The sequence below is a fragment of the Lepisma saccharinum genome, chromosome 26, assembly GCF_977018435.1.
Source record: "Lepisma saccharinum chromosome 26, izLepSacc3.1, whole genome shotgun sequence".
Taxonomy (NCBI): domain Eukaryota; kingdom Metazoa; phylum Arthropoda; class Insecta; order Zygentoma; family Lepismatidae; genus Lepisma; species Lepisma saccharinum.
In genome coordinates, this window is record NC_139254.1 from 33,609,807 (window position 1) to 33,681,895 (window position 72,089).

Consider the following 72,089-nt stretch of genomic DNA (forward strand, 5'->3'; position numbering starts at 1 on the left):
ATAGGTATGGTCTGACTATCAAAATCTACTCTGCCACCACATAAAAATTCACACATTTATTAAATTAAGTCTATCTAGGAATATAACTTTTCTGCATAAAATGAGCAGAAAATGCTTTCGAAAAAGCTAATCCCAGCTTCTCTTTAAAAAGAGATTAACAATGATAAAAATAAATGATTTTACCTTGCTAAAAAATTGAAAATATCATCATCGGTGTTTTAATATTCGTATGTATGTACACGTAACAGTGCAGGGTACACCCACAAACGCACATTCCCAATCCGGGTATCGAACCCGCGACGCACCATGTGCTAACCACGGGTGCTTCTGCTTTGATAAGGCTCGAGGGGAAAAATTATAACTGATTTTACAGTCTGATTATCGCAGATTTACCACAGAAATGGACAATAGCCAGGGTTAAAATATGTGCTGAACAATGTACAAGAATTGCTTTTGAACACATCTCTGAAATTATCTATCTATCTTACTCCATTAAATCTACCACCCATTACATCCCAGCACCATCATATTCTTCACCAACTACTTTTTTTCTAAATCCACACCCACTCAACCCAGAGAGAGTAGCAGTACTAATAGCTGAAGCTAATCCAGATGCAGTTATAATATCCAATAGGGACAAGTTTGGAAAATGGTTTATCGACATTCGGGATTACCAAATATTTGGGAAATTTCAAATTATCAAAAAATTTAACCTAAGGAATACTTAAATCTTGAATGGTAACAAACCATTTCGAGAACTTCTAATGAAATTATGATTTTCGCGCTATAAGTTCACAGCTTCTTCGGGCAGAAATTACATGTGGCATTATAGAATTTATGGATTGTCAGAAGTTTTCGGAGTATTTTCCAAAGAAATTTTGGAACTATCAGGAAATTGCAGACATTTGCTTTGCAGTCCCATCTGGTGTGTGGAATTAATTTATTTTCCATTCGTATCACGTTCTATACGCTTGTAATTTATAAGAACAAAATAAGTCTGAAGAAACAACAAGACAACAAAAAGAACAAACATTGTTGTTTATTTTTATCAGATAAGATAAGAGTAGAGAGAAGTCTGTTAAAGAGGTAAGGTGACTTATTGTACTGTGTCTTTATCAGTTGCGTTCTGTTCGCTGGAAGTGTAGGTTGTGTGTTAGGTTGTGTGTTTCATTGCGATTGTTTTGTGTGGTATTTGAAAATAGTGCCTTGTAGCTGTGTAAATTCACTCAATCTGTTTTGCTATATGTGTGTGGTGAGTTTACGACAAAATCCCAACGAAACTCAATTACATCAATAGTGAAGAAAGCTTACGAGCTATATTTCGGATGCAAAATCGGACACCAAGATAAAGGGTGGGTTCCTCATGTCTGTTGCAGTAGATGCTGGCGATATTTACGAGGGTGGTTACATGGTACCCATCTATCCATGCCCTTTGCTGTTCCCATGGTATGGCGAGAACCTCGAGATCACGTTACTGATTGTTACTTCTATTTAACTAATGTAACGGGATTCTCAAGAAAATCCAAAAATATCCTACAGTATCCAAATTTACCTCCTGCGATATGATCCGTGCAACATGATGAGACATTACCTGTTCCAAAACCACCATTGAAATGGTCTTTGGAAGAGGAAACAGAAACTTCCTCAGATGAACCGATATCTTCTCTGGGACATGATCCTGACTTTCAAGAGTCACGGAAGACTTATCAACCAGCCAGAATTAAATGATTTAGTACGTGATTTGAACCTTACAAAGAAAGAAGCGGAACTGCTGTGTTCAAGTCTGCAAGGTGGATCCTGCTGGAACCAGGGACAAGTGTTACATTCAGAAAACGGCAACTAAAATTGTCTTCCTTTTTTTCTATGAATGGGTTCCTGGTATACTGCAACAATGTCACTGGATTAATGCAGGAGTTGGGAGAAAACTATAAATCAGACAAATGGAGGTTCTTCATCGATGCTTCAAACGCTAGCTTGAGGGCGGTCCTCCTGCATAATGAAAATGAGAAACCTTCAGTGCCAGTTGCTCATCCGAGTGAAATGAAGGAAACATATGAAAACATTGTTTTGATTCTCACAAGTGTTAGCTACGACAAACACCGGTGGAAAATCTGTGCTGATCTGGAGGTACTGGGAATTCTTTTGGGGATGCAATCAGGTTTCACGAAATTCTGTTGTTTCCTCTTTCTATGGGACAGCAGAACAAAGGACATGCATTACAAAACTAAACACTGGCCTCACAGAGAGTGTTACACACCTGGAGAAAAAAGTGTCACTCACAAACATCTTGTCGACGCCAACAATGTGTTACCCCCCCCCCACTGCACATCAAGTTGGAGTTAATGAAGAACTTTGTGAAGGCCATGGACAAAGAAGGGAAAGGGTTTGAGTACGAACTTACGAAGCAAATTTCCTGGTGTAAGCGAGGCTAAAATAAAATAAAGGATTTTTGTTGGCCCTCAAATCTAGGAGGTAATGAACGATCCCAATTTGAAGAACTGTTAAGTGAACGTGAGAAAGTAGCATGTGGTGCGTTCAAGGGTGTGTGTCGCAATTCCCTTGGCAACCATAGGGCTCACAATTACTCTGAACTTGTAGAACGTATGCTGGCAACATACAAAGAAATGGGATGCAATACGTCTCTCAAGATACACTTTCTCTGTTACCATTTAGACATTTTCCCCTCTGATCTGGGTGCAGTGAGTGACGAGCAGGGCTAGCTCTTTCACCAACAAATTACAGAAATGGAAAAACGTTTTAAAGGCAGATGGTCTCCCAGTTTACTAGCGGATTACTGCTGGAACACAGTCTCAGATGTTCAACACGCCTGCTACAAGCGGAAATCATACAGAGATGTTTTGAACGTGCGTTACTTTTACTGTTTACTTTAATATTTACAATTTTACTGCAACTGCAAATTTTAGTGCATGTCATAACTACATCATTTACAATCATATTTGGTATTCTATGAACCCAATGTATTACTAAAATTCACATTATCACATTAAGGTTTGGAGTAAAATGCTATATTTTACCCTTCTTTTAATGTGAAGTGAACATTTTTCAAAATGGTTTCCGCCAGAAATGGTACGTGATAGAGCATTTTAGTTATTATTTTTGAAATCAGCGCACCCGATTTATTAAAGATCGCCTATTTTCATCCAGCGGCAAAACAAAAAGTTTAAATTAGTTCCTCAGTGTTATTATTCCATGTCGAGAACACGAGACATTACTTCCGACAATCTTCATCTCGTATTTCTCTTTGGCATCAGGGCTCAATTTACAGAGATGTATACCCATGATTGGTATACAAGCAACAGAATTGCAATGTTGGTTGTGTTGTCTAGTCACAAGGCGCTTGGTGGTCAGACATTGAGGGCTTGCTTCAGTGCTTCTTCAGTAGGGTCGTTACAACCCAGCTGTGTCCAAGACTGTACAAATATTGACAGCACACCACTGCGACCAAAAACATCGCCCACATTACATCGCTCGGGTCGCCCATGCTAATCACTCCATAAAACCCTTCCCGACACGCATGACTTCAGCAGACCCACCCTTCCCCTAACGCATTCCCATTCGTTTCCTTTGGGGAATCCCTTGTGCTTCAACTTCATACATCTGCCATGTGCCTTTTTTAATAGGAGAAGTGGGTATTGGGTAACATCAGTACAGGATGGTCCTCCTGAAGGACAGAGGATAGAGAATCCTGGATACGTCAGGAGGGTGTCTCGTAAAATGTGTTACGGTGGCTCAGTCGGGCAAGGATGTCCACTAAGTATGCTCTTGCTTGCTTTATACCTGGATCCTTTGCTGCAATATACCAGGAAAACTACTCCCGACGAGATACACGCCTTTAAGGAAAACCAAGTGTTTGCTTTAGTAGTGTAATTGGTGATAGAACCAGCACAGGAAAGGATGAGCCCCCCTCAAGCAGTTTTGCCTACACTTAAAACAGGCTCAACATGCCCATATGAGCTTTTTGCTCAAGTGTGGAACCCTGCCTAATCCAAGATTTTTGTGAAAATGCCCTCGGGAAGTTCCCGTGAAATGATGACCCCCCTCAGATTGATTTGCCTACACTTATAAAAGGCACTTCTGTGAGATTGTTGTCCATAAATTTGTTAAAAATATGCCCCTCTTGATATTTTTTTTGGCCACACCTAAAAATACGCCACCGTCACCCACCGCCACCCACCTACACCCACCCACCCACCCACACACACACACACACACACACATACCCACACCCACACACACACACACACACACACACACACCCACACACACACACACATACACACACACACACACATACACCCACACCCACCCACACACACATACACCCACACCCACCCACACACACCCACACCCACCCACACACACACACACACACCCACACCCACACCCACACACACACCCACACCCACCCACACACATACACCCACATACACCCACACACACCTACACACACACACACACACACCCACCCACACCCACACCCACCCACACCCACCCACACACACACACACACACACACACACACACACACACACACATATTTATTTCCGGTTTAAGTTTAATTGGACACCAGGCCCAACTTGTGCAATATGCAGAGGCCTTCTAGAATTGCTCTGTGACTCTCTCATTTCTTACATCATAAACATATGATTTTTCACCTATGAGAATAACACTACATATGGTGTCATCAGGTAATGCCTCATGGAATTCACAGATAATTTTAATGTTTGTCCTGTCATTAACCACAACTTGTTTCTTTTTTGAGGTGTTGATGACAAATATGGGTCTCTGAGTTTTGAATTTATCTGGTGTGTAATACATGTCAGTATTGCCCGAGCCTGGCTGATATTTTTACAACACTGATGAGCAGGGATTTGGAACTGTATGTAAAAACAAGACAGGAAATTTGTTACACTGATGAGAAGATCCTATTAAAAATTAAATTTGTTAGAATTGATTACTGACAAGAATAATAATTATGAAGAAACGCAGTCACTATCTCTGACAGAGCAATGCTGTGATGAGGTACAGGCTTCAGAAAATTATACCCAAGCAGATTTCAAACAAATATCTTGCCTGTTCCTGCATACAGACCCGAGCCTGGCAGATATTTCTACAGCACTGATGAGCAGGGATGGAACTGCATGTAAAACAAGACAGGAAATTTGTTACACTGATGAGAAGAGCCTATTATTGTAGAATTGATTACTGACAAGAATAATAATTATGAAGAAACACAGTCCCTATATCTGACAGAGTTATGCTGTGATGCTATTATTAGGTACAGGCTTCAAAAAATTATACACAAGCAGATTTCAACTACAAATATCTTGCCTGTTCCTGCATAGAGACCCGAGCCTGGCTGATATTTCTACAGCACTGATGAGCAGGGATTTGGAACTGCATGTAAAACAAGACAGGAAATTTGGCAGATATTGTTATAGTGATGGCTGCACAGAGAAACAAGATTGTAACAAGAGAGCCTGACATCCAGATTGTTGCAGGTTGTCATATCTTATAGAGGTTTGTTCTGAATATAATTATATTTTTTTGATTATGACTAATGTAATAATTATGAAGAAACACAGTCCCTATCTCTGACAGAGCTATGCTGTGATGAGGTACATGCTTCAGAAAATTATACCCAAGCAGATTTCAATCTTGCCTCTTCCTGCATACACACCAGAGCCTGGCTGGTATTTCTACAGCACTGATGAGCAGGGATGGAACTGCATGTAAAACAAGACAGGACATTTGTTACACTGATGAGAAGATCCTATTAAAAATTAAACTTGTTAGAATTGATTACTGACAAGAATAATAATTATGAAGAAACACAGTCCATATCTCTGACAGAGCTATGCTGTTAGGTACAGGCTTCAGAAAATTATACCCAAGCAGATTTCAAACAAATATCTTGCCTCTTCCTGCACACAGACCCGAGCCATTTCTACAGCACTGATGAGCAGGGATTTGGAACTGCATGTAAAACAAGACAGGAAATTTGTTACACTGATGAGAAGATCCTATTAAAAATTAAACTTGTTAGAATTGATTACTGACAAGAATAATAATTATGAAGAAACACAGTCCATATCTCTGACAGAGCTATGCTGTTAGGTACAGGCTTTAGAAAATTATACCCAAGCAGATTTCAACTACAAACTTCCTACACACAGACCCGAGCCTGGCTGATATTTCTACAGCACTGATGGACAGGGATTTGGAACTGCATGCAAAACAAGACAGGAAATTTGTTACACTGATGTGAAGAGCCTATTAAAAATTAAACTTGTTAGAATTGATTACTGACAAGAATAATAATTATGAAGAAACACAGTCCCTATCTCTGACAGAGCTATGCTGTGATGAGGTACAGGCTTCAGAAAATTATACCCAAGCAGATTTCAACCTTTTTCTCTTCCTGCATACACACAGACCCGAGCCTGGCTGATATTTCTACAGCACTGATGAGCAGGGATTTGGAACTGCATGTAAAACAAGACAGGAAATTTGGCAGATATTATTATAGTGATGGCTGCAGAGAGAAACAAGATTGTAACAAGAGAGACTGAAAAATACAGAAACATAACATCTCATACATCCAGATTGTTGCAGGTTGTCTTATCTTATTGAGGTTTGTTCCGAATATAATTATATTTTATTGATTATGACTAATGTAATAATTATGAAGAAACACAGTCCCTATCTCTGACAGAGCTATGCTGTGATGAGGTACAGGCTTCAGTAAATTATACCCAAGCAGATTTCAATCTTGCCTCTTCCTGCACACAGACCCGAGCCATTTCTACAGCACTGATGAGCAGGGATTTGGAACTGCATGCAAAACAAGACAGGAAATTTGGCAGATATTGTTATAGTGATGGCAATGTTGCAGAGAGAAACAAGATTGTAAAAATACAGAAACATAACATCTCATACATCAAGATTGTTGCAGGTTGTCATATCTTATAGAGATTTGTTCTGAATATAATTATATTTTATTGATTATGACTAATGTAATAATTATGAAGAAACACAGTCCCTATCTCTGACAGAGCTATGCTGTGATGAGGTACAGCCTTCAAAAAATTATACCCAAGCAGATTTCAACCTTGCCTCTTCCTACATACAGACCAGAGCCTGGCTGATATTTCTACAAGGCATGGATTTGGAACTCCATGCAAAACAAGACAGGAAATTTGTTACACTGATGAGAAGAGCCTATTAAAAAATAAACTTGTTAGAATTGATTACTGACAAGAATAATAATTATGAAGAAACACAGTCCCTGTCTCTGACAGAGCTATGCTGTGATTCTTTTATTAGGTACAGGCACCCAAGCAGATTTGTTCGCAGCGAAAACAACGTTGAAACGTTTCGGAGATACAAAATCGTATGTTTGAAATCAATAAAATATAATTATATTCAGAACAAACCTCTATAAGATATGACAACCTGCAACAATCTGGATGTATGAGATTTATGTTTCTGTATTTTTCAGGCTCTCTTGTTACAATCTTGTTTCTCTCTGCAGCCATCACTACTGCCACATGTTCTATGATTATAATGCTCTAACAAATTCATTGAAAACATATCTGTAATCAATAATCAATTCTAACAAGTTTAATTTTTAATAGGATCTTCATCAGTATAACATTTCCTGTCTTGTTTTACATGCAGTTCCAAATCCCTGCCCATCAGTGCTGTAGAAATATCAGCCAGGCTCTGGTCTGTGTGTAGGAACAGGCAAGGTTGAAATCTTCTTGGGTATAATTTTCTGAAGCCTGTACCTCATCACAGCATAGCTCTGTCAGAGATAGGGACATTGAGTATGAATTTAATTAAATAATATTGTTGCTGTGTTTCTTCATAATTATTGATTACATTAGTCATAATCAATACAATATAATTATATTCAGAACAAACCTCTATAAGATAAGCCAATCTGCAACAATCTGGATGTATGAGATGTTATGTTTCTGTATTTTTCAGGCTCTCTTGTTACAATCTTGTTTCTCTCTGCAACATTGCCATCACTGTAACAATATCTGCCAAATTTCCTGTCTTGTTTTGCATGCAGTTCCTAATCCCTGCCCATCAGTGCTGTAGAAATATCAGCCAGGCTCGGGTCTGTATGTAGGAAGAGGCAAGATATTTGTTTGAAATCTGCTTGGGTATAATTTTCTGAAGCATGTACCTCATCACAGCATAGCTCTGTCAGAGATAGGGACTGTGTTTCTTCATAATTATTACATTAGTCATAATCAATACAATATAATTATATTCAGAACAAACCTCTATAAGATAAGCCAATCTGCAACAATCTGGATGTATGAGATGTTATGTTTCTGTATTTTTCAGGCTCTCTTGTTACAATCTTGTTTCTCTCTGCAACATTGCCATCACTATAACAATATCTGCCAAATTTCCTGTCTTGTTTTGCATGCAGTTCCAAATCCCTGCCCATCAGTGCTGTAGAAATATCAGCCAGGCTCGGGTCTGTATGTAGGAAGAGGCAAGATATTTGTTTGAAATCTGCTTGGGTACTGAACAAACCTCTATAAGATATGACAACCTGCAACAATCTGGATGTAAGAGATGTTTCTGTATTTTTCAGGCTCTCTTGTTACAATCTTGTTTCTCTCTGCATATCTGCCACATGTTCTATGATTATATGCTCTAACAACTTATCTGTAATCAATAATTGTCAGTAATCAATTCTAACAAGTTTAAATTTTAATAGGCTCTTCTCATCTGTGTAACAAATTTCCTGTCTTGTTTTACATGCAGTTCCAAATCCCTGCCCTGTAGAAATATCAGCCAGGCTCGGGTCTGTGTGTAGGAACAGGCAAGATATTTGTAGTTGAAATCTGCTTGGGTATAATTTTTTGAACAAACCTCTATAAGATATGACAACCTGCAACAATCTGGATGTATGAGATGTTATGTTTCTGTATTTTTCAGTCTCTATTGTTACAATCTTGTTTCTCTCTGCAACATTGCCATCACTCTGCCACATGTTCTATGATTATATCCTCTAACAATTGTATAATCGATGCAAACATATCTGTAATTAATAATTGTCAGTAATCAATTCTAACAAGTTTAATTATTAATAGGCTCTTCTCATTAGTATAACAAATTTCCTGTCTTGTTTTGCATGCAGTTCCAAATCCCTGCTCATCAGTGCTGTAGAAATATCAGCCAGGCTCAGGTCTGTATGCAGGAAGAGGCAAAATATTTGTTTGAAATCTGCTTGGGTGCCTGTACGTAATAAAAGCATCACAACATAGCTCTGTCAGAGATAGGGACTGTGTTTCTTCATAATTATTATTCTCGTCATTAATCAATTCTAACAAGTTTAATTTTTAATAGGCTCTTCTCATCAGTGTAACAAATTTCCTGTCTTGTTTTGCATGGAGTTCCAAATCCCTGCCTTGTAGAAATATCAGCCAGGCTCTGGTCTGTATGTAGGAAGAGGCAAGGTTGAAATCTGCTTGGGTATAATTTTTTGAAGCCTGTACCTCATCACAGCATAGCTCTGTCAGAGATAGGGACTGTGTTTCTTCATAATTATTACATTAGTCATAATCAATAAAATATAATTATATTCAGAACAAAGCTCTATAAGATATGACAACCTGCAACAATCTGGATGTATAAGATGTTTTATTGTTTCTGTATTTTTCAGGCTCTCTTGTTACAATCTTGTTTCTCTCTGCAGCCATCACTATAACAATATCTGCCAAATTTCCTGTCTTGTTTTACATGCAGTTCCATCCCTGCTCATCAGTGCAGATCTGTCAGAGATAGGGACTGTGTTTCTTCATAACTATTACATTAGTCATAATCAATAAAATATAATTATATTCAGAACAAACCTCTATAAGATATGACAACCTGCAACAATCTTGATGTATGAGATGTTATGTTTCTGTATTTTTCAGTCTCTCTTGTTACAATCTTGTTTCTCTCTGCAACATTGCCATCACTATAACAATATCTGCCAAATTTCCTGTCTTGTTTTGCATGCAGTTTCAAATCCCTGCTCATCAGTGCTGTAGAAATGGCTCGGGTCTGTGTGCAGGAAGAGGCAAGATTGAAATCTGCTTGGGTATAATTTTCTGAATCCTGTACCTCATCACAGCATAGCTCTGTCAGAGATAGGGACTGTGTTTCTTCATAATTATTACATTAGTCATAATCAATAAAATATAATTATATTCGGAACAAACCTCAATAAGATAAGACAACCTGCAACAATCTGGATGTATGAGATGTTATGTTTCTGTATTTTTCAGTCTCTCTTGTTACAATCTTGTTTCTCTCTGCAGCCATCACTATAGTAATATCTGCCAAATTTCCTGTCTTGTTTTACATGCAGTTCCAAATCCCTGCTCATCAGTGCTGTAGAAATATCAGCCAGGCTCGGGTCTGTGTGTATGCAGGAAGAGAAAAAGGTTGAAATCTGCTTGGGTATAATTTTCTGAAGCCTGTACCTCATCACAGCATAGCTCTGTCAGAGATAGGGACTGTGTTTCTTCATAATTATTATTCTTGTCAGTAATCAATTCTAACAAGTTTAATTTTTAATAGGCTCTTCACATCAGTGTAACAAATTTCCTGTCTTGTTTTGCATGCAGTTCCAAATCCCTGTCCATCAGTGCTGTAGAAATATCAGCCAGGCTCGGGTCTGTGTGTAGGAAGTTTGTAGTTGAAATCTGCTTGGGTATAATTTTCTAAAGCCTGTACCTAACAGCATAGCTCTGTCAGAGATATGGACTGTGTTTCTTCATAATTATTATTCTTGTCAGTAATCAATTCTAACAAGTTTAATTTTTAATAGTATCTTCTCATCAGTGTAACAAATTTCCTGTCTTGTTTTACATGCAGTTCCAAATCCCTGCTCATCAGTGCTGTAGAAATGGCTCGGGTCTGTGTGCAGGAAGAGGCAAGATATTTGTTTGAAATCTGCTTGGGTATAATTTTCTGAAGCCTGTACCTAACAGCATAGCTCTGTCAGAGATATGGACTGTGTTTCTTCATAATTATTATTCTTGTCAGTAATCAATTCTAACAAGTTTAATTTTTAATAGGATCTTCTCATCAGTGTAACAAATTTCCTGTCTTGTTTTACATGCAGTTCCATCCCTGCTCATCAGTGCTGTAGAAATACCAGCCAGGCTCTGGTGTGTATGCAGGAAGAGGCAAGATTGAAATCTGCTTGGGTATAATTTTCTGAAGCATGTACCTCATCACAGCATAGCTCTGTCAGAGATAGGGACTGTGTTTCTTCATAATTATTACATTAGTCATAATCAAAAAAATATAATTATATTCAGAACAAACCTCTATAAGATATGACAACCTGCAACAATCTGGATGTCAGGCTCTCTTGTTACAATCTTGTTTCTCTGTGCAGCCATCACTATAACAATATCTGCCAAATTTCCTGTCTTGTTTTACATGCAGTTCCAAATCCCTGCTCATCAGTGCTGTAGAAATATCAGCCCGGCTCGGGTCTCTATGCAGGAACAGGCAAGATATTTGTTTGAAATCTGCTTGGGTATAATTTTTTGAAGCCTGTACCTAATAATAGTATCACAGCATAACTCTTTCAGAGATAGGGACTGTGTTTCTTCATAATTATTATTCTTGTCAGTAATCAATTCTACAATAATAGGCTCTTCTCATCAGTGTAACAAATTCCCTGTCTTGTTTTACATGCAGTTCCAAATCCCTGCTCATCAGTGCTGTAGAAATATCAGCCCGGCTCGGGTCTCTATGCAGGAACAGGCAAGATATTTGTTTGAAATCTGCTTGGGTATAATTTTCTGAAGCCTGTACCTCATCACAGCATTGCTCTGTCAGAGATAGGGACTGCGTTTCTTCATAATTATTATTCTTGTCAGTAATCAATTCTAACAAATTTAATTTTTAATAGGATCTTCTCATCAGTGCAACAAATTTCCTGTCTTGTTTTTACATACAGTTCCAAATCCCTGCTCATCAGTGTTGTAAAAATATCAGCCAGGCTCGGGCAATACTGACATGTATTACACACCAGATAAATTCAAAACACAGAGACCCATATTTGTCATCAACACCTCAAAAAAGAAACAAGTTGTGGTTAATGACAGGACAAACATTAAAATTATCTGTGAATTCCATGAGGCATTACCTGATGACACCATATGTAGTGTTATTCTCATAGGTGAAAAATCATATGTTTATGATGTAAGAAATGAGAGAGTCACAGAGCAATTCTAGAAGGCCTCTGCATATTGCACAAGTTGGGCCTGGTGTCCAATTAAACTTAAACCGGAAATAAATATGTGTGTGTGTGTGTGTGTGTGTGTGTGTGTGTGTGTGGGTGGGTGTGGGTGGGTGTGGGTGTGGGTGGGTGTGTGTGTGTGTGTGTGTGTGTGTGTGTGTGTGTGTGTGTGTGTGTAGGTGTGTGTGGGTGTATGTGGGTGTATGTGTGTGGGTGGGTGTGGGTGTGTCTGTGTGTGTGTGTGGGTGGGTGGGTGTGGGTGTGTGTGTGTGTGTGTGTGTGTGTGGGTGGGTGTGGGTGGGTGTGGGTGGGTGTTGGTGTGTGTGTGTGTGTGTGTGGGTGTGTGTGTGTGTGTGGGTGTGTGTGTGTGTGTGTGTGTGGGTGTGTGTGGGTGTGTGTGTGTGTGTGGGTGTATGTGTGTGTGGGTGGGTGTGGGTGTGTGTGTGTGTGTGTGTGTGTGTGTGTGTGTGTGTGTGGTGTGTGTGTGTGTGTGTGTGTGTGTGTGTGTGGGTGGGTGGGTGGGTGTAGGTGGGTGGCGGTGGGTGACGGTGGCGTATTTTTAGGTGTGGCCAAAAAAAATATCAAGAGGGGCATATTTTTAACAAATTTATGGACAACAATCTCACAGAAGTGCCTTTTATAAGTGTAGGCAAATCAATCTGAGGGGGGTCATCATTTCACGGGAACTTCCCGAGGGCATTTTCACAAAAATCTTGGATTAGGCAGGGTTCCACACTTGAGCAAAAAGCTCATATGGGCATGTTGAGCCTGTTTTAAGTGTAGGCAAAACTGCTTGAGGGGGGCTCATCCTTTCCTGTGCTGGTTCTATCACCAATTACACTACTTGCTTTCGCAGATGATCTGTCTGCTGTATCACCACAAACGAGCAAATGCAAAAAATGATGGCAGCGATACATATATACTGCCGTGCTAGTGGGGCCAAAATAAATATGGAGAAATCAAAGTCCCTACCCTTTTGCACATGGGATCAAAAAATGGGATAAAAAATATCCAGATATAGGGATCCCATATGTACAGGAAACTAAAATATTAGGGATAATTTTTCACAGGGACGAGGAACAAATGTTAGACGCCAATTAGCAAACGATAGCGAGAGACATTCGCATACAATGTTATAAAATGCGCAGCAGACAGTTGAACATGATTCAACAAGTGTGTTTTTTGCAAACATATATGTATAGTAAATTAAACCACACGGCACAAGTGATACCAATCAATCAAAAATACCTCAGAATAATGAATTCAGCAATTGGTTGGTTTATGTGGTATGGACATTTTTTTCGAATACCACTATCAAATCATCTATGGCAAATGAAACGAAAAGGAGGATTGGAGCTCACAAATATTGAGATCAAATGCAAATCCCTATTCCTGGCAACATCCTATACGCTATATGGCATTGCAGATTCCATTACATCATTATGGATACAGTTATGGACGGAGGAATTTCCACCCCAATATCCGCCAGATCTACGCAGATTGAGAAAAGGACCTACGAGGTTTGATGCAAGAATTCAGTTATGTGGTGCTTCCGCCAAAAGGTGAGGATGTAAAACTCTCTCAATACTTATATACACTGTTTCACAAACAGTTGCAGATAACGACTCACCGCATTGAAAAACATTTTCCCTATAACAGATGGCAAAATATTTGGAAAAATTTGAATAAGAAATTTCTGGATACATCAGTGTATAGTGTTTGGTACAATGTAATACATGATATTATACCAACTAATGAACGCTTACATAATATCAAGAGACTAACAACAAAAAAATGCCACATATGTGGGGGAGATAGACACCACTGAACATAGAATAGTAACATATAATGGAGTAAAGGGAATTTGGAAATGCCTAACGACATATCTAGGACAAATATGTCGAACAGCACCCCAGTACTTTCAACCGTCGATGTGTACAAGTCCAGATTTCAAATATTTTCCAGAAAAGAAAAAGAATGCAGTAATTTGGTTAATAGCTAATAAAATATATTATGTATTTTGTAAAAAGCATGAGAGCAATAGCATTTTGTTCACACAGTGTTTAAAACGAACTAGATGGAAAATGTTACGATATCCAAAAATGTATGAGTATTTTGGAAACTACCTCAGCGTTGTTTAGACAACAATAATTGTATACTTGTGGTGTGAAAGTGTAAACAGGTATTTAATATATGAAGAAACTTATATTTGTATTACAGATACAACTGCATGTTTACGCCAAAAATCTTGTATCAGATAGAGAAAATGGGACTCTTAGTATATTACTTACTATGTTAAAAATTCGATACAATACATTTAACAGAATTTATGTAAGAAAGCAGATCTATTTTGTATATGTGCTGATAAAATAAAAGTTTGTTAAAAAAATGTCGGTAACGCGTCTGACTACCATACTAAAGGTCCCGGGTTTGATCCCCGGCCGGTTCAAATCCGGGAACTTTTCTAACGGTGGAAGCGGCCCCGGCGCCCACCCAGCGTCGAATGACTTGGGTACCTGGGGGAAACCCTGGTGGGTAAAGGCGGTCAGGTGCGTGATGCTGATCACATCACCCCCACTCACGAGCGGATCAATAAAGTGTGGGGCGTTACCCCCACACCCCCTATACGCCTTAATGGCGTGGTTCTATGCACAGGGGAACACTTTACCTTTTTACCTTTAGTCTTAGTGATATTAGCATATGCTCTGGATCGAATCCTCGCTGTGATAACTTGATGGTTTTTATCAGTGAGCCTGGCTGGTCTCATTGTCATCTAATTCCTTCTTCTTTCCTGCCGAATGAAGTGAATAATCTTCTACACGTTGCTTCCTCTGATGTTTCTAGGTCTTCCTCGACGAGATATTTGGATAATAAGAATTTTATAATTGGAGGTGCAATTTGATATTGAAAAGGTTACAAATAATCTAAATGCTTGCAAGATTTCTTTCTTATCATAGAAATACATATTACACACCTAACTGCTGTGAAGTGTATAAAGTTCGGAATGTGATTTTATATATGTGTATTCTACATATCGGAACGAGTTTGATACAAAAGTATATTTCAATTGACTGGAGAAATCTACTGTTGTTGAATAGTATTGAAAAAGGGTGTTGTATTACGTAAAACTAACCATTTCTATCAACGTGGACATTCTATTATTATTTTATAAACACTTTATGTTTTCACAACAATAGTGTATTTTTAGGAATGTACCGATATTAATATTGTGTTACAAAACTCACCAAATACTAATATGGGTGGTATGAATATTTTTTTAGGATAATAAAAGAATTAACCTTAAAAATTAATGGTGTGCTATTTGTTCTTTCCGTTAATTGGTACCGATAAGATATTACAAGAAAACAATATATTCAAGAATTACGAACGAAGTAAGTAGAGCTAGTACAAAATGATGTATATAACAAATTTACAGTTCTAAAAGGGTAATGTGTTAGGCACTAGGATTATGAAAAAGTATACAAGACAATTCCTAATGCAAATTTCACTGAGGTATATGGTATTGGTTAAAAGAAATAGGAAAACAACATATTCTGAAACACTTATACAAAGGACACTGCTTTATACCACTAAGGATTTTAACATAAGCTTTCCAGAGCATTGAGCCTTGTTATCTTGCAAAATGTAATCCAAAGATATAGGTAGGACATGCATGAAAGTTTGATATGGTTATTTTATATTCTTGTATTTTGCATGATCGCGGAATTGGGGATGAATTGAGAGAAAATGGAACGAAGGAGACACCGGTCAAACAAATCTTAAGGACTGGTTATAATGCGACAGAGGACTATACTACGATATATATATTTATAAATGTAGGTCGAAATGCTAGACTTATGCTAGTTATGGCTAGTATTTGGATAATAATAATAATTTGGGAATTGTTTATCAAACCAAGTAACGCCGAAATTTTAGGAACATTTCCCCACTATACAATGAGTACCAATGAAACATGTATATTTTATTTTTAATTTTGACAAAGGTAATGAAATTCAATGAACAAAGTTTGATGTAAACGGAAATTTTTAAAGATAAAATACTGTTACCACTTTCAAATTTTCTACGTCTTTGTGTCATTAGCCAGTTTTATGCTCAGTGCATAATGTGTGAAGTATTACATTTGTAATCTTTCGAATCTTTACATTATTTGCGATTCTTTTAAGCACGAAACAAAAAAAAATCTATTGTATAACATTTCTAGTATTCAATATTAATTTTAATATGAAGCTAAATAATATTAAGTTTTAACTTAACTCTTAATTACTACTAATTGTTTTATATTTTACATAGTATGGTTGCGTAATATATGAATAGTCTTGCCTATCAGAGAACCTAACAACTAAGAGTATATTTTACAAGCAATATATAATTTTTGCACCTAAATTATTTCACTCAGAGATTAGTATTTTTTTTTATAGAAAGTGTATGACAGAGATATATTGGTACACTAACTGGGAGATATAACACAATTCATTAATTCACTATATCAAAAAGTTTGTTATTTCGCTATAAATATAATATTTTACGTTCCTTTCTACCTTTTAGTATAACGGTACTCAGTGGCGGCGAGGAGGGCAGCTTTCCCCAAACTTTCCACCACTTTTGCCCAAGCGCTATGCTAAACCTTATCTGAAAAGGGAAATATAATGTCTTTGCCCCCCTCAGTTTTGGCACCTTGCCCCCAGGGATTTGGAACCCAATTGCGGTACTGTTAATTTCCTTCTATTTCTAAAGAAAATTGCCTCTTTTCTGTCAGATTATTCTAAAATACTACTATTTTAAGAAACTGTATAAGAGCAAGTAACACGATTTGAATGAGTCGCTAGCTCAAGTTTGTGGAGTTTCGTATTCATCTTGCCAATCTCAGTGACGAAGTGGATAGCATATTGCTATACTACGCAACATGTTCCTGGTTTGAATCGTTGCTATGTCAGGAATGTTCTTTGTGAGTTTGAGAGTGTGTCTTCATAATAGTCATCATGTTATCACGCAATGTCATCATTTCGATTAGGCAAAATGGGGAGAAAAGCGAAGTGAAAGAAACTAAATCAATCATTCAATCATATCACCAAAACAAAACATACGAACTTGTGGATTTTCCCATATACACAGCTAAAAAATTAGGTTTGAGTTGATAATAAAACTAAAAGCTACCTTCTTAAAAGCATTGAGCGAAAATACCAAGAAAGAAATAATAAACAACCCTTCAATCAATTAATTGAGTTCTTCTGTGGACAATACAAAGAAAGCAGATACTCTGAATATTCAACGTGAACTTATTATAAAATGACGAATCCATCAACTTCAAGTTGATATTTGGTGCAATAAGTGCTCCATTTATTTGCCATAAATGAATATTAATAATATCGCGTTAAGGAAGACAACCATTAATTTATTTTCGTCCTAGTAATGCTATACTATATTGTGCAAACTGACCATACCTTCAGGTGTGAATCTACACGCAATAAAATCCCCTGTTGAGTTGTGACCTTTGTCTAAGTGGCTACGAAATTGAGTTCATTATTTCTTCTTGTTCTCTCCGCTTATCCTCATGTCATGAACAGACAGAAATGCTAAAAGAAATTAAAACAACTCGAACATCCATTCACGTGTTCCTCTATCCTATTTCCTTTTACCACCACCGCATTATACATAGGATCCGTGGTCGTAGGGCATCTCACTCCTTCGCGGAAAATCATATTTCGTTTACTTGGTGAATGAACTTTTCAGCCATATCCATGCATAAAGTGGCTCTGAAGTTCATCCAGCCTGAGATAAATGGGTACCAATGTGCCAACTATGAAGAATAAATGCGGACGAAGCATTCTGCTGATCCATCATCTTCAAAGTGGCCTAGTATCGAGAATGCGTGGAGCGTTACTCCCATATCACATACATTCGACGCGATCTTCTAATGAAATCAAAGATCAATTGAAATCATATTGATTATGTCAATCTATCCATACAATAAAAGCAGGTCTCAATAACTGCAAATTAAACACTTTCATAGAATCTAATAGAACACTATTTCTCTGGTGATAACATTGCCACCTTCAAATAAATAATAAAAATATAACATTGTATACAGAGAAATTAAACAGAAATAATATGGAAATAAAATTACTCGTGAGAAGTAAAGCGTACAGTTTAAAGTAAGTTTACTAATTAATTTGGAAACCTGTTGCTTACTATACAATGGCTTTGAGCAACAAGTCGGTAAAATTACAAATTACCCTACCTTCGACATGCTAGTAAATAACCAGTCACATATCTTAAAATGAAATAATCTCATGTCATGAGTTTAAAGTAAGATATATTTTGTGGACAGAGAGGAAGATCTTGATGTAGGAATGCAGGTACGACTTCAGATCGGACAATGTCATTGCTGAGTAATGGAAACTGAAAGACATTGGCCAGGAGGAAGTTGTGGCTGATCCAAGAGGGCAGCGTTTGGGGAAGCGTTGGGAGAAGTGGTGTTGAAGAGTAACTTCAGTGCAGGAAGCAACTAGATACAAGGACCGGAGAGAGAAAGTATTTGGTAAGTGAGGGGGGGTCTACTTCTAGTCCACATTCGGTTCTTTAAGAAACCTTTTTAATACATCTTATTTTGTACATTTGAAAAACATATGCGTCTTCTCAAGTATAACTTTCATGTTCGAAACAGCTACGCTCTCACAATTGCAATATTGTGGAAAACACAACCGCCATTAATATTTGACATTTATATAATATAAACTACGGCTACCATACGTCCTGGTTTCCCCGGACATGTCCTCTTTTCAGATCCTGAAATTTGCGTCCGGGCGGGTTTTTACTTTCTGTTAAAATGTCCGGGTTTTTACTTTTGTCCATCATCATAATGATATCACGAAGTTACAACTTTTCGAATCATTAAACGCTTTATGTTTGCAGTACTGGACGATGCGGTGAGCGTTAGTCTTTTGTTGTCACAGTTTTAAGTTCCGGTCGATGTGATTTCCGCGTCATTCGTTTGTTCGTGTTTCGAAGTGGAAGTTAGAGTTTTCGAACACGGTGTAAGCTACTAATATGCCTAAAAGAAAGTGTAAGTTTAGTAATGACTTAACGAGAAAAGTATTCATGTTTTAGACGTGGTACAGACGATTTTGAATGCGAGTGTATGGTTTGTAAACCCGGTACATGTGTGTCTGTGGCAAACAAAGGAGTGCAAGACTTGCAAGCACACGTGGAGTGCGAAAAGCACAAAAGAACCGTCAGAGGTGAAGCTTCATCTACAAAACTGACTTTTCTTCACGAAACCTGGCAGTTAACATGAAGATAAAATAAAGTAATTTTATTTAATGGTGATAAATTGTGTGATTTATGTAATGTTTTCGTGTGTGTGAATAAATTGATGATGTGTGTGGCTTTCGAAGAAAATGTCCTCTTTTTAGCATTTCAAAATATGGTAGCCCTATATAAACGGTTTTCCCTTTCACAAAGATATGCAAAAAGGTTCCTTTCATATACTTTTCCCAATTGTTATTTTTGTTAATAACAAAATAACATAATTTATTCACGGTCCACTTCTATTCACCACATGTCAAACGCGTTTACAACATTTGTGAACAAGTGTGCACACAGGTGCACTTGTTCAAAACACTTGGAGGAGGTTGAGAACAAAGGAAAGTGTCCACAAGTATTTTCAATATTCTCTGAATTTGAATAGACTTTAAGAAATGGATAAGTTGAGAGAGAAGCGAGTAAGAACATTTTACAAAATGATTTTTTTTATTTGTATAAAATATAAATTCGAGGGGGTAATTAATTGTTCCTTGTGAACCCCCCTGCAGTTAATCTTGACCTTCATGAAGACAAAATGCAAGAAATACGTGAAAAGTAATTTCATCTTCAATATCCTATCGTCCTGCTACTCTTAGATTCTGTTAGTCTTGCTTTATTTACTTCAATGTTTGCTCCCACCTTACCATCCTTAGAAATGATTTCCGACCATGGTTGGGAAGGGCAAAACTCCCTGTCCACTTTGTGGTTGCACCAGGGATTTCAGATTTATCGGCGGAGGTTAGTTTAGCCGAAACAGTAGTAATACTTTAGTTATTTTACTGTTTAAATGAGCTCGAGCTACTACAAAATTATCGTCTAATATAAATGATGATATAAATGTTTCTGGTAAAAGCAAAGGTGCGAAGTAGAGGCCGGGCGAATCTGGGACTAGCGCCCCAGTGGGTGGGTAGCCGCCATGGGGAGATTTTAAAGTGGTGTCGACGACTATTCTGTGTTCTGTGTTTTAAAGTGTTGGGCAGGAAGACATATTGAGATATTTGAATTCTTAATTGACGTTGAGGTTATCAAATGTGAAGTCAAACGTGAAATCCTGTGTTGTGTCGAAGTTGTCCGTTGTAACTTCTTGCAGAAATACGACCTAACGAATGTACAATATGGCTAACAAGTTACCATCTAGCGGGAATCAGGTGGAGTAGTAGGTGGTTGCATTTGCAACGAATTTATGAAATGCTAACGGTGAGTTTAGAAGAGGTTATAGCGTCAAGAGCAAGACCATGTGTTATGTGTTATTGTGTAAACTGTTAAGGATATGATGACATCCGATAAAAGCAAAAGAATTAGAACAAATTCTGAAAGATCCAGCTTAGAAAACCGATTAAGAAAGAGACGAATAGGTGACATGGAAGAAGATGCAGGTGAAAACGTGAGGACAAATGATAATGAAGAAACCGAAAGTGAGAGGAAAGTGGGAACGTTTAGATTTTACATAAATGAAATATAAGCTGGAATTGCTCGAGAGAACGTCTAGTACGACAAATACATTATAATAGTATTGGTACGGAAGATAGCAGTAGCAAATGAAGATCTTAACACTGAGAACTAAATGCTCCACGCTGCGAATGAAGAACTGAGAAGTATTTCAGTGTATCTAAAAGAGGAAGTTAGAGCAATAAGAGAATGTAAGCATGATAGTCTAAATAATGCAAATAATACATATGCGGATAAGTTAGAACAAGTATCAGTTGAAGTTCCTAAACCATCAAGGCAAACAAAACCAACTGTGTTTGTCAAGTCAGGGGGGAAAGACCCCAAAGAAATACAGAAGATAATTACTGAAAATGTCAATCCATCAAATGACAAAATCAGAATAACGAATATGAGGACATCGGAGAAGTTACTCATTGTAGAATTTGCAACAAATGAGGAGTTACAAACAATAAAGAATAATCCAATCTTGCAATCTAAAGGGTTATTAATGAAAACCACAAAAAAGAAAAATCCTCAAATAATGTTATATATGAAGTGCCAGAGGCATACAAAGACGAAGGCCTTAATGAAGACATCTATCAATTAAATTTAGATAATGTAATGACAAAAGAAGAAATGGAAAACAGCCTTAAAATTGCCTTTAAAACGGGATGGCTGAACGACTCAACAATGAATGTTGTATTGGAAACAACCCCTACAATGAGGAACATCCTGACTAAGAAAGAAGAACTCTATCTACCATTCAAAGTAATAAGGCTTAAAGACTATATAGAGCTTCCTAGATGCTTTAAGTGTAATGACCTCTGCCACGTCAGTAAACATTGAAGAAACGAAACCACCTGCAGGAAATGTGGAAAATTACATAATGACCAGAATTGTAACTTCGGTAACATTAAAATATTTATACCATGTAAATTTCTCAAGAGAAACTGTAATAAGAATGTATGTCCAACTTATCAAGATCTAATGGACAGGGCAATATCTAAAATAAATTATGGATAACACAACAAAGACAAGTACAAGAAATTCAAATCAGATAAGAGTAATACTACATAATGCCCAAGCTGGCAATGCAAGAGATTATACATTACGTTGCAAACAATAACATCGATATTGCGATGATCCAGGAACCCTACCATATCAAAGGGAAAATTGTTGGACTTCCTGTATCTACTAAGTGCTTCGCTTACTCCAAGACACCAAATGCGGTTACTTTAGTAACAAATAAGGATATCCAAATTACCTGGAGAAATTCCTACTCTACATCGCACTGTGTGTTGATAAATGCTGAGATGGGCGGTAAAATCTGGACTCTAATAAATATTTACTGTCAGTTTAAAGACAGAATATCGCCATATATACAAATGATGGAGAGAGCAATTAGGCACCAAAATGGTTTATATTCACATGTCCTGATAAGTGCAGATGCCAATGCCAAATATCTATTATGGTATAGCGAGGAACTTGATAACAGAGGCAAGGAAATAGAAGACCGTATTGCAAGTAACAACCTTCATATTGCAAATAGGAAATCCTCAATACCACCTTTTGTAATAATAATGGTGGTAAATCGAACATAGATATTACTTTAGTGAATTAGGAAGACCGGCAATTCATTAATAACTGGTGGGTTAAAGATCTGACCACCAGTGACCACAATGTAATTGGATGGAACATAGCCTGTGTTAAGGATGGTACATGGATGACACCGGAATACAATACAAAAAGAAAATGGAGTAGGAAAGAGCAAGACGAACTAAGATATAAGGTCAGGAAAGGTTTTGAGAGTAACCCAGTTGTAAGAGACCAAAGGTTACAAGATAATAGCATGACAATAACATCAACATTCACAACAGCAGTTAACCAATTTTCAAGGCAGAGCTCAGCAGATAAAAAACAAGTGTGGCCTATATATATCTTGAGAAGAAGAACGATCACAAGGAAATTGCGCAAGAACTACCAGAGAGCAATTGATCCTAGAATAAAACAAACCTATTTGTAAAAATATAGGAAATCCAAATGGATTTATCAAGACCTGTGGAAACAACACAAAATTAAACAATTGGCAAGATTACTAAAGAATCAGATCGTTAAAAATCCATGGAGTATCGCGTATAAAGTGGTAACTGGGAAACTAAGGCACGCATATACACCCACAACCTTAAAACGTCAACATAATACGTACACAAACTCATGGAAGGATACTCTGCTGTACTTAATGGAAAAGTTGCTACCACTTGACAGTGAAGCTGAAGACTCTGATATGCAAAGAAATATTAGATGTGAACTACAGGAGACTTGCGAGAATGAGACATTAGTTCTACCTTTTGCCAAGGAGGAAATTGCCCTGGTAATAGACCAACTTAAATGTAAGAGAGACCCAGGGCCTGATGGACTGGTAAATGAAGTCATCAAAATAACTAAGAATGAATTATTGTGAAGTCTGCAACAAGTTCCAACCAGAGTCTGGCAGCTGGTGAGTTCCCAGAGGACTGGTGAAAGACAAAGATAGAGATCCTGAAGAGCCGAAATCCTTTCGACCAATATGTCTGTTGGATACAATGGGTAAAATCTTAGATAAATTAGTTGTTAAGCGATTGAACGAGAGAAGAGCATTAACTGGGGTGTCAGAAAAACAGTATGGATTCACCCGTGGACGTTCAACAGAGGATGCAATACAACACGTACAGACATTCGTCCAAGAGAATTCACATAAATATGTACTGGCCATCACGCTTGATATAAGCAGCGCTTTTGATAATATGTGGTGGCCGTACATATTGAAAATTCTAAGATAGGCTCAAACACCCAGACCATTGTACAACTTGATAACGGACTACTTAGATGGCATATCTGTCCAGTTTAAAGGACCTCAACAGACAGTTAAAAGAGAAATAAATAAAGGATGCCCACAGGGATCTGTTCTGGGCCCGGTTCTTTGGAACCTTACTTTGGAACCATTATTATACTCTCTTGAAGAATCCAAGGATGTGGCAGAAGTAACGGCATATGCCGATGATATCCTGATTCTCATAGAAGCAAACAATCGTAGAGAGATAGAAGTCCATGCAGGGGAAGCCCTACGACTAGTCGAGAAGTGGACCCTAACATCGAAAATGAAGATAGCAACTGAAAAATCCCATGTTCTGTTAAGAGGGAAACTTCAAAGACCAGCTGGAGCTATTATAATTGCTAAAGTAGCTCCGCATAGTAAATACCTAGGCATAACTTTGCAAGCCCAATTTAAGCTAAGAATGGATGTTGAAAATGTGGTTGGGAAAGCTAAGGTTCAGCTTCACAAGATCATCAGTATGGGGAATCAAGCTTACGGACTCCCACAAGAAATATCGATGACATATTATAGATCGATCTTCTTGAGTATAACATGCTATTCAGCATCGGCATGGGTCCATCTTACTGACCAACAACAGGTGATTAATAAATTGAGATCCAAATTCGGAGCCTTTAAAACTATATCCACAACATTAATCATAGCGATTGCAGGAGTGCTTCCTATTGACTTGGAGGTTAAAAGGAATGCCTCGAGGTATTGGCGGAAAAAATAAATCACATGAAGACCAACCGAATTCTGGGTACCCAGATTAATACCCTTGCTTAAATAGACTAAAGTTTATGGGATAAATGGCAAGCAGAATGGAGTCAACAGCAAATCTCAGTCCACTGCAGAAGATATCTTCCTGATGTGAGGATAAGGAATATGTTTTTCAAACCAAAAAGGGGCATGGTCCATTTCATTTCTGGCTATGGACCATACAAGTCTAACTTCAAGCGATTTAACTTAAGTCACCGTGGCCAATGTTTGAACTGTGGCGTTGAAGGTACTCCGCATGCAATTGTTAACTGCACTAGTCATTCTAGTAATGAAATCGAGAGTCTAATTCAGGACTTCTAGACAGCTGACATCTGGAAATCTGAAAGGTTTCCAAGAATCAATAGGCTGGCCGAGAAAATCTCAATCTTAGAAGAGGAGAACTACATCCCAGAATTGAGAGTGAAGCGTAATGAAAACACAATTCAACTCACTCTATCAAGAAGGAACAGTAGCAGAATCAGTAACTTGGAAAGGTAATCCCAAGATCAAGAATTGGAAGTGTCTGAAGAATCCAGTGAAGTGCAATTTTATGAAATGGGCCCTACAGCATTAAACAGAAGGAAATTCTACATAAAATCATTACGAGGGACCATACCAGAAGAGTCAATAACGTAGCTCTGGCTGGTGTTGGCAGACATAACAATCAAGGAACCGTCATGGACTAAAAGACGGTCCGCAATTGGCCTTAGTGGACCTCAATGCATAGTGTATTCGTGGAAGACTGTATGAGTATCCCTAAGTGTAGATTTAAAAGAAAAGTGTGGTAAGTGGGTCCTGAGTGTGATCACTCCAAGAAGCCTGGAAATGGACCACGGACTATCGAAACTTCATCCATGGATCTGTCATGAACTTTACGTTCATCTATTGGATCACGTCCAGGAACCTCTAGAAGCGGAAGACTAAATCCAAGTCGAAGAAAGAAGACTGAAGAAGAAGCCATCATCCGGTCTAGCAACTCTCCTCACTTTGGGAGGCTAAAGGATCTAAGGATCCACAGTATTAATCTTAATTATGTATCAATGTTCTGTGCTTAGTATACTGTATTATATTTCTTATATAATCATCATATTATTTATTCTATTTTATATCATGTCAGATTCTATTATATGTTGCTAAGCAAGGACAAGGGATTCTAAATTGTGAATGTGATGTCTTAAATATTTTTACTAGAGCAAACATCATTGGAATTGGTCTGAGGACCATGACTAAATAAGTCAATCATTTCTGACATATCACTTTCATTATTATTTTCTATATTATTTATATATGTTTGAATTTATTCATAGTATTTATTGTTTCATTCTTTCTCGTCTTTGTTCTGGCACAAATACTATGCATAGAGAAAACATCCAAACAGTAAACACACCTTGGTTTTTCAAGATAGGCACCAAGGTTAATTACATCTCTGCCATCACCTGCATCCTCCGTTCATCCTTTCCATAGGGACACTACCGCTCCTGGTAAGATTATAGATAGATTAGCAATCGACGCCAAGTACGCCAGGAGGGAGGGTGATACGTGTGAGTGGCGAGAGGAGGCTGGAGGACCTCGTCCCTCAGTGTCCCTAATATATATGATATTGTGTGTTGCAAATCAAATGCATTTGATACCTCTCGCTTTGTTACCCGTATTTTGGTTTTTAGCTCCTTACATGGTTACGCTTTTCTTTTGCGTAGTAAATATGGCATAACCTTAGTAAAAAATGATAAAAGTAAATAATTTCTTAGAACCATTTTAGCTTTTTGATGTTTTCGATCTGTAAACAGATTAATAAGGCTTCATTTCACGTTTCGCCTAAAGGCTGAACTCCATTACTATCTACCACATACACTGATAACTAAACTCACTTAGTGAAGAACAATCATTCACGTTCATATATTCCAGTTGAACTACTTATAATATCAGAAATCACTTTGACATTTTTGAAAAGATAACACAATCTACTTATTCATTCACTACTTTCTTCAAATATTAAGACTAAATTTCAGACTCCAATACACTTTCCCACACAAAAACGAAATAAATACTCCTAGAAACATGAGAGTCTACATGAAATGAAAAACTTATTTACAATTAACACATGAGTCAAAACTAGTGAACCATAATGTGCACTCACCTACAAGTTCAATAGTTCCAAATGTTACTTTCCTCTCCTTCACATTTGCGTTATTTGTTTCTAAACTGTGAAGTATATTTTGATATCTACTATGTTCGCTGAAACAAAATTAATAAAACTAGAATATTGTGTTAATAATTTGTATAAAAATTATACCCTGACGTTACAATTGTTAAAAATTTAAAGTTGTTCAATTTTGAAAATACCGTGTGTAAAATTATATTTTATTTAAATATAGTATTCATTAGTTCTAAATTCATAATACACCGTGTCCATAAATATACTGTTATACTTTAAAGTGGTATTACAGCTTTGGATAATCGTATTTAAATGAAATTGGTGACATTTGAAAGAAAAACTCAAATATTTTTGTGCATGTCAACAATAGACACCAATATCAGCAATGGACAACAATGAACGAGATCAAACATAGAAACTGAAATAAATTCACTCCTGACAACAATGGACGATGCGGGTTCAATGTTGGATATTTAGCAGACAGGCGGGTTATATGTGAATGTGTTCCTTTAATATTGTGTTGATATTACAGAAGATTTAAGAACGTAGTTGGTGTGTTTTAGAATATCATTACACGCAGAGTTTGGTGAAGGTTCAGCGTGCTTATAAGCGACGGTTTCAAAATTAGGCTCCTTCACACACGTCAATTTTGAAGTGGTACCGGGATTTTGTGGATCGTAGCTGCATATGTCATCAAAGGAAAGGCCATTCAGGGAGACCATCTGTCAATGCGGGAATTGTGGAACAAGTGCGGGAGGCATTTGTTCGTAGTCCTACGAAGTCTGTACGTAGAGCTAGTCAGCAGTTGTACATCCATAAATCCACCATATCTAAGATCCTGCGTACGCGACTGAAGTTTCCCCCCTTACAAACTGCAATTAGTGCAAAAGTTGAAACCTGATGACCCTGTAAAACGATTAGATTTCTCTGAACATTTCATGTTACAAATGGAGGATAACGTAAATCTGTCAGGAAAAATAATTTTCAGTGATGAGGCAACATTCCACGTTGGTGGAAAAGTGAACAGACATAATGTAAGGATTTGGGGGAGTGAGAATCCACATGCAATTTTGGAAGTTGAAAGAGACTCCCCTAAAGTGAATGTCTTTTGTGCCGTATCGAAACGTCAAGTCTATGGCTCATTTTTCTTTTGAGAGGCCACTGTGAAAGGTCCAGCTTATCTTGACATGCTCACTGAATGGTTATTTCCACAATTGGAAGAAAATGAAGGCAATGAATTTATTATTCAACAAGATGGAGCACTTCCTCACTGGCATTTACATATTCGGAGACATCTGAATTAGCGGCTTCCAGGAAGATGGATTGGACGTGCCGGTAATGATGATAATGTCTTCTACAATTGGCCGCCGAGGTCACCTGACTTCACGGTCTGTGACTTTTTTTTATGGGGTTACATAAAATATTGTGTCTATGTATCCCCATTTCCTCAAAACCTGCAAGAACTGCAAATTCGCATCACTTCTGCAATCCAGTCCATCCCTGTGGATATGTTGGGGCGTGTGTGGCATGAATGGGAAAATCGCCTTGATGTCTGCAGGGCCACTCGTGGGGGCCACATTCAATGTCCATGAGTTGTAAAATAAAATATTTGAGTTTTTTTTTTTCAATTTTCACCAATTTCATTTAAATACGATTATCCAAAGCGACGTAATACCACTTTAAAGTATGACAGTATATTTATAGACACGCTGTAGTATTAAAAATGAAATATCTTCCGAAGAATATCATATTGCATTTTACTATAAATAAATTTTGCTGACTGTAACTAACGATCTTTAATAAATATTAATAAATTACTTCATACAACACAGATATTTACTTGTGCATATATTTGCTTTAAACGAAAGGTTACTCCTCCTTTCGAAAATAAGTAAGAAGTGTATGTTTGTGGAAGGAATGAATAGCCTATTCCGTCATTACTGAAATTATCTTTATGCTTTCATATCTCCGCATAATGACCAATACGGCGACTACTAGGCAAAACGTACTAGTACTGGACTCACTACCTCGCCACTGATTGTCCCTTGGTTCAATTTATGACAAATATTGTCAAAAGGCCTATTTATACTACTGTTTTTACATGTTTGTCGGTAATTTAAAATACAAATTTCAAGTCCATATGACATACTTCTAAAAAGTTAAGAGGATTCACGATAGATGGTGTGCATATGCTGATTGAAGTCACCCTTGCATACGTTAATGATGGAAAAGTTCGCTAGATGCCACTGGCCATTCTGCGTAGCTAACTGAAAGCTTGAGAATTCCGTCTTACCTGTCTTGTATCAAAATGACGAAATCAATGTTATTATTAAATAAACTTCACATCAGCATATATGTAATCTTGAGCTTTTTGAATATTCATTATCAAAAGTATAAATCCAATAGCATTGTATTGGCGTATGCAATGGGTCACTTCGGTCGGATCTTGATTTGACCGGGTTCAGCAATTTTCCCCGTGTAAATTATGTAGTAAATATACAGCGTGTTTCATGACATGCAGTTACAAAAAGTGATAATTGAAAGTATTCTGGATAAGAAGGCACTGAGTTCCTTAATACACCCAAGAATGTTCATAATGCTCACTAAATCATTCGTTAAAACGTCATGCTAACGTTGGACAAACGAGTTGTGGATGTTGTAAAAAGTAAAGAGGCAAGAAGGTTACCGAAAAAATGTCGATAAGGATGGTGTTTCGTCTCGGATATTTGGAGGTAAAAAGCCTTTGAATTTTGCTGTCCGCGGATTAGGTGGACATTTTTATTTGACTGTTTTTCTTACAGGAATGCCAGAAGAACAGCTGGTCGGAAGTGAAATACGAATTGTGTCAGCTGGACTTCACGTGGAGGAACAAATGAGGTGGGGCAGTGACCGATTCTCATTTCCCCCAACCGGCATTAGAGGTAAGCCAGCTTTCCACATTTCGTTTCACATGAGCTCATGTAGTGTACTAGAATAGTAGATCTACTTCATAGATAGTTAAATTACGTAGCATGCTTGCGTGTGTATCGTGTGCCGGTAGAAAACGCTAAATCTTCAAATTTTCTGAACGTGGTTCGAGCGCGATGGCGGCGGACGCCATTGCCATGAAAATTGATTTTTCTGTAATGTGGGCATGAAACTGGTTGATTCCGCATGACAAAATAAGAATCGACGTTGAATAAGAACGGACATTGTTCTTTTCTCAGGTTTGTATAGTAGGAAGGTCAATTTTCACATATTAGAATTTGGTCAAGGTCATATGCCCTTATATGGGAGTGCATGGTATTGACATAAACTTCTCGCACCAGTGAATTTTCAGGGTGCATTCATGTGACTTGAAAGAAGTCGATCATTGCATTAAACTAGTCTGAAGTATTGTTGTTATATAACCTGCGTAAATGAGTCAACCAGGTTATTAATAAAAATGTCTGTTGATGTGTGAGAAACACGGTGGTTTAAAAGAACGCTTGCATATTTGTGAAATAAATTTGAGCAAATGGAAATTGTAATGCAAGTCACTTCACTAGGCTCCTATTGTGCGATAGATCAATTTACCATAATTTACAGCTGTTCTGATGAAATAGGACGAACTGCACGTCTTTCTAGTATTATCATAAAACATAAGAAAAATTTACATAGCACGGTGGCAAGAGATTTGTATGTATTTCAGCTAAATAAATGTGATAATTAATTCGATGAGTTCCTTTCTATTGGGTTAATATTTTCCATAGATGCATGCTATAGTTATATTCATATGTGTATTAATCAATGTTTCCCTTCCAGAAAGAGGGAATTCTGGGGTGTCCTGGTGGTATCTACGTTAAATATATGATACCAACAATTTCATCAGCTATTGTACTTATACAATACTAGAACATTTTGACCTATTTTGACCTAGGATAAAATAACTGCACAAAGTGTAATTACGTGTAACTCAGTATATATATACATAATCATATTGCTCGTGGGATGCATGTTAAAGGGGTGTGAACTTGATAAAGCGAAGAGTAGGATATAGTTCCTAAAGACTTTGAGTTTTGAGTGTATATACGAGGGTGGTACAAGAGGTGTACCATTGTATAATTGAACTACCAATATAAGATTTTATCACATATCTTTCTATATCTGCTATTTAGTAGGGTCAAATAGAAAGATAAATAAGTACATGGCATGAGTCAGTAAATATAATTCTTGAGTTTGTAGTTAGTTCACACATAGGTTATGGCTTATTTCGGGGGTGTACATTAAATGGTGTTGGGGATAATATTTTGGTCTAGGCAATCTGATAGAAGTTTTGACATACTGCAGCCTACCTGTCAGCGTTACCAACGTTACCAGGCTAGTCGTCCTAGAAATCGTGGGTAGATGAGTAGAGTAAATGGTAATTAAGGGAGTTTGTGTTTTAATTGTTTAAGGGTTTCTAGCGGCGCACACGGGTTTCTCAAGCACACGTGTAGATGATTTCGAGACTTATTTTTGAATTTGGTAGCCTTGGTAAATTGTCCAATTGAATTGTCCCTTGGTTTTTGATTGACCATTGTCGTTCATTCTTTAATTCATTTTTTCGATCACCGTGCACCGTAGTTGAACAGATTAGTATTATGATGCTGGATAACGTTGCAACGCAAGAAACGTTAAAAATACGAAACAACATAAGTGCCAGTACATGTTATAGAAATGAACATTACGCTTATATGTGTAAAGATATAAATGCTTGGGACTAAGTAGTGTTAATTTGATTGATATTTTGTTAAAGAGAAAGTAAATCTGATATATTAGCTAATTTCTTATTAACGAAATATTTTATCATTTAAGTTATGACAGGAGAAGAAGTAAAACACATGAAAATTTCAAATGAGGGAACTATGGAAGATACTGGATATGAATTATGTTTCATAATGTCACCTTCCTTGCATATCAATAGAATTGTAGGGTGAGAAAACATTTCAGGATTTTATCATATACATTATTATAGTTTGAAAAGCGATACAATATATAACTTCTCAAACAAATTTTAATATTAATTTCCATAATAATTGTTTTGTATGTTTAAGAGTATTTGTTGTCCATTGCAGATTGCTTTACTAAGGTTACTATTGTCAGATACACTGAAACGAAAACGGATATGACAGCATGCACTTTGCACTCAATGATGTTGAGTTTAAAGTGTGTGAAAAACTCGCAACTAGTAGGGTAGATATAAACAAATATCTGTACATGTTGAAAATGGTCCCACTCTGGGATAGTTAAAACGCACGGGAAATCGTTAGCTTAATTGACAAACCAAACTAAAGTCAACATAGGATAAGAGCAATTCAGTGTTTCTTTGTTAAGTTGTTAAGTTCAGCATGGCACAATATTTTAAATAATGCTGATATAATAAAATAAATTTAGTTCTTTAATTTTAACGACTCTTTACCAAAATAATATAATTATTCTTTAGATGCTTAAATTTATGTGCAAACACACATGTATGTATTTCTAGTGACTCATTGCAAGTGTTGGCTATTGTGCATGACTCACCAAAATAAACTCATTGGGCGAGGCAGATTCATAATAATATTATTAACCCGTGGCTCTACAGCCCTTGAAAGTCCTTGGCCTATCTCCCGACTGTCAGTCTCTCTCCCACAATCCTACCTAGATGCGTGGAGATATGCAATTGGTAATGAGGTGACGTGGGGTCAGCACTCTGACCCCCCCCCCCCTCGCAGTTATAGTAGATTTTTATGACTTGGTTTCGCTACTAAATCGTAGCTCGCCAATTTCCTCACTATAGTGTGTTCCCACTGGCCATACACAGGCGGAGAACTCACAGACTAAACCCAGGCCGACTCGAACTCATGCCGTCCCGCAGTCTGAGCCCACAGCACATCGTCTTAGATCGCACGGCCACGGAGGAGGACAAGGCAGATTCATATGAACCAAAAATAGCCAAAAATGATAATTTACCTCAAAATGACAAAAAAGATATTTACTTATTTTCATTTCTCATTCTTCGAACTTTTTTTAAGGAGTTGAGACTGGATTTAAGTCCACCTTACACACAATAAGGCCAATCGGTTTGTGCGATCCGAACCACTATGTGCCTTCACCGGTTATCGAAACCAGGACCCCTTGATTACAAGAAAACGACGCTGCCACTGCGCCATCGCGGAGGCATTGTTTACCAAGGAGGATTCTTATAATCGCTTCACGAAATCGAGAAAAGAAATATGCGACTCAGGAAATCGTACAGTCTGTGAAAATAATTACTTATAACACGTTGCGTGTTTTAGTCCATGAGACAGGACCTCAAATTTAGGCGATCGGTACCACTCGGGGGGATTTGTTCTCATATGATTTTTTGGATACCTGGAACTGGAAAATGTGTGATAGCATCTCAAAACTCTTTGCTCTTTATATGGTTTTTCATATTTTTTATAAATAGTATAAAAATTCATCAAAATATTTGAAAAAAGGAAACTAATTTCATCAGACTTATTAAATTCAATATTATTTTATAATAATTATAACTATTAAGTATAATAATATTAATATAATCCTTTTAATAATTATAAAACTTTATTATATTGCTTATATACTGACATAGATTAAATGCATAAGTTTCACTTACAATTTTCAATGATCAAAGTGGATAAATCTTAAATATGCATGTATGTTATAATTTAACATAAACAAAGTTTAACTTTTTACATTCATCATCTTTTGAATAGGTGCCATCACTCATTGATTTTCATATGTGGGAAGTCTGCACTTGTCAGTGCACCTGACGTTATTTAGACAGAAGACGCAGTTTGTAGTTTCTAATGAATTGGTTGGTTGATTGGTGTTTCAAGTCCACTTTATGCACAGGAAGGCTAATTGGGACTGGACCTAAAGTTCAAAGTGAGATTTGAACCACTGTAAGCCTCCACCGGGTATCGAAACTGGGACCCCTTGATTACAAGGCGGTGACGTTAGCACTACACCATCGGGGGGAGGTTTCTAATGGAGATGCAAGCTAGTAGATCTAACAGAGTTTAAGATGCTGGTTGCAATTCCATCAAATCCATTACCAGCTCCTCTGCCCCATCGTATTTTTTCTATGTCCTCCTTCTCCCACTTGGTCTAGGTGTACGTGGAATATTTCAGAAGACATCTCTTGCTTACAGCGGATTGATAATCGCACGTTAAGCATGTTTCTTGGAAGTTGATAAACGTCTATCTCACCCTCCTTCTGGCAACGAATAGACGACATGTCATGTCATTCACATAATATATGGAAGATTTTGGAGCAAACACTAAGCACGAGAACTACAATTTGAGATCCCATTGATCTCCGAAACTGGGGTTGGTGCCGCCATCGCTGCTGTTAATCATGCAGAAAATGGGATTTGTGCACTTTTTGTTATTCCAGCAACAATAATAAATCTAGTAATTAATATTATATCAAAATCAGAAATTAATCAAAAATAATAAATATAATTTCAACTACCATAACTTAATCTTCAATCAATATATAATAAAATAAATACATCCCCAACTCGATTAGATAGGGCAGTTAGCATTCCCGCAGAATAAGAACGAACATTCTGATAATAAATTACTAAACAATAAGAAACTAATCCTAAGCCGTCTCATCCTAAAATAATTATAATAATATTAGGAGAAACAATTAAAAACATTATAGACCCAACAAATAATAAAACTAAAATAATAAATCGATTTATGTTATAATCTCCTTCTATGTAAGAACCTCTATAACTAATAACTATAGAGGAAATATTTATAACTAATCCTATAAAAATTAAGGATATTCCGTCAAACAATATTGTTATAATAATATTAGAACTATTTAAATTAATAATACTTCACTCAATAAAAATTTTAACATCCCTAATTAAAAATATTATTCCTAACAACAATAAAATTAATCTACTAATTAATAAAATAATTGATATTACACTTGTAATAGAAAAGTTAAAAACCATTGATTTAAGAACTTCTTACCAATACAGCACACGAAGTCAGAATCATGTTTCTGAAAGGTTACGAAGTCTCATTTACATAACATACTTCAAAGTTTCCCTGTCGTGGTTGCTTTAACGTTGCGTGGTGCTTTCATTTTTGGCGCTCGTTACTTTTTACACAGTGCCCATTCTCTTTTGTAGTTACGTGCGATAGCTTCCTTGTTGGTTCCCATCATCCACTGCGCCAAAGAAGTTGAACGACGCTGCGCACCGACGAAGCCAAACACAGATGAGTAGCATGGTTTGAGCTTTGTTTCATTGGACAATCGTCTTTGTAAAGTCAGAGGTAAGTGTATTAATATTTACGTTTTTAACAGTAGTCTTTTTTACGACGAAAATACAGAATTCCCAACATTAAATAAATGAAATATAGCCTACTATAATGAATTCTGCTTCCTTCATGATTGGAAACAAAGTCAGTTTCAGATTAGTGCAAAAAGTATGTTACTTTTATTGTGAAATTAAAGTGGTTTGTGTGAACATACATATATTAATATATATATATATATATATATATATATATATACACACAACAAAATTACTCACGTACCGTGTAATTTATTTCCTACTTCTACGTGCAACGTAATCAAGCATGTTATCGTTCTGCCGAGCGTGGCCGACTATCACGGGACCGTTTACCCACTGTACCCCCTCGAGAATTACGTCGAAAGTTTTTTAATCGACAGATTTCAATGTTTTATGTAATGTAAAAGTGGTTCCAGCGTTAGGAAAGCACAAATAACAGATATATTTGATACCATAGAATGGCACCCGTAAGTTAGAATCTTCAATTTCTAAGTATTTTCGCCGCTTTTTGTTGGTAAAAATTGTTTGTATGTACAGTAAAATAGCGAAAGAACGCGCCGAAAATGACTGTCAGTACCAAACCTAACAATCCTAACCTAACTACGTAAAATTATAGCTGCTTTTGTGGAAAGTCGTCTTGGGTGCTATATTCACTTACGTGAAGCCTTCGGGCTATTCTGCTTCACAGTAAAGAAACATGCCAAGGAAACAAACGTACTTTACTTCACAATAACACATTTCCGAGAGCTAAAATCAACTGAATACGTTCATAAACAACAAAATCTTCATAAACAATGCAAGATATTTCACTTTCTTTTGGGGTACAGAGGGACAAGGGTGCCGTGAACATTTCCAGGGTACCAGTTAAATAAGCCGGACACACTTTTAACTCGTTTATTTTCAAATGAAATTAATTTCTACTTACCTCATAAGCATAGCGGAACATTTTTCAACTTTGGAACACTTTTTCCATGAAAAAAGCGTTATTTTTAACATTATAATTATTTATTGGTCGTTGCTAATTCGGCGGGCAAATCTTGACTCACGTTGTCTATCGTCTTACCTATACTATTGTCAGCTGATGTGCAGTGTTTCCAAACTTATGAACCGATAAATGCCGCACAAACTATTCACAAAAGGTTTTTTAAGCGAAAATTGATCCACAAACCATTCACGGAAGGTTAGGTTAGGCAAACATAGAAAATTGAATTGAAAAAAAAAACGCTCACACGTCATCTTGTAAAACTACCGCGTGGTTGTTACACTAACACTTATTAACCGAAAAATGATTGTTATTAATCCACAAACCATTCCTGGAAGGTTAGGTTAGGTTCAGTTAGGTTAGGCAAATAGAAAATTAAATTGAAAAAAAAAATCCCGCTCACACGTCATCTTCTAAAACTACCGCGTGGTTGTTGTACTGACAGGAGGTTACGTAATCGAACGCACGAAACATTTGATTCATGTAGTCGACGATAATGGTGGCACGAGCTATCGTGCAACGGAGATGCATGAATGACTAAAAAACCTTACTTACAGGCCAAATTCAATTACGGAAGTACTTTCTCGTCTTCTCTCCTGTAAATTTCAAGAAATGTGTCTCCGGCTTATCTAATTGTTACCCATTTCCAGCGCACACAAATAAAATAACGTGGAAGAATACTGCAAAGTGTTCCGTTGTGGACTGTCGGTATGGATAATTATTACAGACCTAAATGCTTTCATTGTTAGGTTAGGCAGCTCAAATTTATGGCTGTTAGCAATAATATTTTTCTGTAAATACTTTACAATGTCCATGATGTAGGTATGAAGGGGTATTACATTCCTAAATGCATTTGTTAGGTTAGGCAGGCCAGGTTTAGGGCTATTGTGATAGCAATTCCATATGCTATTCTCATCACCTGGTGAAGAAGCTGTGGCCTAAATATACACCTTTTGCATTTACAGTATAACCCCCCCCTCTAAATTTTGCACAAAACTTACCCTATTCTTTGAAAAAGAAAATTTTCTATCTTTCCTGTGTATAGTGAAGAGGTGTAGAATACCTTGTACCATATAAGGTGTTACGTTCCGAGCCTCTATCTAAAAATATTCACGTTTCAACTAATTCATTCTGCGATATTGTTACAATGTGTAAATTGAGGGCAGCACCATTGTCATGCAGTTTTTTTTAATTTTACACACTGGCTAGATGAGTGGGTAGCAACAGCTATGCCTGCTTCGAGATATGTGCTGACATGTAACAAAAACCTTTTTTGCTCTTTTGTATGCATAAACCTGAGGTGCCTAACCTACTCATGTGTGCATCCTATCTATAGCAGAAATAAATATGTGAATAGTATAGGTAAGACAAGTTTAGGTTGTTTCTGCTAGTAGATGCATGCGTCAGTAGGTTAGGCAGGTCAGGTTTATACATACTGTATAAAAGGCCCCAAAATATTTTTTGTTTTATGTTCGCACATGTCTCCAAGCTGTTTTTGCACTGCTTGCAAAAAAAAAATTGTCACATTCTTGCAAACTTATGCAATCAGACTTTGTTTTAAATATAGATGGGATCTACAACATGCACGAAGTAAAATTGTAAATTATTTTTGAATCTCGATTCTTGTTACTTCAGCTCCTTTGGTGGCAATAATAAGATTAGCCGTTGATAACAAAAAATTTACATGACACACTTAATCAAAATTCTGTTTACATTTAAGTATACAATTATAGACAAAACAGACATGGTACTATGGTACTGGCTACCATAACCCTCTGAAAGATACAGCATGCCATGACTTGCAGTAGTGTCACAGTGCTGGGACTGGTTACATGTATATTATTAGAGGGTATGACTGAAGATGACCGGACCCCTCTCCGATTTTCTTCATATTCGGCATACTTACTAATTGAGACCTGATAATGACAAATATGAAGTTAAAATTTGTCAGAAACATCTAGAAATTGCAAAGTAATTACGAACCATTGACGCTAGCCCAACGAACCATTGACGTGTGGTTAGGTTAGGCAAACATAGTTAAAATTTCGTGTCGTGGTAGTATCAGGATCTAGAAATTGCAAAATAATTGCGAACCATTGATGCTAGCCCCCGAACCATTGACGTGTGGTTAGGTTAGGCAAACATAGTTAAAATTTCGTGTCATAGTAGTATCACGAATATATATATTTGCTTGTGAAACCAAAAAATTCGCGAAAAGAGACTGTTTTCATTCCGAAAACTAATGCCTTATTTTAGCTTATTTTGCAATTTCTAGACATTTCCGACAACTTTTAACTTCAGATTCGTGATTAGAAGGCCTCAATTAGTGAGTATGCCAAATATGAAGAAAATCGGAGAAGGGTCCGGTCATCTTCAGTCGTTCCTATTACAGTGACCAACTGTGCCAGGTGATGAAGCTAATGATTTTATTATTATTATTATTTAATCTGGTCTCATTATTCATTGTAATATGAGGAATGTTTGTTACGAGACACACACTAATTCATAAGAGATTGTGTTGTATTATTAGTTTCCATGTTGCTTATGAATGTTCAATTGCAATGTTATGGGGGAAATGAAACATTAACTCCAACCTTAGATGTGGGGTAGGTTTCACTACTACACTTTTTATAGTCTACATTAATTCCACTATCAGTCACCCATCAAAATAATCCTGTCAGTTCGTTACTGACTGTTGACTGTTGCATGTAATGGTTGTGTTCGGGCTGGGGTAGAATATACCCAATGTCCAAGGTTGCGTTATTGTTTCTGCAATTTGTCTTCTATGCACTACCGAGCATTTCACATGTTAATTCATAAGTAATTTATTTGACTACTCATCCACATCAGGAATCCAATTTAAATAGAAATAAATTACTACTGATTTAATTCATAAAATTTCTTCTTTTAGGAACTGTTTACCAACACTGGCCAAATGCTAGAGCAAGGGGTGTCTAATAGGGCAGAAGTGGCGTGTGCGGGTCAAACTCAGAAACAACAAACAAGTAAGTTATAATGATGTAATGGAAACTGGGATAATTTGCATTGTTTTACTCACAAAAGTCATGAAAAGCAATGCACTGATTCAGATTAACATATTTACACTGCAGTTACAGAAACATAACCACGAATTAGATATTTGCCGGGCTTGTGGTTGTGCTAGTTTTAAAGTGTAATCTACAATCACATTCTCCTTGATTTACAGTGAGAACAATGGCATCAGGAAGATATAGATATCTGCCATTGTTCCTCCAACCAGACAGCTTGCTAAAGGCATATATAGCAAGAAAACTTGGTGAAACTTTTCTCCTCCATATGGCAAGAATAAAAATCCATAAAACAAAAAAAAAAAAAAATCGCAAGCACCCCTCCGCCCTAGTTGTCTCATGGTCACCATGTTAAACTACATGAGCATCCCCCCCCCAAATAAATCCAACGCTCTATCAAACATCCCCCAGCTAACATTTTCCACTTCAAACTCAGAATCTAGAGACAATGAAATGCAAATTTCTTTTCCAAATCAGCCTTGAAAATGTTGGTTAAATTACATAGCAGACATATATTCACCTATGATTATTCCTGTTTGTGCTTTTGTGTGACTTTCGCACAGCAAAAGAAAGTGTTCGTTGCAGTTTGAATTGTTCTTTTGTTTAAGTTCACTTTATGCACAGATAAGCTAATCGTGTCTAGACCTAGAGTTTCAAGTGGGAACCGAACTGCTAGGTGCCTCCACCGGAAATTGAACCTGGGACCCCTTAATTACAAGGCAACGACGTTACCACTATGCCATCAGGGAGGCAATAAAGTGTTTGAGTTATCATTTTTTATGTGAGATGCAGAATTTTTTCCAACAATGGTTTTGGTTCTTTGAGAAACTGTACAAACATACAAAGCTCATAATAAATTAATTTTCTCCCTTTCCAAAATTGTGCCTATTGTATTCTTAAAGCACAGACATTAGAGAAAGACGTCTCATTTTGGCACATCTATCCCTTCTCTTAGATGTGGCACAGTGAGTTTGAGATGTTTGTTTGATTGAAGGAATTGCTGTAAAGGTTTTGATATAAATGTATAGAATAACTGTCATTCCATGTTTGTTTTATAATCTCATAGAGTTGGAAGTGGTCAGAAAAACTGGCTTTTTGGGGGGAAAACATTTTTTTTCTCCGTAGCTTTTTTTGGTTGAGCTTTTTCACAAAAGTGTCTCAAATCAATGAAAATACAGGAGTTGGCAGTACTTTTCCTATTGCATGGTTTTCGTATATCTCCCTACTGTGAAATAGGCTCTCATTTCTAAATATAAAATACAATTTACAATATGAAATTCGTAGCTACAAATAAACAGTGTTTTCAAAAAATCTGGCTTTCTTGAATGGGCTGCTCTTTCAGAGTGTCATCTTCATATTTCGGTAGGGTTATTAAATATATCTATGTAGTATAAAAATATTCACATAACTAGAGTAGTTTTGTATGTGTTTTTAATAGAACCTAATAGTATGATATGATTTTAAATGAATGAATTTGTTATAGGATCATTTACATGAAGCAAAAAATAATACACTGCTCTATCTTTTGAGAATCTAGTATGAAATCTCTTTACATTAAAGTTTGTGTTCAGTAAAATACATTCGTATACTGGCTTTCCAGTACATAATGTATAATTTGGTTAAATGTCGGCTAAACCTGGGAACGGAGCAACTAGTGATGTAATTTTGTTACTTGTTGCAGTGGTTCTCACCTTTGAGATCACAGCCCACTAAATTTATTTCTTAAAAGTCGATGCCCTGATCCCAAGAATTTCATTCATAAATACATTTCTGATCTTTAAAGTTTGTGTAAATTAACATGCACTCTCAATGAATATTCAATATTAATATATAAACTATGGCATAATCATAAAGAGTAATAAATAGTTTAATTATGTATAGGCTTGCTGTCAAATATGAAATTAGATTTAAATTAGTTGACAGCCCCTGGGTGCAACGGACCTTTTGATGAAATGCACTGCCATTAAAACTGAAGCAGAAGCAAATAAGACTGACCACAAATGGCAAAAAAATATTTAAGAGATCGGGACTGGACCTACAGTTTGAAATTAGATCCAAAGCACTCTGCCTCCATTAAGGATTGAACCTCAGATCCCTTCTTATTACAAGGCAAGAGCATTTACTTTATTCCACTCCAGAGGTCCATTTATTATTATGAAAGGTACCTTATATTAAAAGCTGGCCTTTTTCCAACAACAGTACTTGCAAATTGTTCTCTCTGATTTGCAGGCTAAACTAAATCTTAATCTCGGATAAAGTAGCTAATAATCTTATTAAGTATAGAGAAAGAACATTCAGACCGAAGCAACGCATGGTAGTGGGGGTGTCACATTGAAACCATTTTATTATTGAATCACTGCTTCCTTTGGTGGTTATATATGGGTAGTTATTTATTAATTATAATAATTATAGAAATTACTATTATGAATAAAAAATAACCAATTATTACATGAGTGTGTCACATATATTTTATCATTCCCTAAACTCGCAAAACCCATGACATTTTTATTAATGACTTTTTGTTTGTAGAAGGGCAGTTGTTTATTAAATAATAATTATTACAATAATTACCATCATTACCAACTAATTGTACAGTGGGATCCATGAGTATTACCATGAAAATTGTCCATCACCATGTTCGTGCAATTTATTTGACCAAATAAGAGCTTCAAGAATTAAAAGAAAACTCAAAACAAGCTGTTGGAAACTTCTGCACCATCATACATAAAAATCCATCGCTTAAAAACACACAGGATGTAAGAGAAAAATCAATGAAAATAGTCATGGACAATTTGCACGGTAATACTCATGTATCCCACTGTACACTGTCACTGGCATGAGTATCTCGAATGACACACATTCAAAGATGGCGCATGATATGTCCCCCAAGTGCATTTTGCCTCCTAATTACATTACATTTATGTTTTATGAGCAGAAGTAATACAGAAATATTGGGAACATTCCAGGGAACCATGTAATTTATTTTCAAACAGTTGAAAAATCTAAAAAACAGAGGTGGTTGGACTGCAAACCCCCCCCCCCCCTTTTCTTCCTCGGTAAGCTACGGTTAAAATTGTAGCTGAACTACTATGCAATATGTGCCCACTGAGATTGGCCAATATATGTCTCTTGGCTGCTGCATCATGTAAATTTTTGTAGCTAGTCGTAAACTCATAACAGTAACTTCAAGTGAAATAGGTTAGCTGCAATTGGTAAAAAGCCAAAATTTCTATTGTTTTACCTTTTTAAAAAAGCCTACTTTTTATCGAAAAAAGGAGCAGTTCATTCAAAAAGCTAGCTTTTTTCCAACTCTATAATCTCACAAGAAAACTTGGCATGTTATGCAGTAGGTTGTTGCATAGGCCAGAATGCCAAAATTTCATCTTCAAACATTGGTCAAATCACAATTTCCCGATAACTTATCGATCACTTTTAACGTTGTTGCAACGTTTTTATTTTCAAATTAAATGTCTTGCAAATTTGTGCAATATTCCTGATTGTTGATTGATTGAATTGGCTTATTTTACTTTGTATTTCTGCCACTTTTGACTAATCACAAAGATGGGGATGCTGAAATTGATGAATGGACACTCACAAATACTTATGCCAGGCTCCGGTCCGGGACCCTTGGCATCATAGCATGTTTGATAACTACTCCACTCCACCATGGAGGCAGCTGGAGTATTCTTTCTGTGATGAAGTTGGTATTTTTTGTTGATGAAACTCATCTTTGTTTAGAAGCCCTAGTGTGCCATAGGTATTCGTTTGCAGATATTATCTTATCACACACAATATATTTTAGAAATAAAATTGAAGTTAAGAATATTTGGTATATGGGAACTAGAAGTTAAAAAAATCTGGGTCGTTATTATTTTACTGATGCAAAATATTTTTCTTTAAATGAAAGTTCTGACTAGAATGTTAATTCCGAATTGATGTTACACATGACCGTATTTCCTTTACAGGAAGGAACTATATGTTATTCCACTCCAACATGTGGGTATATTGCAGAACCTGCAATGGAATTCTTCTGAACTACAGAAAAAGTGTATTTAAACAAAGAAAAATAAAAATAAAAGATATATTGTATGAGAAAATGTTTTTTTCATAATAACCATAACCATGTAATGTATGTGTAATTTTTGGACTTCAATGCTGACATGAATTGCTTTGTTGGTTGGTTGATTTGGTGTTTTAAGTTCACTTTATGCACAATAAGTCTAATCGGGACTTGACCTACAGTTTAAAGTGGGATGTGAACCACTATATGCCTCCACCAGATATCAATCTTGGGACCCTTGATTACAAGGCAATGACGCTACCACTGTGCCATCGGGGAAAGCCCTTGGACATGAATTGTGCCTGAGCACTCACTGGCATCATAATTGTGTCAAAGTATGTTTATTTATATTTGTTTGGTTGTTATTGTTGCTTTAAACACACTATACACAGATATGTAACTCCACTGTGCATCGAACTAGACACCCCTTGATTACAAGGCTCTCATTTATATTTCTTACAGTGTAGGCTCAAACCGGCCAAACATCATAACAATTGTTTTGCGTGTTCTCATTTTTGTAATGTTACTGCACAAAAATTCCTGAAGTTTAGCTTCTTTTTATTTTGCATTTGTCTCTTGTGAACTGGTCGTTTTTCCCAGTTTTTTTTATTTGTTTACTGGTTCATTAACTAAATCTCTTTCATGGTCAATGTGTGTCTACATTCTCCAGTTATGTAAGTGTAAGAGACATTGTCTTCCAATTCAGACTATTTTAGAACCCTTTGCATGATATCCAGAGGTATTTCAAGTTTACAGAATAATGCATAATACTTCACAATTAATATTATTAGAATGCAGACTTGTCAAGGTTTTGATAAACTACAAACATGCAAGTGTGCTATTTAATTATTTTATTTTAGATGAAAGGCTGAAGTTACGTCTTGATTCTTTTGTAATTAACAGGAATATTACAAAACAGAACAATATGTTACACCAGATTATACCAGAATTTACACATGGTAATTTTTAGTATATGGAAGTTATATACTTTAAAACCACATACTCAATTTGTAACATTTGAAATCTAATTTGGAATATTGCTGTGTAATACTGATAGTTTGACCACTCTGTAGGTTAAAAAACCATGAAAGTTGAACATATATGTTATCCCTGAGAAATGCAGACAGAATCGAATTTTCAGATGACCATGATTCTGCAAAATGTTTTACATCCTGCCAGCCTCTCATCAATTGATAAAGGGGATGGATAGCGACTGGAGCATGATACTGATAACATCACTCAAATCACATCTTCTTCATGACATGGTGTTACAAACCAGGGAGAGCTATATTATAGTATGTAAAACACTATTTTATACAAATTTGATGTTATTTTAGAATTTAGTGATTTAGTTGTCAATATTTCATTTTCACTCGAGTTTCTTTTTTTTTTAGCTCTACCTGTTATCTGATATTAATGAATTCATATCCAGTACTTTTATAGAGTTTTTTGAAAGGGCTTAACCCCAATAACCCCCCCCCCCCAAATATGCCATCCATGAATACATGCAATATAACCACAATGTAATATAACTGAAATATTGTGGAACCTAAAGGAAATGTCTCTGTAATGTCGGTAATGTTACATTTACATGTTTCTGTAACATTATCAATGTTGTGTTATGTTCGCGGATATTTCCACATTACTGAAACTTACCCGAAACATTTCTGTAATGTTCTGCAACATTGCCGCAATGTTACAATGTTTCACTTCTTATGTGTTGCTAACGTATCTGAAACCATGTTGTGCTGTATGGGTAGTTACCACCAAGTCCACAACTTATTATTCTACTTAAACTACTTAAATTATTTAAATTCAATGAAATGCCGCGGAACAAAAAATAATTAGAAAATTTAATGGAAATAAATGACAAAATAATAATAAATATTTGCGAATATTACTTCTTCAGCAAGAAAATACACCAGAATAATATATTCCATGCTGAGTATATGAATATAAATATAAGTATAGCCCGCGCTCAAAAAAAGAGAGTAACGCAACCCCTATAAAACTAAATTATGATCACCCAATAATTCTATTTAATAAGCTAATCTCCCCCAACAAATTAATAGAGGGTGGAGCAGCTATATTAGAAATTCTTAATATGAATCATCATAAAGATAATCTAGGAATATAATTAATTATTCCCCTATTAATTAATACACTACTACTACCCAATCGCTCATAAGTAATATGTACTAAACAAAATATACCCGAAGAACAAAGACCATGTGCTACTATCAAAGTAAGGTCACCATTCATGCCCCACATTCTTATAGTTATAATTCCTATTAAAACAAGACCTATATGTGCCACAGATGAATATGCAACCAAGGCCCTTAAATCAATTTGACGTATACAAACAAGACTATTTATTCAAATACCAACAATTCTAATCCCAAATCAAAAAATATTATTTAATAGCTAACCCCTCAATACAAGAAATAATTTGCAAAATACCATATCAACCAAGCTTTAATAGAACTCCAGCCAAAATTATAGAACCACTAACCGGAGCCTCAACATGAGCCCTAGGTAATCACAAATGAACCAAAAACACAGGTATTTTTACTAAAAAAGCAAACACCATTCTAATGTATCAAATAAAATAATTTATATCAATATTAATATATCTAAATATATGCATATATAATCCTCCTACCTTATAGTTTAATATAAAAATACCAACCAAAAGAGGTAAGGAAGGAAGTAATGTATAAAAAAGCAAATATACCCCTGCCTGTACTCGCTCTGGTTGATACCCATATCCTAACATTAAAAATAAAGTAGAGACCAATGACCCCTCAAAAAACAAATAAAATAAAAAAGAATTTATTGTCATAAAAGTTAATATTAATAATAATAATAAAACAACTAATAAAAATATAAATCTACAAGGATAAAAATAAATCTAGATAATATTATTTCTAGCTACTATTTTTAAAAAGATAATTCAAATTCTAAGAAAATCTAAAGAGTAAGATAGTCCAACCCAATAAAATAACCAAACCCCCATACCCCAATACCAATTCACACTATTAATAAAAACAAAAAAACAACCAAAAATAATAGAAACTTGAACCACTACGCATAAAGAACTATTAAATCTTAAAAGGATTAAAAATATAAAATAAAAAAATATATTTTAACACTTCAATAATACAAAAGAATTAAAATAATCATTACCATGAGTACGCGTAACTGATACTATGATAGACATGCCGAGGGCCCCTTCACATACACAAAATGAAATAAATATCAAGCAAAAATAAGATTCTTCTTGATTACTACTAACAAAACAGTAAGTTATATATAAATATAAAGATAACATAATGAATTCAAGTCTTAATAGAGTAGTAAATACCTTCGTTGAGAGATAAAGCATAAAAATATAATAAATAAAATAATTAATCTAAATAACACTCTTAACATAAGTTTTTATAGTTTAATGAAAACATTGGTCTTGTAAATCATAAAAAAATTAATAATTCTAAAAACATCAAGGAGGATGTAATTATATCATCAAAACTAATATTTTAATTAAACTACCCCTTGATATTAAAATCCAATTAACACTAATTATTATTATACTACTAATAGCACTAATAATATTACAAAATAAAACATCCACTATCCATAGGAATTATACTAATTATACAAACTTTTACTGCGTGGCTAACAATATCAATATTTTTAAAATCCACGTGACTGTCCTACGTATTATTTCTAGTATTTTTAGGAGGAATATTGGTTATATTTATTTATACAACAAGACTTACACCAAACAAAATATTCAAAATGAGAAAAAATAATAATCATAAGTGTAACCCTACTATTATTATGTTTATTTATATTAATAATAATAGACCCGTCATTAACACCCTCAACACTACAAAATATAGATACATACACAACCTGAAGAAATACAGCCCCACTACCAGGGATAAAATTATATAATGAGTCCATTATAATAATAGCTACTATAACAGTAACCTATCTATTTATTACATTAATTGCAATTGTAAAAATTACTAGCCTCTCAGATGGACCCCTAAAAATAATTAAATAATTACAAATGACAAAGCCAGCACGAACTTATCACCCCATACTTAAACTAGCTTACAATGCATTAGTAGACTTACCAGCTCCACTAAATATTTCCTATTGATGAAATTATGGTTCACTTATAGGTATATGTCTCTCAATTCAAATTTTATCATGTCTTTTTCTAGCAATACATTATATTTCAAGAACAGACTTAGCCTTTTCTAGAGTAATACACATCTGTCGAGATGTAAATTATGGGTGAATATTACGAACTATTCATGCTAATGGAGCCTCCATATTATTTATTTGAATATATATATACATGTTGGGCGAGCATTATGGATCCTATTTGAATATTCATACATGATCTATTGGAGTTATAATTATATTAACAACAATAGCAACAGCATTTGTTGGATATGTACTACCATGAGGTCAAATATCATTCTGGGGTGCAACAGTAATTACTAATTTACTCTCAGCAATTCCATATTTAGGAACTATATTAGTTCAACGAATTTGAGGTGGATTCGCAGTAGATAGTGCTACACTAACCCGATTCTTCGACTTTCATTTTTTATTACCATTTATCTTAAGAGCAATATCCATAACTCACCTTCTATTTTACATCAAACCGGGTCTAATAATCCAATTTCTCTTAATAGCAATATGGACAAAATCCCGTTTCATCCATACGTCTCCATAAAAGATATATTAGGGTTTATATTTATAATTTTAATATTAATACAACTCTCATTAATATTTCCTACAACACTAGCAGACCCAGAAAATTTCAATCCAGCAAACCCGCTAGTAACTCCCGTACATATCGAACCAGAATGATACTTTCTATTTGCATATGCCATTCTACGATCAATTCCAAATAAACTAGGAGGAGTAGTGGCACTAATATTATCCATCATTATTTTATTTATTATACCAATACATCATAAAAGAAATTTTCGGGGGTTACAATTTTACCCTTTAAATCAAGTATTGTTTTGATTAATATTTGCAACCTTTATTTCATTAACTTGAATTGGGGCCCGACCAGTAGAAACCCCATATATTACTACTGGGCAAGTATTAACAGTTATATATTTTATATACTTCATTATATCTCCTACAAAACTACATTTATGAGATAATGTTTTTTAAAAAATGACTTCTTGGCCGAAACTTTAAGCATATGCCTTGAAAATATAAAAGAGAATATAAATATTCTAGAAGTCTATATATTCTAACTATTATGCAATTAAATATAAATTGATATAATTAATCCCCTAAAACCAACAAAAAAATAAATAATTCAAAGAAACTGGAAGAAAGCTCCTCCAAGGCAAATATATAAGTTTATCATAACGAAATCGTGGTAATGTTCCTCGAATTCAAATATAAATAAATCCTAAAAAAATAATCCTTAAGTAAAAAGAATAAGAAAAACTATACCCACCCAACAATAAAATTCTAAATAAAACACTTATAACCAAGATGCTAGCATGTTCAGATATAAAAATTAGAGCAATATATTCAACATTAAACCCAGAGACAAGTTCAGACTACCCCTCAGCAAAATCAATGGGGGTTCGATTGGTCTCAGCTAAGCAAGAACTTAATCAAGTGAAAGCTAGTAGAAAAGCAATAAAAATAAATCACAAATAATGTTGAAAAACATTAAATAAAAGTAAGTTATAACCACCAATTAAAAAATGAAAGATAATAAGATTAAAACCAATCTAACCTCATAGAAAATAGTTTGAGCAACTGCTCGACGACCACCAAGCAATGCATAATTAGAATTAGATGACAATCCAGCAGATATTACTGTATATACTCCCATTCTTATAAAACATAAAAAGGAAAAGACCCCCAAATAAAAATTAAATTATAAAGTATGATAGGGAAAAACAACCCAAACAAATAAAAATGAAAATAAACTAAAAACTGGAGATATATAATAAGGATAATAATTTCTCAAAATAGGTAATGTTTGCTCCTTAGTAAATAACTGAACTGCATCAGCAAAAGGCTGAAAAATACCACAAATCCCAACCCTATTAAGCCCCCTACGAATTTGGATATAGCCTAAAATCTTACGTTCAAATAAATTAAAAAAGCAACTCTAATTAAAATATATTCAACCAAAATAATAAAATAAATAATTCCAATAAATAAATATAATATCATCTACTATAAAAAGAATAATTTATCTTCATTTTTGAATCCTAAATTCAATGCACTTCTCTGCAAAAATAGTAATTATAATTAATCAATATATTATATACAATATAAATATTTGGTCCTTTCGTACTAAAACACTTTAAATATTAAGAGATAGAAACCAACCTGGCTCACGCCGGTTTGAACTCAGATCATGTAAGAAATTAAAGGTCGAACAGACCATCAAATGTGAAAAGCTACACCCAAATGATATCTTAATCCAACATCGAGGTCGCAACCCCTCCTGTCGATATGATCTCTCAAGAAAGATTACGCTGTTATCCCTAAGGTAACGTATTCTTTAATCACAAAAATTGGATCCAAATAACAAAAATTATTAAGTATTAAATAAAAAAAAGTTAACTATTATCTTCCCATCACCCTATCAAAATATTATCCAACCGAAATGCTATTAAAACAATATAAAGATTTATAGGGTCTTATCGTCCCCTTAAAAAAATAAAGCCTTTTCACTTTAAAGTAAAATTATATATTAATTAACTAAATACAGTCTATTCGTCGTCCAATTCATTCTAGCCCCCAATTAAAAGACTAATGATTATGCTACCTTCGCACGGTCAAAATACCGCGGCCATTAAACAAGTGTCACTGGGCAGGTTATGCTTCATATAAAACCATGAAAAGATGTTTTTGATAAACTGGCGAGATTAAAATTTTCTCTAATTCCTCTAATTAAATAAATATACTAATAGAATCATAATTTTGAAATCAAATTAATTAAAATATATAATTAGGTAAAAAGTAAAACTAAACTAAATTTTTAATAAAATTCCAAATAAATTATAACAACATTACAAAAACTAGCAATCTTCAAACCAATAAATATAATAATTTATTATAAAGTTATAACCAATATATTAACCTGAAACACATCCCCCAAGTCATAACTAAACATTAATATTATAATATAAATTAATATAAAAATATTAAAATGTAAAACTATATATATTAACTTCTTTTTTCTCTAGAGTCAATAAGTATTAAAAGTACATATTAAGTAGATCAATGACTTTAAGTTAGCTACAAATACTTGTAAAAATTAAATAAAATTAAAAACAATTCTGAAGTATTTCATATTATTTAATACATAGATTCTACTTATTAATCATAAAAATAAAAGTCCGATAAATAATTTTCTTAACTCACTATTATAAATAACATACAAATAAGATGTCTGAAAAAGGGTTACCATGATAGGGTAAAGTATGCATGAAACCAACATGTTCTTATTATTCGTAATATAATTATTTTATAATTGAAAGAATTAAACTTTCACCGATGGTATCAAACCCCATTGTGCATCATACACCAAAATATAATAAAAAGGTAAGCTAATTAACCCCACATATGAAGGTTCATAATTAATCCTTCCCTTTTTTAATGCTCACAACCCCTAAAAAAATAATATTCCTATGACCCTCACAATAAGAACCCTCCTTTCTATTTCTTCCACCTCATGATATGGAGTCTGAATAGGCTTAGAAATTAATTTAATATATTTTATTCCATTAATTTATACACCAAACAAAGGTAAAAAAAAAAAGGTAAAGTGTTCCCCTGTGCATAGCACCACGCCATGAAGGCGTATAGGGGGTGTGGGGGTAACGCCCCACACTTTCTTGATCCGGTCGTGAGTGGGGGTGATGTGATCAGCATCACGCCCCTGACCGCCTTTACCCCCCAGGGTTTCCCCCAGGTACCCATGTTATTCGACGCTGGGTAGGCGCCGGGGCCGCTTCCACCGTTAGAAAAGTTCCCGGATTTGAACCGGCCGGGGATCGAACCCGGGACCTTTAGCATGGTAGTCAGACGCGTTACCGACTGAGCCACCGCGGCCACATTTATATTATACACCAAACAACCAACGAAATACAAGCGCATCACTTAAGTACTTCTTAATTCATCAATAATTCTGACAGCGGTACTAATTATAATTAATTCAATAAATTTCAACATACAAACCCAGCTTCTAACCTTAGCTTTATTAATAAAAATAGGAGTAGCTCCATTCCACATTTGAATGCCAGAAGTTATGGAAGGTATAACATGAATTAATTGTCTAATAATGACGACTATTCAAAAAGTTGCCCCATCAACGTTACTTAGATATGTAATTGACAATTTAAATATAATTTTAATTGTTACAATCGGAATGTCAGCAACTATTGGAGCAGTTGGGGGGTTAAATCAAACTTCGTTACGAAAAATTATAGCTTTTTCATCAATTAACCACATGTCATGAATCATCCTGAGAATAACATCGGAAGATAACACTTGATTAACATATTTACTATTATACATTCCTATAACCTCCTCTGCTATTATGCTATTTTCAATAAGCAAAGCATACTACATCCATCAACTGTGTATGCTAAAACTTCCTCCTATAAAAAAAGTCCCTATTTATGTCAATATTATCACTTGGGGTCTTCCGCCGCTACTAGGATTTTTACCAAAGTGAATGGTTGTTATCCAAATAACCAATTTTGAACAATTACTAATAACTATGATTCTAATTAGTATGTCATTATTAATCTTATATTATTACTTGCAAACCTCTCTCACCTCAATTTTAATAAATTATAAAACTAATATATGAAATTTTATTAATAACAAACCATTAAGTTTAAATGAACAAGTACTATCAGTAATTAACATTTTTATATCAATTTGTGGAATGCCCCTAGTTCAACCAATTTATATATCGTTATAAGGTCTTAAGTTAATTTTAAACTAATGACCTTCAAAGTCATAAATACGTAAGGGGAACTCTTTAGGCCTTAATACATACAATGTATCACCTTGAAATTGCAGTCCAAAATTATATTCTTAACAATAAAGGCAAAATTAATGAGAGACTTTAAAACTCATAAATAAATTTACAGTTTACCACCTATGATTTCAGTCATCTCATTCTTGCAACGATGATTATTTTCTACTAACCACAAAGATATTGGTACAATATATTTAAATTTTCGGAGTATGATCAGGAATAGTTGGAACACCATTAAGTATTCTAATCCGTACAGAATTAGGTCAGCCAGGAAGTTTAATTGGATATGATCAAATCTACAATGTAATTGTAACCGCACACGCATTCATTATAGTCTTCTTTATAGTAATGCCTGTTATAATTGGAGAATTTTGAAATTGAATAGTGCCTTTAATAATTGGGGCCCCCGATATAGCCTTCCCGCGATTAAATAATATAAGATTCTGACTACTACCTCCATCATTAACTCTACTATTATCAGGAAGAGTTGTAGATGTTGGTGCAGGAAGTGGTTGAACGGTATATCCTCCCCTATCCGCAGGAATTGCACATGCCAGAGCCTCCGTCGACCTATCAATTTTTTTATTACATTTAGCAGAACTTCCCTCTATTCTAGGAGCAGTAAATTTTATTACAACAGTAATCAATATACGAACTATAGGAATATCCATAGAACGACTGCCACTATTCGTATGATCTGTAGCAATCACTGCAGTTCTCCTATTATTATCACTACCAGTTCTTGCAGGAGCAATCACTATACTATTAACAGATCGAAACTAAATACCTCATTTTTTGATCCATCTGGTGGGGGGGACCCAATCTTATATCAACACTTATTCTGATTCTTTGGACACCCAGAAGTTTATATTCTAATTTTACCGGGATTTGGAATAATTTCACATATTGCAACCCAAGAAAGAGGTAAAAAAGAAACATTTGGAGTTCTTGGAATAATTTATGCAATGATAGCAATTGGCGTTCTAGGATTTATTGTATGGGCACATCACATATTTACTGTAGGAAAAGACGTTGATACACGAGCATATTTTACTGCAGCCACAATAATCATTGCTGTACCAACAGGAATTAAAGTATTTAGATGAATTGCCACACTCCACGGAACACAAATCAACTACTCCCCATCAATATTATGAGCATTAGGATTTATTTTTTTTATTTACAATAGGAGGATTAACAGGAGTAGTATTAGCAAATTAATCATTAGACATTGTATTACATGATACATATTATGTTGTAGTACATTTTCATTATGTATTATCTATAGGAGCAGTATTTGCTATTATAGTGGGGCTAGTACATTGATTTCCACTATTCACATGAGTAATAATAAATCCAAATTGATTAAAAATTCAATTTATTTCCATATTTATTGGAGTCAACTTAACATTCTTTCCACAACATTTTCTAGGACTAAGAGGGATACCACGACGATACTCAGATTATCCAGATGCATATACAATATGAAATATTGTCTCAAGATTAGGATCAATCTTATCATTACAGCAGTAATTATTATAATTTTTATTACCTGAGAGGGTATAACAAGCGCTCGACCAACATTATTTAATCTACAACAAGCATCATCAATTGAATGATATCAAATATCACCCCCTTCCGAACATACGTACTCAGAACTCCCAAAACTACTTACTAGCAACTAATTTTTAAGGTGGCAGAGAAGTGCATTGAATTTAAGCTTAAAATATAAGGATAAACCTTCCTTAAAAGTGGCAACCTGAAATCAAATAGGATTACAAGATAGATCGTCTCCACTAATAGAACAAATAATATTCTTCCATGACCACACAATACTAATTTTAATTATAATTACACTAGTAGTAGGATATTTAATAATATCATTATTTAATAATACATTAACCAACCGAATACTTTTAGAAGGACAAGTGTTAGAAACAATATGAACAATTATACAAGCAATTACTCTAGTTTTTATTGCACTACCATCATTACGATTGTTATACTTACTAGATGAAATTAATCAACCTTCACTAACCCTAAAAACTATTGGGCATCAATGGTACTGAAGCTATGAATATTCCGATTTTATAAAAGCAGAATTTGACTCATATATAAACCCAAAAAATGAAATAATAATAAACTCATTTCGATTGTTAGATGTAGATAACCGAACAGTATTACCGATTAATATAGATATCCGAGTCCTAACTACATCTGCAGACGTATTACACTCATGAGCCATACCATCTATAGGAATTAAAATAGATGCTACTCCAGGACGACTCAATCAAGCAGGTGTAAATATTAGTCGAATTGGTCTATTTTTTGGACAATGTTCAGAAATTTGTGGGTCAAATCATAGATTTATACTCATTATTTTTGAAACTACAACTCATAAATATTTTATTAATTGATTAATAAAAATTATACAAGAATCATTAGATGAAATGTAAGTAATGGTCTCTTAAACCACAAAATAGTAATATAACAACTACTTCTAATGAAAAAAGTTAGTTAACACATAACATAGGATTGTCAAACCTAAATTATCCTTATAGATACTTTTTATCCCACAAATATATCCTTTAAACTGAATCATTTTATTTACAACATTTATATCAATTTATTTTCTATTCATAATTGTTAACTACTATAACTATAATAAATTATTAAGTATTAACAATTTTATAATAAAAAATAAATCAAAAATTAAATACTGATAATGAAAACAAGATTATTTTAGTCATTTGACCGACATCATCAATTATAATTTATCACTAAATTGAATAAGAACATTCCTAGGATTACTAACAATTCCAACTCCATTTTGATTTATACAATCACGAACCTCTATAATATATAACATAATAATAATAAAATTACATAACTAACTTACTAACTAACTATCTAGCCTTCTTAAACCCGAAGGTTCATGGCTGCAGCAACACAGGCCTTCCATCTTTCCCTATCTTGAGCAAGATCTATATCTCTTTCCCATCCTTACCGATTTCCTTTAGGTCCATCTCAACGTTGTCCCTCAATCATCGTCATGGCCTTCCTACAGGTCTCTTACCATCAGGTTTACCAACAAGAATCCTGTAAACTCCTCTTTCCTCTCCCATTCGTGCCACATGGCCTGCCCACCTAAGTCTTCTTGATTTCATTATTCTAATAATATCTGGACATGAGTACACATTATGTAGTTCTAAATTATGTAACCTTCTCCACTAACCTGTCTCCTCATCCCTTTTAGGTCCAAATATTTTCCTAAGGATCTTATTTTCAAATACTCTCAATTTATGTTCCTCTTTCAATGTAAGGGACCAAGTTTCACACCCATATAATACTACAGGCAAAATTACTGTTTTGTATATTTTAACTTTAAGTTTCTTAGATATTAAACGAGAAGACAAAAGTTTATGAAGAGAGAAGTAACATGCATTTCCTGAATTAAGCCTACTTTTTATTTCCTCTTTAATATAATTTTCATTTGTTAATATTACTCCTAAGTATTTGAATTTGGAAACTGGTTCAAACGAGTTGTTATCAATAATTAGATTTTGATTATTACCTAACACTTGGTTTCGGCCTGTAAGCATATATTTAGTTTTCTCTTTGTTAACTTCCAAACCTATCTATTTAGCAGTTTTGAAAAATATTTTAGCATTATTCTTAATTGTATTCACATCATCCCCCAGTAAGTCTACATCATCTGCATATGCTAACAACTGAGTCACACCATTTAATTTTAGTCCTTCTTTAGTTTCTCTTACCTTCCTTACATCATATTCTAAGGCAAAATTAAAGAGAAATGGAGATAATGCATCTCCTTGTTTTAACCCATCATGAATTGTAAATTTGTCAGACATATTATTACTCACACGAATTTTACTTTCTGTTTCACTGGTGCATATTTTATCATACTAACAAGCTTCTTAGGTATTCCAAACTCTACTAATATATTATATAATTTATCTCTTTTGACCGAATCATATGCGTTTTTGAAATCAATGAATAGCTGATGGACATTTTGATTATATTCCCACTTTTTTTCAAGTGTCTGTCTAATGTGAAAAATGTGATATGTAGTTGATCGGTTACGTTTAAATCCACATTGATAATCACCTATAATTTCATTAGCATATGGGTTTAGTCTTGTTAAAAGAATGTTAGACAATATTTTGTATGTTGTTGAGAGTAGAGAAATTCCACGGTAATTACTGCAGTTAATTTTATCACCATTTATAAACACAGGAACAATTATGGATTCTTTCCACTGTTGAGGGATTTCTTCTTTATTCCATATTAAACAAATTAATTTATGAATTTGACATATTAATGAATTTCCACCATATTTAATTAACTCAGCTCGTATTAAATCAATGCCAGGTGCTTTGTTATTCTTTAGCCTTTCAATAGCATCTTTAACGTCAGTCAAGTTAGGTTCTGAAACTAAAGGTTCTGCTGTGTGGACTTCATTTACTTCTGATTTATCTCCTACATGGACATTTAAAAGGTCATTAAAGTAGTTCTTCCATCTATTTAGAATATCGCTTGGGTCAGCTAGAAAATCACCATCTTTATCTTTTATCAAGTTTACTTTAGGTTGCCACCCCTTTCTAAATTCATTTATACCTTTATATAAATCTCTGATATTATTATTTTTGCTGTTTGTTTCAATTTCGTTAATTTTGCTTTTCAAGTAATCTCTTTTTTTACTTCTAAACGTGCGGTTAACTTCTCGCTTTATTCTATTATAATTGCTTAGATTTGTATCATCAGAGTTATTTAACCACCTAAGTCTAGCCTGATTTCTTATTTCTATTAGATTCTGTCATTCGTTATCAAACCATGGCTTACTTTTTCTTGGTTTATGGTATCCTATACTTTCTTTAGCTGCTGATTCTATTGCATTACGTATGTGCTCCCAATTCTTATTTACGTCTGTTTCATTTATATTTTCATCATCATTTAAATTCTGCAAAACATCAAATCTATTTGACAGTTTAATTTGGTAATCTTTCTTAATTCTTTCATCAGTAAACTTTCCTGTATCATATTTTATAACTTTTAGATTTTGTTGCTTATGATTTACCACTGCGAGTCTTTCTCTTAATTTAGCAATTACTAAATAATGGTCACTGGCACAGTCAGCACCTCTATGTGTACGAACGTCAATTATACTAGTATGCCTTCTCTTATCAATGAGAATATGATCTATCTGATTATGAGTTTTACCATCTGGAGAAGACCAGGTATATTTATGGATATCTTTATGGTTAAAAGTGGTACTTTTCACAATTAAATTATTTGAGGTTGCAAAAGTAATCAATCTTATACCATTATCATTACTTAATTCATGAAGACTTTCTTTACCAATCGTGGGTTTAAATGTCTCTTCTTTGCCAATCTGTGCATTACAGTCACATAACAGAATTTTCATATCATCTTTAGTATTATCATCTTTATCTTCCGTTGGAGCATGTATGTTTATTAAAATAATTTTACACCACCTACCATGTAAAACTGCATATGATATCCTATCATTAATAAATTCTACTGTTTTAAGAGACTAGATAATTCTATTATTTATGAAAAAGCCTGTTCCAAAATTATGATTTTCAGTACCACCATAGAAAAAAGTATAATTTTTAGTTTTACAATTCCCTTCTCCTGGCCACCTAACTTCCTGGACAGCTACTACATCTAATTTATACTTCACTATCTCATCAACTGTAGACTGAAATGCCCCAGGCCGGTAAAGGCTCAGAACATTCCAGGTGCCTAATTCAATATCCGTATTCCTAACGTAGATCTTATCCTTAGTCCAGGGACCTCCCAAAGTAATCCCCACCCGAAGATCCGAACGGGGGACTATTTTACCTCCGGAATATTTTTCCTTGGGAACATCCATGGCCTTATATTTCTGTTTCTTGACATGTCTTTTTACAGTGCAGAATTGTCAGATCTACACCTAGCCCCCAATATGAATGGAGGAACTACTACACAAGACAAACACAAACATATTAGACAGCACAATTACTACACAAGACGAACACAAACATATTAGACAGCATAACTACTACATAAGACACACACAAACACATCACAACTATAACACAATATAAACACAAACACACCACAACTACTACACAATATAAACACCACACACACACACACAAATCATTATTAACACATAACACATAACATAATTAACACATATTGTTGGTTGTTAATATAGGTACCTATTAAGATTTCATACGGTTCTCTTTAACGATTATACCTAATCAGAATTTTTCAAGGATCTATTTAAAGGGACTTCAAATTTTCGATCGTTAAAGTCATTGAGCCAGTTCCATCCTGTCGTTACTTGTACTTTTGCATAAAGCTGACTTGATTTTATTTCAAATGATTTCCTGTCAATTCCCGTGTCGGCGGAGTTAAAGATCCATTGAAAACCCTTCTTTCTATCATATAACTTACAAAAAGTAAATATTTTTTTTTACTCTAAACATAACTTAATTAAAATGTGCCAAACAATTAGTCAAAGTGGAGGATAGATTCTACTTATTAAGCATAACAACAAAATTATAATAAACAATTTTTTTAGACTACTGTTATAAATAAAATACAGGATGGCTCAATAAGTCACTTAACACCCCCAGCACAAGGCCACTGCAGCGCGCAACATGGAAACAGCGATGACCAATCGTTATCAGGCCAAGGGGGAACCACACTGACGCCACCCACACGGTCGGCGGCCATCCCGACGTCCGCCATACCGAATTCAACCTCAGAACTCCAAATGGGAACTTAAGGATGTATTTTAACCTTTCCTTTGGTGTGTCATTTTCTCTAACCTAGATAGGCACTAGAATACTGGATTGGACCACTTTCGCTCGAATCTCCCACACTCGTTTGTACCACACTCATAGTGGAACGTAAACGTCCCATGGCCTCCCCCATGGCGCAGTGGTAGCGTCATTGCCTTGTAATCAAGGGGTCCCGGGTTCGATACCCGGTGGAGGAACAAGTGGTTCGGATTCCACTTTAAACTGTAGGTCCAGTCCCGATTAGCCTTACTGTGCATAAAGTGGACTTAAAAAAGCAACTCAAACCAAAGTATTAACGTCCCATATTTCAGAGCCTAATAAGGAGCGCTGTCAACCTAAAACCCATACACGGAAGGAAACCACACTACGCAATTACAATTCTAAATAATAATTCTGTATATTATGTAAGGCTCAAATACAATATATATGAAAGTATGCAATATCTACAGACCAAAACGTAAAATGGATACACATGCTGACAGTCCTGCCTAAGCAATTACAAAATATCATATCACAGTGCAACAAATACCTGTACATCATTGTTCATTTACCGAAAAGGATAATCATATTCTGAGAAATAATAAAATGCAGTTATAACATTCAATCGAACATCATTTTAATGTGACAATAATTGTAGAACCATAAAATGCCAGTCTTGGTAGTTTCAGCCATCATAATCTATTTCATTTTCACATATCTCAGTAAGATATACAAAACTGCATTTTAACATAAAGATGATGACTATGTTCACTTATTTTTCAATCTCACTTTGTCTTTTACTTCTCTGTCCATATTTGAGGACCCATTACCATAGACAAATGACGGAAATACGTGTAACAATAGGGTTTGAGAGTTCGAGTGTATTTCACTCATTCAACAGTTTTTTTGTTCGAGCAGAAGAACTATCAATTCTGCATGCCATCTAGCATTGCCCGTGCAACCTATTTGCCACTCGAGCAAAAAATGTTCATTGCAGCACTCTAAAAGGCACGTTGGGTACACCTGTCCCCATTTTACTGCATGATCACTGTTTTTTTTTTCAGTTAAAAAATAGGGTTCATATGCTTTCATCCCATAATCCTCGCGTCAGATAACTAAACCAATGTTAGTGGCACATATCTTCGGACACAGAAGATTACATTTTGCAATCCATACTTCAAAACATTGTTATAAGTTTTCTCAAGTGTACTATATCGACTATAATGCACAAATTAATAACAACCAATGTGTGGGCTACTTTTTCAGATTAGAAAGAATGTTCACCAAACTGTCACGAACAAATGATGTGTGTCAATGTGGACTACTTAATTTTAAAGTATATTCACAAGAATTTCGTGCATTTTAATTTTGTACCAAGCACATTTTAGTAAAAAATAGTTTTTAAGAACCGGTATTTGACCGATACACATCTTAGAAAATAAAACTTTACCATCCGTAGAAAAAACATCATCTCCAAATTCAGATACAATCTATCTTAACACTATAAAGATGGCTTTACTTGAAGATGTTTTACTAATTAAAACTATGTCAGTGAAAATAACGAATCAAAAGTGTGCTGTTACTGGGTGCGAAATCCTGGGAGGGACAGGGGGATTCCCCCCACCAAACATTTTTTTTGGGGGGGGAGAATTTTGTTACAACAAACAAAAGATAAACAATTACTTTTCATTTCAAATATACTGTACTAAGAATAATATCGAATACATACACAAGTTAGTGTAGTTGTGAGTGTTCAATGCTTTTCCTCTCTAAAGAGATCAATAACCTACACCAATACTCACAATAAAAGTAAAACAAGAATACAAAACAATAATAACTATGAAATCTAATTGATTTACCTATATTAACATAAAGCAAAAACTTAATAAAAACTTACACAAAATAAAACATTCAACTATTTCATAATTTATTAACATTATTAACATCTTTAACCAGTTATTAATGGACGTAGTTTGCTACTTTATAATATCTGATATATTTAAAAATGACGAATTTATTTATTTTTAGGTAATTAATAATAATTATATATTTTTAATTTAGTAATTTATTTGTACTATTAAGAACATTATAAATATGTATATCATATAATTTATATGTATGTTTGTGGGAAAGGGGGTTTGTAGATTAAGATTTTTCTCCCCCCACCAGTTTTAAATGCTTTTGTACCATTACAATAACTAACCCAGACACAGACTTTCAACATGTGCATTGTTGAGTGGTGTGTTGCTATGTTCCTACAATTGTGTGACACAAAATTCTTGTTTTTATTGTTACAGACATCAAAGCGACAAATGTCGGTTCGTGACCAAAAATGAGTGAGTAAAATGTAATGCAATGACACTACGTTTTTTGTGTGTTTTTTCAATTATGCAAAAACAAAATACATACAATGTGAGAATTGACCAAAAAATGCCATAAAACTTGAAAAGATGACCTAAAACTTAAAAAATAGAAAATATGACTAAATACGCACAATAAAATTAATATTTTTTAGGGATGGGCCGATATGAAATTTTTGCAGATAACGATAAAGTACCGATATAAAATTAGAAATGGTCCTTGAAAAACCTGAAAGGTTCACTGATGTCCTTAATAAATGTGTGTTTCAAGGTGACTGCAGTGCAAAAGAAATTGCATATTTAGAAATTTACTTTTTTAGAAATTAGGGCATGGAGATTATCTATAAAAATTCCAACAAATTGGCAGAATTTTGCACTAAATTATCAGATATTTATTGATATATCGGATCGGTAAAATAATCTGTAATTTTACCGATACACCAATATGCCTATATTGGCTGATACCGATAGAGTACCGATTAATCTGTCCCATCCCTAATATTTTTATAATCAGAAGTTCGTATTTTGGATTTTATTACTTCAGAGCAATGCATACTACATAATGAAAAAAAAGATGACATCATAAAAATTCGGCCCTGCTCATGATGAAAAAAATGCTGAACTGGACGATGGAACAAATACATGGGTGTCGCCAGAAATTTTTACATGCGAGTTAGGCCATGGATATAACTTGATTGGCTGAAATAATAATGGTTATGATTGTTAGTATACAATAATATCTACTATAATGTAATAAAAGCAAGTTTCATCTTCTTATATACTTCGAAAGGTTGTTCTACTCAATCCACGAGATGAGTGAATATTCTGCATGTCCTTTTTTTAAAATTTTACACAGTTAGTGTCTTGAAATACATAGGTATTATACTTTATTAACTTTTGCACATCCTTTTCAAGAAAAAGCTTTGAAAGTAAGGGTGTTTGAAAACTGTGGAATCACTTCTTATTTGGATTGAATGGTAGAATATGAAAGTATAAGGTTTTGATCTGGTTCCTGCACTTTACAAAATTTCAAAGAGTAGAAATGCTGAGCGTTCGCTCCATGCACAACATGACACAAGCAGACAGAAAATTAAATTTCTAAGCGCCTCCCCCTCCTCTGCCCAACTCCATGGCGGATACGACGTCAGGGGACCTGGGCATGTGAGTGTCCTTTCATCAATTTCATCATATTATCACTCATCCTCGTATTCGCGATTAGCCAAAAGTGGAAGAAATGTGACGTAAAATAAATAAAATCAATCAATGAAATTCCTCCCGAACATCCTGTGATGGCAGTAACAGTAGCAAAGACAGCGTTACTGCCATGGGCACGCCACTGCCTTTGTTAATAAGAAAGTAACTTTGTACCACACTGTTATATTTGTACATACTTGGTCCCCCATAAGACAGTTGACACTAGCAGTTACTTACCTAGGTACTTAATACATGAAGAATTCAAAACATTTTTAGGAATAATTAATCACCAGGGAAGAACTCTAATATTTATTAGTATATTTTCAATAATTTTATTTAACAATTTAATAGGGTTACTCCCTTATGTGTTTACTAGATCAAGTCACCTAGTTTTTACCCTAACGTTAGCCTTACCAATATGATTATCATTTATATTATTCGTGGTTTTCAGTTATGAAAATACCTGTAACTGTATCCTTGAAGCTCTTCTTGTTATTGTCGACGAAGTCTCTCTGGGCGTAGGTCACAAAGCGTGCGATGATCGGCCAGGGTTTTCTATCACGTCGCGGTGCTCCCAGTAAGTGAACACGATGAAACACATCTTGTGGTACTTTCAGATGCTTGTTGATGATTTGTGACACGATCACTTCACACTTTTCACCCTCATTTTCACTGATGCCATGAAAAGCAAGGTTCAGGCGACTCTTGTACTTCTCCAAAGAATTCAGTACCTTCCATAGTGGCATCACCTGTTTGTGCAACTTGGAGATTTTCTTCTCGAGATCGTGTTTTACTTCTTGAATCGCGTCCTCCACGCAGTTTTGATTACAATGGTAAAACCTACAATTACAGATGGCAGATATGCGTACATACATACACGCAACAGGTATTACAGTGTTTAATCTCCTTCAACACTAAATCACTTGCAAATGCCAGGGCGATGCGTCTGTCCAGGTCTCCGAACTGTTGGTTGAGTTCCTTCAATATTGTTGTAGAGATGGAGTTTCCAATCCGTTGACCCTCGGCTTTTCTGATCCTCATTTTTCGGGCAATACTGCTCTAAACAATTATAAAGTTTAAGACAACGTTGGTACTTTTGCTGCAGCAGTGCTCCGTGGAAGTTCGAGTTGATAGACCCTCTTACATACTTTGAAAAAGTTTCTGACATGAAAGAAGGTTTTAATTTCCGAGCTGCTGAAGACGAATCTGAACTTAGTTTTTGTCCCGCTCCCTCAGATTTAAAAAGAATGCCAGTTATATTATTAACTTTTAGACCCCCTGCCAAAATTTGAAAGAAATCCCAGATCTTCATGTTGGCGGCCTTTGTGCTCCTCTACTAACTACCCCAGAATCACAATTGATACCTTGTTGGAAAGCATATGGAACACAGATTCCAACGAGGTATATTTCGGACCAATCACGCCCAATTTGTAGAAGAAAATAAGCAAGTTTGGGAAAAGTTAATATTTGAAGAACTTGACGTAAGTTTGCAACACTTCCAGTTGCGCTACACAAACATAAACTCAGTAACACACACCCTATATATTAAGTTGGCTAACTGAAGTTGTTCTCTAGGACGAATTTCAATTAAGAAACATATGTAAAGTATACATATTGCAATAAAGAACTATACATATGTAAAAAAAAACACAGCATATGAGGCAATGTAAAGTACCTAGTTCATTGTTTTGCGTTTGACCTTCCTCCTTTGAGTTTCTTCGGTGTCCCTAAGTAATCTCTGTTTTCTTCTCTGTTTTATAAAACACTACATTTCAAGATACTTATTCTACTCTACAAAGCAGTTTCATTCGTTCATAAAGTCTTCACAATGCTTCGAATTTACCATTTTCCTCGGACAGTTAACAAGAATAGCTCACCAAATCAGGCAGCGAGAACCCCGCCTACATCTGTTGCTATGAACTCCCTCAGCTGTATTCTATCTGTGTAGCCCCCCCCCCTTATAGTTGCGCCACTGCCTAAGTTATTAATGTAATATTATCAATATCATTTCACATTTCCATATGTATGAAACATATTAGATTAGATGAGCTGACTCCAAAGTCAAAGCTTGACAGGGACGAAGCTAAGAGGCTTAGGGTCTGAAATTTAATTTGAACTCGATCTTATGATCTTACGATCTTATCTCGCCACGGATGAATTAAATACCTTAGTAACTAATAAATTATAAGTACTTACGTCCAATTTCTGTACTTGGTTATAACATAGTCAGTTGATTCACATGTGTAGTGGCATTGACAATTCGAAGGATTTTCCGAAGAAGTTGAAATATCTGGAATTACGAGTGGAAATCTGTAAACTGTAACTATGAAGGAAAATATTTATTTGTATTAAAGTTGCCTAAATTCTTATGGATTTGAATGTAAATATACTTTGTACATATAAAATATTCGTGTCTCTATTAACCTACTCAATGTATTTATTTGTTCTCATATGCAATTTCTAAATTTCAATCATTACTTTCTATTCTAGTAACAATCAAACATACGCCATTATATCGTATCATACACTTAAGTATGGGGGACCTTATTGGGAATGTAGCTTACTAATCATCATTCATCCTTGATGGTAGAGCAACTTGCTGCTTGTAGTGAGCTCGATGGTAAGGAGCAAGAGGTACTAAAGTAAAACATACGCTAATAAAAAACTAGAAATAACTAGAAATGGCAAACAGTTAACATAACCTTCTAACCGGAATCATACATTGTAAGGGTAGGCTAATTACCTGTCTAAAGGGAAGTCTAATGATGAAGTTCAAGATGAAGTTATAGAACGAAGTGTACGCCTGTACTGAAGCTTGTTTGCCAGGCTAAGTCAGTAACACTGACTTTGCTCGCAGACCAAAACCGAAGAGCGCTGTTCACTATTCTCCAAGAATCCAAAGAGTGATCCTTCTACCTTTCTCCTCTTTCCTTGTTGCCAGCGCAGATTTCCTCCACGCTGATTCGTAAACTTTTGACTTCCTATATCTTTGCAAAAACAACCTGTTTACCTGTGAGCAGAACTCCAGGAAGTATCTTTACACGTGATTCTGCATATTTGACACGCCTAAGAAGAGCAACTGGCTGGTAGAGTAAGTGAACGACCCTTGGTCAGATTTTAGCTTTTAGAAAATGTACAGCCTTAAGTTTTGTTACGATATTTGCATGTATTTTTCACTACTTTAGACGATCATGTTGCCTTCCTGACGGACGTCATTGCTAAATTGAGCAATCAATATATTTCCCTGAAAAGTTAAGGTTACCAAGCCACCAGAACCCGGATTAATGACAAGGTTCGGGGTTTCAGAATTATGGAAGCTATAATGCTGTATTGAAAAAAAAATATATATTTTAGGACACGACGATACAAACTCGCAACGTAGGTAAACATTTTTAAGAATTCGAACGAGGAAATTGCAATACAATTTTTGAATTAAAGTTGGAAAAGTCAAGCCACTGTAAAGGGAAGTAAATATCAAATAAACGCTCAAACTCCTACTTACCCCAACATGTATAGGATACCAATGCAATTAATAACTATATATGTAATTCAGTGTACACATAAAGTCCAAACAAAAAACAAAGAATAATCGCATAATATGTATATGAAATCACAAATCAGTTCTCTCTTTTCAAATATCATACAAAAAACTATTTTAAGAAAACTGTAAGTATCATAGATATCAATGCATGTGGCGACATTGGGATGAATTATTAATAAGGTTCAATCAATTCCTACCGCACTGCATAAATACAATCAGCTCCATAATCAACAAATAGCTAAAATATCGAATGTTTTCCACTTAGCTAAAATATAAGTCATTGTCATTCTGTTAGCAAAGAAGAGCCAAGTAAATGTTTAGAAGATCTGCGTGACTTAAATATATTGGCAATAATCTCTAAAGTTCTCGAAAACATTGCAAGGAATTAAACTATGAAACATTTAAAAGAAAATAATTCTCTCTCCAAATACTAATCGCACAAATCATAGTATTTCAATTTCTGTAATAAATGTTGTAAATGCCGTCGAAAAGCAATTGACACAAAAAAGATCACTCCTCTCATTCCTAGACGTCTCCAAAGCTTTTCACATAACAGTTGGGCTGAAAACTTCGTAGGCTGACTCATAGATGGCGTTACTAGAATTAAATCCATGTGATTTTTACTTAGTACTAACCTTCAAAAGATACGTGTATAAATTTCACAGCTGCCGGATAATTAGTTCGTGAGATATAGCATTGTGAGTGAAGCAGCATTTGTTATTGTGAAAAAATGGATAAAAAATAATTTCGTGTGTTAATAAAGAGCATTGCTTTTTGGCGAAAAAAATACTGTTGAAGCCAAGGCTTGGCTTGATAAACATTATTCGGACTCTGCACCAGGAAAATCAACAGTTGAGAAGTGGTTTGCTAAATTTAAACGAGGCGAAATGAGCATCGAAGACGATGCACGCAGTGGACGCCCCAAAGAGGCTGTTACCGACGAAAACATCAAAAAAGTCCACGAAATAATTTTAAATGATCGTAAAGTGAAGTTGATCGAGATAGCTGAGACTTTAAAAATATCAAAGGAACGTGTTGGACATATTGTGCATGAATATTTGAACATGCGAAAGCTGTGTGCAAAATGGGTGCCGCGCGTGCTCACAATCGATCAAAAGCAACAACGTTTTGATGATTCGGAGCAATGTTTAGCGATATTCAACCGTAATAAAATTGCTTCCCCATCCACCATATTCTCCAGATCTGGCCCCCAGTGACGTTTTCCTGTTTGCAGACCCTAAAAGAATGCTCGCTGGAAAGAAATTTAGCACTGATGAAGAGGTAATCACCGAAATTGAGGTGTATTTTGAGGCTAAAGAGAAATCGTACTATAAAAATGGCATCGAAAAATTGTATGACCGCTATAATCGTTGTATCACCCTCGAAGGCAACTATATTGAATAATAAATTCGAATTTTGTCAAAAAAATATATTTTACTATGTTAGCCTACGAACTTTTCAGCCCAACTGTTAGTCATAAAGTTACTTCGTACAAACTCCAGAGCTTCGGCGTAAGAAACACATTATTAGGCTGGATCGGGTTATATTTGTACGACAGAAGCATGGTGTCGAGCTGAGAAGTAAAAACTGTAAGCTCTCTATTTATATTATTGATTTATTTAGCAGACAATTCTAAGTACAGCGCTAGCCATTTTACATTGGAATGTTTAACAGTAGAAAGAGAACAAAGGGAAACAATAACATAAACAAAAATTACATCCAACAAACAGCCTTACATATTTTTGTACAACAGTCTTTTAAAGCGTGCCAGATTTTCAAAAAATGTCTATTTGGCATGTAAAATTGTTGTATTAGCTGGGTAGTCTGTAGAATAAGGAACACTGGATGAGACATAACCTTGGCTTCTGAAAAGCGGAAAGTTCAGTGCTACTTGTTTTGCGAAATGGCACTCGAAAGTTAATGTCGTCACTATATGGTGACGATAAGAGTTATCGTGTAGGGAGACTCCACGTTGAATTGACCGTCTAACAATGCATGGTAGTGTTCTTGCTGGGAGGCTTCATAGAAACTCTGAAGCAAACCAAAATTCCTTTTTATTTGGTAAAAGGTATTAATTTCCTATAGCTTCACATGTGAGAAATGCAGCACGTGTGCATCGGACTACAACGTGTGTTCTTTACAAACTGCATAATGTTATATACCTTGTCAATTGTAACACAGAAGCTGACTCAAGATATCTAAATTTTGATTACTGGCGAATGCAAGTAACTTAGAAAGCGCAAAACTCTCAGTGTGACATCTTTCATGTGACAAAAGTTACATTGTGCACCTGTGAAGAAGACGTCATGAAATAAACATCTCTTTATATATTAAATCTCTGTGCAGTCTGCAGTGTCATTTTCACTCTCAAGATAGTTACAATCAAGTAAGAAATGCTTTATACTCTGTCCCGGCAATCTATGGAACAAGCGAACGAATGTGAGTCTGCACAAGCAGTGGCTCGAGACGGCTCAACCAATTAACACGTGAGAGGAACCGGGATTGCGTGAAAGAGGGAACATGGATTGCATTTACCAACTGTTAGGATTAGCATGTACTGCTTTCCTCCTTCCACTTCACTTTCTGCCCTTTTTCTTTCGATATGCGTTACCTTGCTTCAGAGATTTCTGAAAGAAAATTTAATGATGTTTGTTGAGTGAAAAATCTTTCCTGTACTACTAAATTATCCAAATCTGAACGAAATTATTGAATATCTAATAATAAAAGATATCCGCTATAATGACAAATTCGCAACAAAACATTCTGCAGAACAAATTTCAGTATTTTTTCATCATCAATTACAATGAATATGTGTTTCTTTTTCAAATAATAGAACAATGGACATTTCCACTATGAAACGAAAAGCGTTTTAAATCCATTTACTTTACGGATAATGACACAAAAATGAGACGTGCAATATATGTCGGTAATATCACTTGTGGTTGTCGAGAAACAAACTTTTAAGCACTGCTGAAATTCACCTCCAACGTCACTGATTTGAAAACGTCCTCTGATTGCCCTGACGTCATCACTAAGAAATGCTTGCAGGCAGTGCATCTGCTTGTTCCGTGAACTTAGCATGGTCCGTGAAAGCGACAGCAAAAAGTCATTTCCTTCTCTGTAAAATACAAGTATCTTATAACTTCCAATGCAAAAGCGTGTGCTCAATTTCTTGCAGACGAATTATGTCCTGACTATGTAGTAGTATTCACTCCCTAATGGAAAACCTCTGTACGTTGAGCAGATTTACGTTATATTTACAGAACAATACGTATAGTGGTAAAACGTGAACAAACGTATTCATTGCCAATACATAGGTTCTGACTGGCAAGAAAGTATTGTTACAAGAGTGGCTTTTCTGGAATTACAATAATTTTCGTCATAATATTTTAAAAATTAAAAGTTGTACGCAGAGTTATTAAATTTCCTGCAGTAAAGGACAGTTTTCTTCAGTTAATATCAAAAGCATGTATTTTTCCTACTTTTCCGTCGCTTTGTCTAACCTCAACAATGAAAACGTATGTTAGATTTAGTAGGTTTCTTCTCTAAGGTCACATTTCTTGCCACTTTTGGTTATTCGTGACAAAGAAGATGAACGACTACAAGCAGTATTGGAAGGCGGGGATGCAGGAGAAAACTACACACCACCAGCACCACCACCAAGCAGCACAATTTAATTATCACCCAACCTGCCTACGAGACGAGATATCGCGTTTCGTTTGGAAAATATTTTCTCGTTGTGTCTCCTTTTACGAGATGAGACAAGAAATGTCTCGTTGCGTGAGGAGTACACTGTTAGAAGTTACCGTGAAATTTACTATATCCTACTGTAAAAATTTTACGGACTCGAACGTGGATTCGGAAAATACTTCCATACCGTTTTAGACGAAGCCGCAAATACGCATTTGTGTCGCTCGTCAACTTAAACAGTCAACATGACCGAAGCGTATGTTTTTGTTGCTGTGTTGTGCTTCTTTATCGATGGTTGTGCTACGAATGCCTGCGTGGAAAGTAAATCTACATAACTCAAGGTACGTATAATGTTTTTTTTTTTTTAACATAATGGAATGAAAATTTATTGTAACACAGTTTATTAGTGCTATATTATTATTATTGTACTGCTGTACTAAGCAACGAAGCCAATAACCACGTGCATTCATTCAATTTGCCTCTGTAGTGGAAGATATAAATTCATCGATGTCTTTATCACATGTACCATATTGCAAATACCGGTCACTTTCATTAGGTAGTATACAAACGATATATGAAGTTGTACTGTTGTTTACAAGTAGTACTCAGAATTTTTTGAAAGCAGAAACTTGTAATTGCCGAGTTACGGATGGTAGATATGTTTAGTAACACAGACTCTGAGGTACAATTTTTTCTTACTTGACAGGTTTTGATGTGTTATGTAACATAGAATGTGCTTCAAAGCGCGGAAAGCATAACCGCGATATTTGATCCCAAACCACAGCTCACGTAAATTAAAAACCTCCTATCTCGGAGTACTTCCGCAACTTTTTATTGGTCAAAATTATTGTATACACATTCAAATAGCTTAAAATACGTGCAAATGATAACGTCACCAAACTTAGCACTATTAACAATAGTTACACTTCTATTTTGGTTTTGTGAGTTTTCAGTCCATCGAGTTTGATTTACCTTATTTTATAATACATTTAAAATGTAAAATTAATATTTATTTTCAATTATTGACTTTTATTATTAATATTTTGGGTACACTTGCACGAAGTCTTCGAGCTTTCCTGCTTCAGGCTAAGGAAACTAGGTACTTTACTTCACCATAACCCATTTCCCTGAGCTAAAAACAGCAGAAAAGCTACAGAGAGAACTTAATCTTCATAAAAAATGCAAAAACTTTCACTTGGTGGTACAGAAAGTCAAGGGTACCTAACTAATCATCAGCCATAACAGCCTAAAAGTACTGGATGAAATTGTATGGATTTCATCAGTAGAGACTGAATGATACTGTTAATCCTGAACCTCCACAAATAAATAATTCCAGGGAAGGGTTTAAAAGCTTTACGTGAAAAAATGACACGGTGTGCTTCAATTGTCCTCTTCCTTCACCTATCCTGTAAACTGAAAAAAAATCATGCAAATTAGCCGAAATTTATTTGAAAGTCCCAAAATTATAGTAAAATTCAATTTTGACAAAAAGTCAAGTGAATGGTTAAAAATACAAATTTATGAGTAATTATAATAGTGTACATTTACACAAGTTGGAGGTGTTATATTTAACTTTGTATGTGAAAACAAAATTGAAACTTAGAAATTTTTATCTGCGGAAAACTGAGGAATTTTCTAAAAAAATTAGATGGCAACACTGATTTTCACTAATATTAACTATTTGGATGTTCCATAACATATTGAGCATCGACTTAAAATCCTTCTGCTAGTTCTAAGCTAATAATGTGAAGAAAAAGCAATTTTTTGTAATAATTCAAAATTCCTTCGGTTTTACGGCATTTTCCAAGAATGACACTTTTACAAAAAAACTGTGTTTTACTGACATGAAAGATGTTAGTTCTTGGTGTTATTTTGTATTTCCGTTCAAGTTTAAGCTGTTTATGACTGCATCAATTAGCATTTATGCATATTTAGCTGTAATTACGTATCTTATGACTGATTTAAAATTCTTTTTCTCTCTCAAGAATTACAATTTTGGACAAAATTTGGATTTAAAGTTCCAGTAATCAAAACAATGACACAATATAAGTTTAATACTCTAGATTTAGGTAATTTATGGTTTAGTTGTTATCATTAAGTTTAAAACTGTACAAAATTCTTAATAATCTATGGTTTGAATGCTCAAAATTCATTTAATTACAGGTTTTTATGAGACATTCTGATTTTAAGTCTGGAAAGTAAAAGAT

At 35.1% G+C, this 72,089-nt stretch overlaps 1 pseudogene; it reads left to right on the forward strand.

Annotated features, from left to right (window-relative positions):
- The first annotated feature begins 24,183 nt into the window (after positions 1-24,183).
- Positions 24,184-54,699, forward strand: LOC145979618 (cytochrome c oxidase subunit 2 pseudogene; annotated as a pseudogene).
- Positions 54,700-72,089: the final 17,390 nt, after the last annotated feature.